At 45.8% G+C, this 72,089-nt stretch overlaps 1 protein-coding gene across 1 annotated transcript; it reads left to right on the plus strand.

Moving 5' to 3' along the window:
• The first annotated feature begins 21,703 nt into the window (after positions 1-21,703).
• Positions 21,704-47,569, plus strand: LOC136601688 (gephyrin-like). Its single transcript, XM_066588840.1, has 6 exons — positions 21,704-21,793; positions 39,325-39,408; positions 40,581-40,666; positions 42,527-42,630; positions 45,261-45,357; positions 47,309-47,569. Exons 4-6 carry the CDS (start codon positions 42,586-42,588, stop codon positions 47,440-47,442), a joined length of 276 nt encoding a protein of 91 aa, XP_066444937.1. The 5' UTR covers positions 21,704-21,793; positions 39,325-39,408; positions 40,581-40,666; positions 42,527-42,585; the 3' UTR covers positions 47,443-47,569.
• The last annotated feature ends 24,520 nt before the right edge of the window (positions 47,570-72,089 follow it).

Below are 72,089 nucleotides of genomic sequence, written 5' to 3' on the forward strand. Positions count from 1 at the left end.
GTGACCTTCAAAGGGCTGAATGGAAGACAGTATAGTAAGGGCCTGTTCACACAAGTGTATTTGCATACATAATATGCAGTGAATAGAAGCCATTGATTTCAATGAGTTCATTCACATGATGTATATTTTCACACAGTATGACATATTTTGTTGCGTACTACGCACCCCAATAGGCCATTGGAGTGAATGGGCCGCGCAAATACGTGGTGAATGCGCAGGAAACCTATGTATTCACTGCATATTTGCTGACCCTTTCAGTGAGCCCATCTGCGTTATTTTTTGTGTAACCAAATATTCAGACATAAGCGATTTTTGATTGCGCAGATACACAGCGTATTTGTGCGACAGAAATATGATTACGCCCATGTGAACGGGCCTTAATAGTGGTCGCAGTAGTAATAGTGACTCTCATAGTGGCTCCAGTAAAAATAGTGACCCCCACAGTGGCCCCAGTAGTAATGGCGCCCCCCACAGTGGCCTCAGTAGTAATAGCACCCCCCACAGTGGCCTCAGTAGTAATAGCGCCCCTCACAGTTGCCCCAGTAGTAAAAGGGACTCCCACAGTGGCCCCATTAGTTATAGCAACCCCCAAAGTAATAATTTTAACCCCCCATAGTAATATTAACCCCCCTTAGTAATAATATTATCACAGTCAGTAATATTAACCTCCACAGTAATATTAACCCCCATAGCACTATTAACCCCCCTCAGTAACAATAAACCCCCTCAGTAATAATATTATCCCCCTCAGTAATATTAACCCCAGTCAGAAATATAACCCCCCTCAGCATTAATAACCCCCCCTCAGTAATATAACCCCCCCCTATAGTAGTAATAGTTCCCCCCCTAACCCATATACTCGCCTCCTCCTTGCTGTCAGCGCTGCTTCCTTTCTGCTCGCCCTGAGCCCGGGCGCACACTGACATCAGTGTGTGCACCCAGAACCCTTCCTCCCTGAGTCCTCTCCTGTGGAACTGAAGAGCAGGGGACTCAGGGGAGGAGTATTCCGGCTGCAAATTGACGTCAGTGTGTGCGCCGGGATCAACACTGCCAGCGTGATTACCAGCGAGGAGCTGCGGCACCCCAGCTGGTAATCAGTACAGTGGCGAGCAGCCGTCGGCAAACTGCGGGCCACATAAAATGAGACAGCGGGCCTTTTGTTTGACACAAGCTCTAGATCTTTGGGTCCGGTGCCTTTCATCTTAGGGCATTGGGGGACTGGTCAAAAGGACTGCAGCAAGTTTTGTGGTCTCCACTGGTCCTAACCTAAGAGTCGCTGGGATAAAATACATTTTAGTAATATAAAAATAACATGTAATATATGGAGCAGGTGAGGTCTGTATGTGGGAGTGTCATATGATGAGCTGAACCCCTCCTCTTTCATCACATGGAACTTGGCGACAATTATCGGGCTACTGCGAACGCTGGAGACACTTTGACGTTTGATGTGATGGACATTAGATAAGCCAATGACAATACGGGCATGTGGGGGAAAAATAACGTCCGTTATCAAGATCACAAAACCAAGACCACAATCGTACATGGATATTGGGGTGCAGGTGCTGGATGATGAGGATAAAGCAATACCAGATGACTGCCCTAAGTGTAAGATGCACCTATAGGCCTTAGTCAGACGGGCGGTTTTTCGCGCGATTTGCGGATCGCATGACGGATGCGCATCCGCAAATCGCGTGACCGGTGCGCGCAAGTCGCCCGAAAATCGCCCGAAAATCTGCTCCTAGCCGCGTTTCATTAGAAACAGGCCGGAGCTGTCCAGCGCATTGCATTCAATGGAGACGGCAATAGAGCCGCCTCCATTTAAAGCAATGCGCTGCGGGCGAGCCCGGGATGAATTGTCGGTAAGGGCTTAAATATATAAGCCCTTCCCTGCAATTCATCCTAAAATGTGTTAAAATAAAAAAAAAATTGTATACTCACCTTCTCCCGGCAGCCGGAGCTCCGTGCGGCCGTCCTGCAGTGGGTGTGAAGGGGGTGTGAGTCAGACCTGCCCCCTGATTGGCTCAGCGCTGAGCCAATCAGAGGCATGCCTCACTCACACCCATTCATGAATTCATGAATGGATGTGAGTCAGACCTGCCCCTGATTGGCTCAGCGCTGAGAGGCAGCAGTCACTCACCCATTCATGAATGGGTGTGTGGTCACAGCCCTGACCAATCAGAGGCCGGTTTCACTCAATCAGAGGCAGATCATTCAGCAGGCGGGGATTTTAAAGCCCCGCCGGCTGAATAGTGCCGAGAAGCAGTTCAGGAGAACTGACAGCGGCCGCGGCTGGACTCCGGCTGCAGCGGAAAGGTGAGTATACAATTTTTTTTTTATTTTAACACATTTTAGGATGAATTGCAGGGAAGGGCTTATATATTTAACCCCTTCCCGACAATTCACCCCGCGCACGCCGGCAGCCCATTGCTTTCAATGGAGCGGCTGTATTGCCGCTCCATTGAATTCAATGGGCAAACATCGTTCTTCTCTGCCACAGCTGTTACAGCTGTAGCAGAGAAGAATGATTTGTCTTCTATATGTTCTCAATGGGGTCGGCGCTGCTGCCGCCGGCCCCATTGAGCGCATATACAGAAGAGAACAGGAATCGCAGATAGGTGCGATCTGCGATTTTTTTATTTTTTTTTGTTCTATAATTTATCGGACGAGCGCATAAAAAGCGCTCATGTGTCCGATACCATTGTAAAGCAATGGTTTTAAAAAATCGCCGGACACATGCGCAAATCGCGGCTAAAAACGCCCGTCTGACTAAGGCCATAGGGTGTTGAATATTGGGGTACATCTCCGCTGTGGGATGGTGCTTTAATAACCATTGATGATATAGTTTGATATTGGGATACAGGCTTGGAAGTAAATAAATATTGAGGTTTTGAGAGGAATGCACAGTAATCCCTGGAGTGGGATGTTAGATGGCGGTGAAGTGGATGAAAAAGTCCAATAAATAGGAGGGTGCTGAATGTTGGGGTGCAGTGTGAAGTGTTGGGGCAATGCTGATAAATGCTGCAGTAATCTGTCCATATACTCTGCATAATGTCACCAGCAGCGGATTGTGGAGCAGCTACTTCTAACACCGGATATGTGAATTGTTCGTCTCAGTGCTCCAGTCTCACTATGATGATGCACATTTCCTTCTGCTGACCACCGTCTTCAAATTTGACCCACGATTGTGGCATCCGGTGAGCTTCTGACACATTATTACACAAAGATCAACCAGCAATACGTAGCCCTATCATGAATCCAGAATGTCTGCAGTATTTCCAAATCCAAAACAGAGTCAAAATCCGCAACATTGGTGCGAATTTTGATTTGAAATAAAACATATACTCATTATCAAAAGAAATTCCTCCCCTAGAAGATGTTCTTGGAATCAAATGAACCTTTCTCTGTGTGATTGCAACGATGATATCAAGAAGTGATTACGATATCAGACCAAAAGGAGAATTTACTGCAGAAAACCGAACACTTGAAGGGAGGCTCTAGTACCCTGCTGTACCGCTTCTAGCTTGGATGTAAGATGTGATACGGGCGGGCATGGAAGCTCTAGTACCCTGCTGTACCGCCTCTAGCGTGGATGTAAGATGTAATATAGGCGGGCATGGAGGCTCTAGTACCCTATTCTACCACCTCTAGCTTGGATGTAAGATGTGATACGGGCAGGCATGGAGGCTCTAGTACCCTGGTGGGTCACCTCTAGTTTGGATGTAAGATGTGATATAGGCGGGCATGGAGGCTCTAGTACCCCGAGGTACCGTCTCTAGCTTGGATACAAGAATACGGACGGGCATGGAAGCATACGGGTTCTGTATGGCAGCATATCGGTCCAGATTTGCTGTAACTGAGCCTCTAGATCATACAAACTCGTAGGCTGTCGAAGTTGGCGTCCCAGATGGTCCCATACATGTTCTATTGGTGATAAATTTTGTGCCCGGCGGGCCACGGAATTGTGGCAATATTGTGGAGGCGTTCCTGTGACACTTGTGTGCGATCGAGTTTTATCCTGTTGGAAAATGCCTCTTGGAAGCCGCCATGAGAAGAACACACGTGGCTGCAGGATGTCCTGAACATATTGCTGAGCTCTCATTGTCCCTCGTGTCATTACTAGAGATGACTGTATATCATATTCGATGGCCCCCAGACCATCACACCATTGGCGACAGTGTGCAGCTCTACAGCAAAGGTAGAATTGAGGCGCTCACCCCTAGGTCTACAGACAGGAACACGGCGGCGTCGGTGCCCAAACTAAACTTGGATTTTTCGCTGAAGACAGCCCAGTTCCACTCCGTAGCAGTCCAGTTTAGCTGTGCACGACGCCACTGCAAACGGTGGGTGAGTGTCAAAGGCATAATGGGTGCCGTGACACCAAATCTCTTTCAGCCAAGTGGCCGGCAAATGTTTCGACAGAAGACACAGTGGCCTGTAACAATGGTGCCACCTGTCTGTGGATGGCAGACAATAATACGGTTGGAGCTGCTCATGCTTGTCGGGCAATCAAATGATCCTCCATACTGGTGGTCTATTAAGTGCCCTCATACATGCTCTGGTCCCAATGTCTCCTAACAGTCTGGTCAGCCCAGGTAATGGGCGATTTATACATAGAACCATCCAGGTTCTCGCATTCCAATAATACCTTCCCATTGAAACTCCGTTAACTGGGCAAAATCTCTTTGATTATAACGTAGAGGCGTCTAGTGGTCAACAAGCTCTACACAAGCGGAAAAAGAGGTCCAATACACACAAGTAGTCCCTGAGAGCCTTTCTATAGGCCAAGGGTGGAACTAATTTAAAGGAGATGTCTCGAGGAAGCAGTTAAATTTTTTTTTTGCCCAGTCCCCCCCATTAAGTACACATTACTAAGCCCCCCTGTAAATGACATTTCTAGCTGGTTCGTACTTACCGTTCCAGCGTTTCAGCAACTTATAAAAGTTTCCTCAAGATGGCCGCCGGCTCTTTCCCCGTCGCTCGCTGCAGCCCGACGTGCGCGCTCCCGAGACGCCGCCAGCTGTGTCTCCATGGCAACCGGACGCATCGCAGCCGCCGACCAGACGCCCACCGCCAGGCAGCAGGTAACCGGCGCTAGCCCCCGGCTCCCCAGCGCTAGACCCTCAGCCCAGGTGAAGGCCCCGGAGCCCAGCGCTAGGTTCCGGAGCCCAGCGCTAGTTCCCCCGGCCTAGCGGCAGCCCCCCCCGGCCTAGCGACAGCCCCCCCCCCCGGCCTAGCGGCAGCCCCCCCGGCCTAGCGCTAGTTCCCCCATCACAGCGGCAGCCCCCCCGGCGCAGCCCGGCGCAGCGGCAGCCCCCCCCGGCGCAGCCCGGCGCAGCGGCAGCCCCCCACCCCCCCGACAAATCACTTACCTGGGAGGCTTCTCGGGGCTGCTGGGCTGGGCTTCTCCGCTGGGCAGCTTCACTTTCTGCACCTTCCTCTAACAGAGGAAGGTACAGAATGGCCGCTGCAGCGCGCTCCCGAGCAGTGACAGCTCGTCTGCGCATGCGCAGAAGAGCTGTAGCGGGGAGCACACTGAAGCGGCTCGTGCTGAATGGAGAAGACCGGACTGCGCAAGCGCGTCTAAAAAAGCAAGCTGCCAGCGAATTTAGACGGAACCATGGAGACGAGGACGCTAGCAACGGAGCAGGTAAGTGGAATAACTTCTGTATGGCTCATATTTAATGCACAATGTACATTACAAAGTGCATTAATATGGCCATACGGAAGTGTATAACCCCACTTGGTTTCGCGAGACCACCCCTTTAAGGCCTCCTTCACATGGGCTACAAAATGCATGTATGTGAAGCCCATGGTGTCCATTGGGTTCTTTCACATGAGATGCTTTGTAGCCTGAAAGAACCCATTGGAAACCATGGACTTCACATACATGCGTTTTGTAGTGGCAATTTTGTAGCCCGTGTGAAAGAGGCCACAGCTGGCAGGACTGTTCATCTAATCATGCCACCACTATAATTATTTGCATATCTGCCGGAGATATAACTGCATGGCGGGTTTTGTAGTAAAACGACAACTAATTCTAGCTGCTTGATTTTTTTTTGACAAAGAGTGTATTATTTTTGCCGCACGGCTAACACCATTAGAAAAAGGATACATCGTACAAAAAGTGCACTTTTATTTCCAAGAAAAAAATGTTATAGAAAGCGATTAAAAATCCGTACATACCCCAAAATGGTGTCAATAGAAACTAGAGTCCCCCTTCACCCCCCCAAAAAAGAAAGCCTTTAAACAACCAACTTGATAGAAAAATGAAAAAGGGATGGTGTCAGAAGATGGTGACAGAAAAAATATATTTTATATATTAATTTTAAAAATAAACTAGATACATGTGATATTGTTGTAATCATTCTAACAAAATAAAGCCAACATTCCATTTTAGCTGCAGGTTGTTTACTGTAACCCCTTCCCTTCCAAAAAATGGCGGGGTTTTTTTTGCATTTCAGCCCACTTAGAAATTTTTAAAAGCTTTTCAGTACTTTATGGGGTACATTAAATGATGCCATTGAAACCTACAACTTGTCCGCAAAAAACAAGCCCTCAGATGGTTATGTTGCCGGACAAATAAATAAGTTATGGGTTTTTTTTAATGGGGAGAAAAACACAAAAGTGTAAAACCAAAAATTGGCCATTAAGAAAACCCTTTGAGGAAGGTCTCTTTACATATGGATGATAATCACTATCGTCCACATGTGCCAAAACGTAAGAACCTAGATGAGGAGGATATTGATGTCTATAGATGGCACAGCTATGTAGTGTATTAACTATGTTGGCTCATTGCCTCCCTCTAGTGTCTGCTTATTAAACTGCATTTGAAGGGATAATCCTACCCAACACATAATGTCATTGATGGCATATTATGTGATATCTGATGCTATGTGATATCCATGGATGTCTGCACCCCCCGGGTAACGGCCCAACTGCCTCTTTAGCTTTTTCCTTGCCATAATGCTGGTGAATACAGCTGCACTTCCTTTACAGCAAGGTGTGGGAATGGTAGGGGTCCCAACAGCGGACCCCTCACTAATCAGACAATGATGAGATATCCATCCGTGTGAACCTGCCTCCAGTTCTCTTACATGGCACTGTTAATGTGGGCACTCTGTGGCTGGCACTGTGCAGTGCCCTGATATTGTGAACGGGCCTGTTGTTGGGCTAGAACTGTTTACTGGCTAATAGTTTTTGCAGGGTCACTGTCAGGCACTGGTTATGGGGCTGCTCTTTGCGGGGACGTTATTTGGCGGACACTGTTCACGGGGAATGCTGACTGCCTACATTATAGAGGAATTCTGACACTGCTTATGGGGGCGCTCTGTCTAGCACTATTTGTGGGGACACTCTCCATCTGATACTATTTATGAGGGCACTCTGTGTAGCACTAGGGTGACATTCGCTATCTCGCACTATTTATTGGGTCGCTCTCTATGGGTCACTATAAGGCATTCCATCTGATACTATATATGGAGGCATTCTCTGTCTGGCACTATTTATGATGGTAGTCTGTCTGGCACAATGGGGGCACTCTCTATCTTATACTATTTATGTCACATTCATTACTGCCCTCTCATCTCCATGTGTGACACATTTATTAGGCTTTTGCTCTTGATCAATATGCGGATTTAGCTCTGTCAATGGGTAAAATCCGCGTACTGAATGTCTGACACGTTTTTGCATGGGTCCGCATGAAGAAGTAACATACGACTTCTATTCTTGAATGCACGTCACAAAAATTTGCTCGCAAATTTAGCCCACTGATGGCTACATCCACGTGTGGATTCACGGCAAAAACTGCAGCAGAATGGAATTCCAGGTGGAATCCACCTTGTGAACATATCCTTGTTGTCCCCCCATCTCCCCATGAGTCACATTCATTACTGTCCCCTCATCTCCCCATGTGTCACATTCATTACTGTCCCCTCATCTCCCCATGTGTCACATTCATTACTGTCCCCTCATCTCCCCATGTGTCACATTCATTACTGTCCCCTCATCTCCCAGTATGCCCCATTCATTACTAGGGTTGCCACCCTGCTGGTAAATGACCGGCCTGGACAGTAATTACATCTAGAGGCCGGTGTGGGGAATAATTTTTTACTGGCAATTTTAATTATGAGAAAAAATGATGTTATGGCGGGGTGGCAACTTGGACAAATGTTGGGAAAAAATAAGTAGCTAATTTTGTGCACAAATATAGCCAGCACTAAGACTTGTAACTTTTGGGATTTTTGAACCACACTCCACACTTTGAGAGAGGTAGGTGGGGGCACCTACTATATTTAGTAGAATTTACACCAGGGAACTTCCTTATAGCTGGTAAAGATTTCTTCTTCTGGCACATGAGCCATCCAAGACACATCTATTAAGTGGCATAAACCTCTTAACCCCTTAATGCCACAGGACACAAAGTTACATTCATGGTTACTGTTACTGGTCTTAATAAATCAGCCCCATAGTGTTTAAACATAGAAGAAAACGGTGTTCTGTCCCAGTCCAGCATGGAGAGGGTCCTGAAGCCGCTTGGGGAAGAGTTGGGAGGATCCCCCACCCTCATTCCATCCCAAGAATTACACCTGCTGCTCTGACTGACCAGGTGAGAAGAGCTGGCTCTTTCTATAGGAGTACTAGTGAGTGATTGCTGTAAGACTGGAGCAGACAAAAGGGGTAAGACCAGGGCATAGACTGCTGATGTGGCTGTGCTGCTAGTATGGCCCTGCTAGCACGGAGGAGTACTACTGAGTGATGCCTGTAAGACTGAAGCAGACAAGAGGGGTAAGAACGGGGCATAGACTGCTGATGGGGCTGTGCTGCTAGTATGACCCTGCTAGCATGGAGGAGTACTACTGAGTTATGGCTGTAAGACTGGAGCAGACAAGAGGGGTAAGACCACTGCAGAGATGTCTGATGGGGTTGTGCTGCTAGTATGGCCCTGCTAGCACAGAGGAGTACTAGTGAGTGATGGCTTTAAGACTGGAGCAGACAAGAGTGGTAAGACCAGTGCATAGACTGCTGATGGGTCTGTCCTGCTTGTATGACCCTGCTATGCAATACATTGTGTATGTGTAGCATTTTCATATGCATCCCTGCATGTCTGTGTGATACTCATAGACTCATAGAGTTGGAAGGGACCTCCCAGGTCATTGGGTCCAACTCCCTGCTCAGTGCAGGATTCACTAAATCATCCCAGACAGATATTTGTCCAGCCTTTGTTTGAACACTTCCATTGAAGGGAAACTCGCCACCTCCCGTGGTAACCTCTTCCACTCATTGATTCCCCTCACTGTCAGAAAGTTTTTTTCTAATATCTAATTTGTGTGTCCTCCCTTTCAGTTTTATCCCATTGCTTCTGGTACTTCCTTGTGCAAATGAGAATAGGGCTGATACCTCTGCACTGTGGCAACCCTTCAGATAGTTGTAGAAGGCTATTAGGTCTCCTCTCAGCCTTCTTTTTTGCAAGTTAAACATTCCCAGATCCTTTAACTGTTCTTTATAGGACATGATTTGCAGACCGCTCACCATCCTGGTAACTCTTCTTTGGACTTGCTCCAGTTTGTCTGTCTTTTTTAAAGTGGGGTGCCCAGAACTGGACACAGTATTCCACCATCCTGGTAACTCTTCTTTGGACTTGCTCCAGTTTGTCTATGTCTTTTTTAAAGTGGGGTGCCCAGAACTGGACACAGTATTCCAGATGAGGTCTGACCAAGGAAGAGTAGAGGGGGATAATTACCTCACATGATCTAGATTCTATGCTTCTCTTAATACATCCCAGAATTGTGTTTGCCTTTTTGACTGCTGCATCATATTGTTGACTCATGTTCAGTCTATGATCTATTCGTATACACAAGTCTCTTTCACATGTGCTGCTTAGCCCAATTCCTCCCATTCTGTATGTGCTTTTTTCATTTTTATTGCCTAGATGTAGGACTTTGCATTTCTCCTTGTTAAATACCATTCCGTTAGTCGCCACCCACTGTTCAAGCTTTTCTAGATCTTTTTGAATACTCCCTCTCTTCCCTAGTGTTAGCTATCCCTCCTAGCTTTGTGTCATCAGAAAATTTGATCAGTTTCGCATCAATTCCCTCCTCCAGATCATTTATAAAAATGTTGAACAACACTGGGCCTAGGACAGAGCCTTGTGGTACCCCACTTGATACATTCTTCTACTTGGATGTGCAGCCATTTATGACCACTCTTTGAGTACAATCACTCAGCCAGTTGTGAATCCACCTAACAGTTGCCTTGTTAATCCCATATTTGGTCATTTTTTTCAATAAGTATAGTATGAGATACTTTGTCAAATGCTTTACTAAAGTCAAGATAAAAAATGATACGCGGGCATGTGCAGTGCCATACGCGGTCTGTGCCAGCTCTCTGGTCACAAGCAGAGGCGTAACTAGAAGCTCTTGGGCCCCGATGCAAAATCTATAACAGTGACCCCCTACTTACATGCGGTGTTTATAATACTTTGGTCTACTTATATGAGGGAGGGGCCTCTGTAGTTAAACTCGTGTTTTACACATAGCCCATGGGCCTGAGCCCTTAATAAATTTGGGGCATTTTGTGCCAAGGTTTGTAACAAATTCCAGTATTAGTAAATTCTTCCCCCATAACTTTACTTTTCTAGTGATATAGTAATTCAATCTGTGGCCAAGAGAGGGGGTAGGGTTAGCGGGATCCTCCCGCTAGCCCTGCCTTCTCTCTTTGCTAGACAAGAATCACTATGAGAATCCCTCTAGCCTCACCCTTCTCTCAGCTAAACCCTGAGAAAGCCCTTTAGCAGCGCCCCATATCTCTTCAAGATATGTCAGAGATCCCGTGTAGCTCCGCCCGCTCTCTCCCCTCGCTATGGGGGATTCCAAGACTGTTGTGCGATCTTCTCCTATTGATTTTAATGGGGCCCCGGCCCCATAAAAAACAATGGGTGATATTGCAAGTTTTTTTGTATCGCACGGAGGCTTGAGTAAATACAGCAAATGAGAAAGAAACCATTGAAAAACATTGGTTTCATAATCGTGCATTTCCACTCACTAGAAAACCTATCGCCAGTGTGTAAGAGACCTTACTTTGGTCGCTCTGCTCCAAAAATGGGATAGACGGTTTGAACGGAGGTAATTACCAAAGCACTTATCTCCTACTACTTACCAGGCCAACTTTGTCACTTTTTTCAGACAACCAGAAGTGTTGCTTTTTATTTTGCATTTTAAATTCTACAGTAACGAGTGGCAATAATGTGTTACCTTTATTCTCAGTACAATTACAGTGATGCCAACTATGTAGAAGATTTTTCTTTATTCTTCTATTGCGCAATAACAGCATAGCTTGTCACTTAGTTTTTTTTGTTTTTTTTTTTTACAGAAAACCTGTCTAGTCCCCACAGCGCCATAAACAAAGTTATGGTGCTGTTGAGACACGTGACAGGGAGCCAGATGTAGTATTTTTTAGAAACTCTCACGATGCCCCCTCTGAAGACAATGCATGGCACGAAATTCCGATTCTTTTCCGAGTCCTGTGCATGCACACTCCCATACACGTCTGTTGGAGAGCACATGTATGAGACTCTTCACTGGATCATGGGGATCGGTGAGTATATATAATACATCGTCTGACTCGGTCACATCCCCTAATGGTGCACTAACTTTGTCTATGGTGCGGTGGGGACGTGACAGGTTCCATTTATATTCCTGCTCACAATGCAAAAAAATATATATTACATAGAAATAATGTATAGCCCCTTCTCCCAGGTTTGTGCAGCTGCAGTGTCACATCCGTCAGTCTTCTCTCTAATGCAGTGTGGACAGGCTGCAGTCGGCCTGTGTATGGAATGTCACAGGCAGATGGAGCCAATCAGATCTCAGCATTCGAGCACTGAGGTCTCTGATTGGCTGCCGTAGTCTGATTTTCTGTAAACGGGTTGAATGCAGACTGTCAACACAAACCCTATGCAGAGGGGAGTATTGGATCGGCATTTTACCAGTCAAAGAGGAGAACTGAGTGCTTAATACAGGGCTGTTTTTGTTAATCTCATTGAAGTAAATGGCGGCTAAGGAAACTGCACAGACCAACACTACACTGTTATCAAAAGTCTGGGAGTTAAGGAAGCAGCACAGTGCACGGTGTTAGGGCTTATTCAGACGTGCGTATATCGGTGGGGTTTTCACGCCCGGCTGATATACGCTGTTCCTCTCTGCAGGGGGAGGAAGTGGGCCAGGCCAGAAGCAGTGCACTGAGCTCTTGCCCCCTCTACGCCCCTCGCCACTATTTGCAATAGAAGGGGCAGGGTGGAATTTAGCTCCACCCCATCCCTCCCATTGCAAAGAGTGGCGAGGGAGCGGGAGCTCAGTGTACTGCTGGGCATGAAAACCTGGCTGATTTACGCACATCTGAATAAGCCCTTATGCTGTATCAGTAGCCTCTTTTTTCTTCAATAAGAGCTACAGAAAGAGTGCTGTGCTAATCTATACAATGGGTAGCCTTGCAGAATCTTGCATTGAGGCCTGCCAGAGGATATGTCCTCAATTCAGAGTCTAGAGGGCCCCTAGTTCAAATTAAGAACCAGGTCACAGACTACTACTGAAAGCGTGTGTAGGTAGATTTAACAACAACACACATTGCAGTAAAATAAAGGTCTTTATTTGACAGCTGAATTAGTGGTACAGTCACAAACTTGGAACAGTTTCAACTACTTTGACTATGCTTGCTTTACTATTAAACAACACTGTCTCTGTATGCAAGCTTTTGCAGGAACAAAGAGTCTTTTAAACCAGTGTTCCCCAACTCCAGTCCTCAGGGACCGCCAACAGGTCATGTTTTCAGGATTTCCTCAGTGTTGCACAGGTGATGTAATTATTGCCGGAGCCTCAGACATTGCCACAGCTGTTCTTGCCATAGGATATCCTGAAAACATGACCTGTTGGTGGTCCCTGAGGACTGGAGTTGGGGACCGCTGTCTTAAACTATGGAGCTGGTGGCGGCTTCTGTCTTGGGTGCAGCTGGTGGCGGCTTCTGTCTTGGGTGCAGCTGGTGGCGGCTTCTGTCTTGGGTGCAGCTGGTGGCGGCTTCTGTCTTGGGTGCAGCTGGTGGCGGCTTCTGTCTTGGGTGCAGCTGGTGGCGGCTTCTGTCTTGGGTGCAGCTGGTGGCGGCTTCTGTCTTGGGTGCAGCTGGTGGCGGCTTCTGTCTTGGGTGCAGCTGGGGGCGGCCTCTGTGTTGGATGGCGCTGGGGGCGGCCTCTGTGTTGGATGGCGCTGGGGGCGGCCTCTGTGTTGGATGGCGCTGGGGGCGGCCTCTGTGTTGGATGGCGCTGGGGGCGGCCTCTGTGTTGGATGGCGCTGGGGGCGGCCTCTAAAAAGAAAAAGAGAAAAGTGAGTATAGTACATAATTTTTTTAATATATGGGGTCCCACGTAGGGCCTCTCGGCCGGTCTGTCCCACGTAGGGCCTCTCGGCCGGTCTGTCCCACGTAGGGCCTCTCGGCCGGTCTGTCCCACGTAGGGCCTCTCGGCCGGTCTGTCCCACGTAGGGCCTCTCGGCCGGTCTGTCCCACGTAGGGCCTCTCGGCCGGTCTGTCCCACGTAGGGCCTCTCGGCCGGTCTGTCCCACGTAGGGCCTCTCGGCCGGTCTGTCCCACGTAGGGCCTCTCGGCCGGTCTGTCCCACGTAGGGCCTCTCGGCCGGTCTGTCCCACGTAGGGCCTCTCGGCCGGTCTGTCCCACGTAGGGCCTCTCGGCCGGTCTGTCCCACGTAGGGCCTCTCGGCCGGTCTGTCCCACGTAGGGCCTCTCGGCCGGTCTGTCCCACGTAGGGCCTCTCGGCCGGTCTGTCCCACGTAGGGCCTCTCGGCCGGTCTGTCCCACGTAGGGCCTCTCGGCCGGTCTGTCCCACGTAGGGCCTCTCGGCCGGTCTGTCCCACGTAGGGCCTCTCGGCCGGTCTGTCCCACGTAGGGCCTCTCGGCCGGTCTGTCCCACGTAGGGCCTCTCGGCCGGTCTGTCCCACGTAGGGCCTCTCGGCCGGTCTGTCCCACGTAGGGCCTCTCGGCCGGTCTGTCCCACGTAGGGCCTCTCGGCCGGTCTGTCCCACGTAGGGCCTCTCGGCCGGTCTGTCCCACGTAGGGCCTCTCGGCCGGTCTGTCCCACGTAGGGCCTCTCGGCCGGTCTGTCCCACGTAGGGCCTCTCGGCCGGTCTGTCCCACGTAGGGCCTCTCGGCCGGTCTGTCCCACGTAGGGCCTCTCGGCCGGTCTGTCCCACGTAGGGCCTCTCGGCCGGTCTGTCCCACGTAGGGCCTCTCGGCCGGTCTGTCCCACGTAGGGCCTCTCGGCCGGTCTGTCCCACGTAGGGCCTCTCGGCCGGTCTGTCCCACGTAGGGCCTCTCGGCCGGTCTGTCCCACGTAGGGCCTCTCGGCCGGTCTGTCCCACGTAGGGCCTCTCGGCCGGTCTGTCCCACGTAGGGCCTCTCGGCCGGTCTGTCCCACGTAGGGCCTCTCGGCCGGTCTGTCCCACGTAGGGCCTCTCGGCCGGTCTGTCCCACGTAGGGCCTCTCGGCCGGTCTGTCCCACGTAGGGCCTCTCGGCCGGTCTGTCCCACGTAGGGCCTCTCGGCCGGTCTGTCCCACGTAGGGCCTCTCGGCCGGTCTGTCCCACGTAGGGCCTCTCGGCCGGTCTGTCCCACGTAGGGCCTCTCGGCCGGTCTGTCCCACGTAGGGCCTCTCGGCCGGTCTGTCCCACGTAGGGCCTCTCGGCCGGTCTGTCCCACGTAGGGCCTCTCGGCCGGTCTGTCCCACGTAGGGCCTCTCGGCCGGTCTGTCCCACGTAGGGCCTCTCGGCCGGTCTGTCCCACGTAGGGCCTCTCGGCCGGTCTGTCCCACGTAGGGCCTCTCGGCCGGTCTGTCCCACGTAGGGCCTCTCGGCCGGTCTGTCCCACGTAGGGCCTCTCGGCCGGTCTGTCCCACGTAGGGCCTCTCGGCCGGTCTGTCCCACGTAGGGCCTCTCGGCCGGTCTGTCCCACGTAGGGCCTCTCGGCCGGTCTGTCCCACGTAGGGCCTCTCGGCCGGTCTGTCCCACGTAGGGCCTCTCGGCCGGTCTGTCCCACGTAGGGCCTCTCGGCCGGTCTGTCCCACGTAGGGCCTCTCGGCCGGTCTGTCCCACGTAGGGCCTCTCGGCCGGTCTGTCCCACGTAGGGCCTCTCGGCCGGTCTGTCCCACGTAGGGCCTCTCGGCCGGTCTGTCCCACGTAGGGCCTCTCGGCCGGTCTGTCCCACGTAGGGCCTCTCGGCCGGTCTGTCCCACGTAGGGCCTCTCGGCCGGTCTGTCCCACGTAGGGCCTCTCGGCCGGTCTGTCCCACGTAGGGCCTCTCGGCCGGTCTGTCCCACGTAGGGCCTCTCGGCCGGTCTGTCCCACGTAGGGCCTCTCGGCCGGTCTGTCCCACGTAGGGCCTCTCGGCCGGTCTGTCCCACGTAGGGCCTCTCGGCCGGTCTGTCCCACGTAGGGCCTCTCGGCCGGTCTGTCCCACGTAGGGCCTCTCGGCCGGTCTGTCCCACGTAGGGCCTCTCGGCCGGTCTGTCCCACGTAGGGCCTCTCGGCCGGTCTGTCCCACGTAGGGCCTCTCGGCCGGTCTGTCCCACGTAGGGCCTCTCGGCCGGTCTGTCCCACGTAGGGCCTCTCGGCCGGTCTGTCCCACGTAGGGCCTCTCGGCCGGTCTGTCCCACGTAGGGCCTCTCGGCCGGTCTGTCCCACGTAGGGCCTCTCGGCCGGTCTGTCCCACGTAGGGCCTCTCGGCCGGTCTGTCCCACGTAGGGCCTCTCGGCCGGTCTGTCCCACGTAGGGCCTCTCGGCCGGTCTGTCCCACGTAGGGCCTCTCGGCCGGTCTGTCCCACGTAGGGCCTCTCGGCCGGTCTGTCCCACGTAGGGCCTCTCGGCCGGTCTGTCCCACGTAGGGCCTCTCGGCCGGTCTGTCCCACGTAGGGCCTCTCGGCCGGTCTGTCCCACGTAGGGCCTCTCGGCCGGTCTGTCCCACGTAGGGCCTCTCGGCCGGTCTGTCCCACGTAGGGCCTCTCGGCCGGTCTGTCCCACGTAGGGCCTCTCGGCCGGTCTGTCCCACGTAGGGCCTCTCGGCCGGTCTGTCCCACGTAGGGCCTCTCGGCCGGTCTGTCCCACGTAGGGCCTCTCGGCCGGTCTGTCCCACGTAGGGCCTCTCGGCCGGTCTGTCCCACGTAGGGCCTCTCGGCCGGTCTGTCCCACGTAGGGCCTCTCGGCCGGTCTGTCCCACGTAGGGCCTCTCGGCCGGTCTGTCCCACGTAGGGCCTCTCGGCCGGTCTGTCCCACGTAGGGCCTCTCGGCCGGTCTGTCCCACGTAGGGCCTCTCGGCCGGTCTGTCCCACGTAGGGCCTCTCGGCCGGTCTGTCCCACGTAGGGCCTCTCGGCCGGTCTGTCCCACGTAGGGCCTCTCGGCCGGTCTGTCCCACGTAGGGCCTCTCGGCCGGTCTGTCCCACGTAGGGCCTCTCGGCCGGTCTGTCCCACGTAGGGCCTCTCGGCCGGTCTGTCCCACGTAGGGCCTCTCGGCCGGTCTGTCCCACGTAGGGCCTCTCGGCCGGTCTGTCCCACGTAGGGCCTCTCGGCCGGTCTGTCCCACGTAGGGCCTCTCGGCCGGTCTGTCCCACGTAGGGCCTCTCGGCCGGTCTGTCCCACGTAGGGCCTCTCGGCCGGTCTGTCCCACGTAGGGCCTCTCGGCCGGTCTGTCCCACGTAGGGCCTCTCGGCCGGTCTGTCCCACGTAGGGCCTCTCGGCCGGTCTGTCCCACGTAGGGCCTCTCGGCCGGTCTGTCCCACGTAGGGCCTCTCGGCCGGTCTGTCCCACGTAGGGCCTCTCGGCCGGTCTGTCCCACGTAGGGCCTCTCGGCCGGTCTGTCCCACGTAGGGCCTCTCGGCCGGTCTGTCCCACGTAGGGCCTCTCGGCCGGTCTGTCCCACGTAGGGCCTCTCGGCCGGTCTGTCCCACGTAGGGCCTCTCGGCCGGTCTGTCCCACGTAGGGCCTCTCGGCCGGTCTGTCCCACGTAGGGCCTCTCGGCCGGTCTGTCCCACGTAGGGCCTCTCGGCCGGTCTGTCCCACGTAGGGCCTCTCGGCCGGTCTGTCCCACGTAGGGCCTCTCGGCCGGTCTGTCCCACGTAGGGCCTCTCGGCCGGTCTGTCCCACGTAGGGCCTCTCTTTATGGAAAGATAAGTGGGTATTTTAGTTGTTTTTTGAAACAAATGAACGGCTTGTTCTGTATAGAGCAGGTGAGTGTACCATTTTCTTCAGATAGTGAGGTAATGGCATGCTTCTCTGATTCCTGTTGGTTAACATCAACATTGTATGAAGTAAGTTTACGTCATGGCAGCATGCTACTTAATGCACCAGGACATAAACTTATATCATGCGTTGCAACACCTGAGAACAATTAACATTAATCTTTGCTTTTAACCCCCTATAAGCCACTATCTATTTAGATCACGGTATGAATAGGGTTTACAGAGGGTGGGTGCTCTATTCGTGACATTATTGGCCCCCCGCAATGTAATTGCAGCCGGGTGATGAGTTGCTATGGCAACAGCATGCCAGATACTGGTGTCCCGTCTTGCCATTTCCTATGATCGCTATTACAATCAATAAGGCATTGCGTTACGGAAGTCCTACAATGCCTTTTAATAGCGATTATTCGCATTATGATTCAAATCCCCTACAGGAAAATGAAGGGGGAAAAAAATGAAACGTTTAACCCCTTGAGTGGCACGCCCGGAAATTTTCCGGGACGAGCTCCACTGCTCATAGTGACAGCCCGGAAATCTTCCGGGCTATGTATCACTATGGAAGCTGCAGAGCACAATGCCACAAGCTGTGACACTGTGCTCTGCCTGCACAGACCCACAAAGAAGAAAGCAAGGGCTTTGAAAAACCAGCAGAAGATATTGCCGGCATATCGGCAATGTCCTGCTTTGTTTACAGGTTGCCATAGAGACCATCGGCTTGTCAGAAGCAAGCCGATGGTCTCTGTGACAGGGAGAGCTTGGTGCTTGGCTATCAGAGGACAGCTAGGTACCAGCTCTTAAAGCAGAGATCAGAGAAAACCTCCGATCTCTGCTGTGTTAACCCTTTACATGCTGCAGTCTATGTGACTGCAGCATGTAAAGGGCTGTCACTACAGCATGTAAAGGGCTGTCACCATCAGACCCCCGGAATGTGATCAGGGGGTCCTGATGGGTCCCTGTGGAAGTCCCCTAAAGGGACAAAAAAAAAAAAGTTAAAAAATTATTCAATGACATCATTGAATGGGTGTGATTGCTAACACACGTGCGCCTTCAGCCAATCACAGCCATTCAATGATGTCATTGAATAGTGTGATTGGCTCAAGCCACGTGTGTTTTAGCCAATCACAGCCATTCAATGCTGTCATTGAATGGCTGTAACTGGCTGACGGCGTGTGTATTAGCTTTCTGGAAGCGGGGATTTCAAGCCCCGCATTCAGAAAGCAATGCTGCGCCGAGGAGCGAGCGACATCCTGCCGGAGCGTGACAGAACGCCGGGGGAGGTGAGTAATGATTTTTTTTTTTACCCTTTTTTTTTTTGTATTACCGGCGCATAAGACGACCCCCGACTTCAGAGCAGATTTTTCGGGGTTCAAAAGTCGTCTTATACGCCGGTATATACGGTATTTTCTTTTTGCCTCCCAAAAACGCAATAGAAGTGATTAAAAAAGCAGTACCCCAAAATGGTAACCAATATTAACTACATCTTGTCACGCTAACAGCAAGCCCTCACAGAGCTCCAAACATGACAGAAAAAACGTTATGGGACTTTGCAGCGATGTAGAAATGAAATATTGCGGAAAAGTGGAAAAGCTAAAAAAATAAGAATTTGTTATCGTCATAATTGAACTGACTCTCATAAAAAATGTATTATGCCGCATGATTAATGCTGTAAAAGAAACAATGGCAGAATTGACGTGTTTTCTCTCTTTGCTCTCCAAAAAGTTAAGATTTACAAAATATGGTATTTTTTCACTAAACATGGTACTAATAAAAACTACATTTCGCCTTGCAAGTAAAAGAAGCCCTCAAGTCATCAGAGAAATTAAAAAAAATATGAGTTTTGACAAGTGGGCATCCATATGCCCAAAATACGTCATGTCCTTAAGGGGTTAAAGAGAGTGGGGATTGGGTGAATGAGATCCCCCCCCCCTCTCTTGTCACATCCTCTTTCCTCTCGTCGGCTGCAGTAGTGGAACCATGTTGGCACATGCGCACTGTGCAAATTCAGAAATGAAAGCTGAAAATTAATGAACGTTGCTTTTTTTTGGGATAGAAAAATAGCACCCAGTTTTTGTCAACTGTTCATGAATTTATGGACGGTTGGCAGCCCTGAATTTGGGTGACTTGACAGGTTTGTTGTAACCGGGCACATTATTCTGCATACCATATGGAATGGACAAGTACATAAAGCGCTTCTTATACATACAGCGCCATAAACTTTAGACAGGAAAGAAATGTTCATTTTGGCAGCTTACCTTATTTGTGGCTGTTTTCTATTTCGGACTTCTTCCATTCAAATACTGTGTAGGTATGTACAATATATGAACAACCTGCAACACTTACATGACGTAATGTCTGTAGTGCTGTGATCCTTTCTACTGTGTCACAGCAATTATATTTATTTATTGTCTAGATATATGTGAGAGGTTTTTAACTTTTCAATATATTTTATTTTAAAAATGTTATTAAACACTTTTTAGTCCCATTAGGGGACTGGAACATGCGATTGCTGACAGAAAACACTGCAATACTTATATATATTACACCTTTTCACTGTTGAGACTTAAAAGGCCTTAATATACACTAGTCCCAGTAGCATTAACTAGGCCTTGGGTTACCATAGTAACCCATAGCCACCCTACAGTTGTGTTGCTGGGGAGGGATGGAGGGATTCCCTCTAACGGCTTAGATGCCACGTTCATCATTGAGTGTGAAATAAGTTAAGCAGCTGGCATCTGATCCCTGAAGGTGGATGTCTGCTATGTAACACATTGGGCACCCTCCGTGCTTGGAGCGGGCTTGGCTCCCAAACATGTACAACCTTTATTATGAAGGGGTTAATGAAATAACCAGCATTTTAGTTGTGTAATTTCCAGAGATGTAATTTCTACCAATATCTATAATAAAGCCCCAATGACCCGTATGTCATCACTACAAGCGCTTCAGTCATTGAGGAATAACGATCACTACTTACACCTACATATTAGTCTATTGTGGACTGACTGCTCCTTATAGAACCGTTTCCTTAGATAAACATGAAATAGATAAGGGTCCTCAATGAATACCATATAGGCCAAATAACTCAGTAGGAAATCGTTACTTGTGTATCGGCCCATTTGAGGAAAATACAGCAATGTCATATTTCTATATTAAAGGGTTTTCTGGTTCGGTGACGTTTTTCATGTTTCCTCTTTCTGTTCTCTGGATAGGTGATACCTGATAGATCGGTGAGGGTCCGACTGCCGGCATCCCCACCAATCACCACAATGGTAGTGCTGAAGTTGGCAGAATTAATTGAGCGTTGGCTGTACATACACACTGCTGCTCCATTTATTGCAGTAGGACTGCTAAAGGTGGCCATTTGAACGTCTTTAAAGCCATTATTCTGATGATCAATGGGAGGGGGTTCCCAGCAGTAGGACCCCCACTGATCGATCGATTTTCAAAAAATGTCACCGAATTGGAAAACCCTTTTAACTTTATTATTTCAAGTCTCAATGGCTATTCAGTGTGTGTGTATACATATATTATTGTTCTGTATATAATAGTCACACCAATATACTACATGTAGAATTAGGCCGCCTGCACACGGCCGTGAAGGGCTTCGCCGCGGAATATTCCACGGCGAAGCCCGTCATGGCGCCCCCCAGAGACCCCATACTTATCAGCGAATCTGGTGTTCTGGGTCCCGCATGACGCTTCGGCGTGACGAGCACGCATCGTCATGTGACACGCCGGCCACGTCACAAGACACGCCCACAGCGTCGCATGACGCGGCCGGCCATGTCATATGACGCGCGGCGGCGATGGGCGGAGAGGCGATTTCACGCTATCTTCCGCTGTGCTACAGCGGAAGATAGTGTGAGCGGAAGGCTTCCATTGACTGCAATGGAAGCCGGCCGCGTGTACACCCGCGGCAAATAGAGCATGCCGCGGGTGAGGACGGGAGATTTCACGGTGCGGAATTCCGCACCATGAGCATTGAGCTATTAGGTTCAATAGAACCTAATAGCTGCGGGCAACGCGGTGGATTTTTGCCGCATATTATGTGGCGGAAATCTGTCCGTGGGAAGGAGGCCTAATCGTCCAAATCCTCCTGGAGCATTAGGGTATATCACATGGGACAAGAATGATTTTCGGTGTGGACTTTGCGCAAGGTGAATCAGCAGCATTTACAATATAAGCCATGGGGATGAGAGTTTAGCAAATCTCCCCCGCAGAGTGCAGACGATCTCCCCGAGGGATACGCTGTGGACTTTATATCCGCAGCAGGTTAACTATGTGCTGCAGATTTCACCTTTTTGAATCCAAAGTGTGAAATCTGCGGCAAGTCCACCCAAAATGCAAGACAAAATCTATAACATTAAACTGTGAATTAAATGACTGCTAATCTTTGTGTGACTTGGTTGCTTACGGCTCCAGGTGACCCCCTCGCTGGCGCTCCTTGAGGCTGACGCTGCGGCCGGCACTGGCTTCCCCGCGGACAGCTGCAGATCACTGGTCCTATCAGGTAATAATCCAGTCCTTAATGTCTGTTCCTTCTGTCCTCCAATCCAACGTATTGGGCCCCTAGTTGGGTCTCCGCTGCGCTCTTTGTCTGCCTGGTCTTTGCTACAGGATAGATCTCCTTGGACTATGACTTTCTGTTGCCTCTTCTTTCTTCTTCATCTGCCACTGTCACCATTTCTCCTCTTCTGGCTTCTCCAGCTGTTCCTGGCAAAATCCAATCCAGTAGGGTTAGCTTCTTGTCAGCAGCAGCAACAGTTCTCATCTGGCTTCAAGATGGCGTCTGACTGACCAACTGCCACTTTTTCTTCTGGAAGCTCCGCCCACTTCAAGCTCCGCCCACTTCACTGCACTACACAGAGGATAACTGTTATGTCTTGTCTCACAAGAGCTAAATTAAAGGGCCCATGTCGCTCCATTACAATATATATATATATATATATGAATGTAAATGATGATAGTGCAAGGACTGATTATCACTGGTTAAGCTTGTACAATGCATGTATGTTATAAAACAGTATGTTTTATTTCTGGGTTTTCAGTGTTTTTTTCCTTGCATCTCATAAGTTAAAAACTCCCCACAGTGAGATCTCAGCTTTAGGGCTCATTCATACGGGCGCATGCTATTTTGGTCTGTGTGTAATTTGTGCTTTTTTTCACTTGTGCAAAAAAAAGGCCCAACTGATGTCCGCTCTTCTTCACACGGTCTTCTGGCATAAATGCAGTGAATATGCATTTGACAGCCGTAGGATAGTTTTTTTTATGCATCTATAGATTTGAATGTGCAATTTTGGTGTGTAAATATGGAATAAAATAAGACATGCTGAAAAACACCGCACACATGAATACACCAATGCAAATCAATGGTGTTGTAGGTTGTCCGTATTATGTCCATTAAATATATGAGGTTTCAAGCTGGGTTTACACATTCTGGTTAAAAAAACGTAACCGCTGCGCAGTTGTTTGGGGTTTTCAATTGATAGTTAATGACTGTGTGATTTAGTAAATAAATTACTGTAATATCGGGAAGAGGTGGGGCGTTAACCACCGACATGGAGAAACATCTCTGAGAGGAGTTCCCAAATTCAATATCCTGGCCTTCTGTTGGCATCCGCTGCCTCTTATCATCCAGTACTTACTGTTGCTGCCCTGGATCAGCCTCGCCCTCGATCTGTGGTGGAGCTTCAAGGACCAGCTGCCCATATCTCGCACTGCGGTCCAATACGGCTTAGCCACATGTCAGCTAAATGACTGTGTATATGTGTATATACATATATATATTATCTATCTATATATAGATGCATATATAGCGATATAGTTAGTTATCTGTGGCAAAAAAAAAAAATGCATACCGTACGTTTAACTTCTTAGGCCAAGTCGATGATTATTATCATCCAAGCAGTTATTTTCCTGTTACTATAGCAATTATACTCTTGTATATAGGAGACAGTATTCTAGTAGTTATATTATTATATATAGGAGACAGTATTCTAGTAGTTATATTATTGTATATAGGAGACAATATTCTTGTAGTTATATTCTTTTACATAGGAGACAGCATTATAGTAGTTATATTCCTGTACATAGATGGCAGTGTTCTAGTAATTATATCTTTGTACATAGTAGACCATATTCTAGTAGCTGCATTCTTCTACATAGGGGACAATATTCTAGTAGTTATATTCTTGTACATAGGAGACAGTATTATAGTAGTTATATTCTTGTACATAGGAGACAGTATCCTAGTAGTTATAGTCTTGTGCATAAGAGACAGTATACTAGTAAATATATTCCTGCTAATAGGTGAAAGTATAGTAGTAGTTATATTCTTGTACATAGCGGGCAGTATTATATTAGTTATATTCTTGTATGTAACAGACAGTATTCTAGTAGTTATATTCTTGTACTTAGGAGACAGTATTCTAGTAGTTATATTCTTGTACATAGGGGACAGTATTCTAGTAGTTATATTCTTGTACACAGGGGGGGAACAGTATTCTAGTAGTAATATTCTTGTACATAGGAGACATTAGTAAAGTAGTTATATTTTTGTACATAAGGGGCAGTTCTATAGTAGTTATATTCTTCTACGTAGTTATATTTTAGTAGTTATATTCTTGTACATAGGGGGCAGTATTATATTAGTTATATTCTTGTATGTAACAGACAGTATTCTAGTAGTTATATTACTTTATATAGGGGGCAGTATTCTAGTAATAAAATCTTTGTACATAGTAGTCCGTATTCTAGTACTTATATTCTTGTACATGAGACAGTATTATAGTAGTTGCATTCTTGTACATACGGGGCAGTACTGTAACAGTTATATTCTTGTACATAGGGGACAGTATTATAGTAGTTATATTCCTGTACTTAGTGGGCAGTACTATAGTAGTTAGATTCTTGGGTACTGGTGTATCTTGTCTCCACCACGAAAATGGGTGTAGACCAGGGATTGTGCTGTGGAAGGTATAGGGAACACCTACAGCTGCTGATTGGCTTGGCTCCTGTCTCTGCTGTGCTATGCCTCCTTTTCAGCTTCAAGCGGCTTCACCACTGGGCTCCTTGCAATGCCCCCAGCTGTGACATCATGGGATGGCTTCGCCTGTGTTCAGTGGGAGCAGCATCAGCACCGTAGAGGGGAAGGGGTATGGAGTGGCGTAATAAATACCTTATTTGACAGCAGCACTCCACAATGCCCCTGAAATAAAGGGGGTGCGAGATAACTGACCACTGTATGCAGGCAGTCAGCTGTGAGGTAACCACTGCTTGGTATCTGTCAGCTGTGAGATAACTGGCCACTGTATGCAGGCAGTCAGCTGTGAGGTAACCACTGTATGCAGACTGTCGGCTGTGGGGTAACTGGAGGATGAGGCTGTGATGACCGGAGGAACAGAGATGGTTATTAATGGTTACCGGGACGCTGGTGTTTCCTCAGTGTAACTAGTTAGGTGGTTGTTAGACATCCTTGGGGCGCCTCACTACCTCGGTGTAACTAGTGAGGTGGTTGTTAGACATCCTTGGGGCGCCTCACTACCTCGGTGTAACTAGTTAGGTGGTGGTTAGACATCCTTGGGGCCCCTCACTACCTCGGTGTAACTAGTGAGGTGGTTGTTAGACATCCTTGGGGCGCCTCACTACCTCGGTGTAACTAGTTAGGTGGTTTATAGACATCCTTGGGGCGCCTCACTACCTCGGTGTAACTAGTTAGGTGGTTGTTAGACATCCTTGGGGCGCCTCACTACCTCGGTGTGACTAGTTAGGTGGCTGTTAGACATCCTTGGGGCGCCTCACTACCTGGATGTGTGTTTACATTTATGGGATCGAGGTAATGGAGAGCTGTGGGTACTGCCATGAGGGCTCATATTGTGCCGCTCTCATCCATTTATGGTTGTTTTAGTCAGAAATCAGTACAAATTCCTTGCATCCAGGAAATACAGTTTCCTGCAATAGGGCAAGACTCCAGTGAGCCTCTCATATTGAAAGTAGGCCCGGCTCAATAAAGAAGGATCCCGGTACGGCTTATATGTGCATGAGTTAAAGGGACCCGGCTGTGAAGGGGTTAATAAGTTAATTTCAGCTGTTTATGATCCTGAGGTAGTTAAATTGCTAATCACATAGATGAGGGCAGAGTTGCCGGTCATTTTGATACCCCCCTTTTTTCAATTTGAGGTTGTCCCCTTTAAGGGTGATACCACAGAAGGAGTCTATCTCCTCTCAGTGATTTATCATCTATCTTACCCCAAGCAGTCTTCTCTGAATGCTGAGGCGCTCCTGAGCTGCTGGCATTAAGATATGCATCATGTGACTACATTGGCTTTGATATGGCACTTCGGTCATGTGATGCAGTATTCGGATAACTTCTTATTGGTTGGGGTTTTAATCCTTTGGTTTCCGGTTTGGCGTTACCGATGGGATCTAAGGCATCCTACTATTATTTAGGACTATCCTTATTTTTAGAGTAGGTGGGAGGAAGGAATCTCCGGATGTTGGTGTAATACACTACTTAGATGATTGTTGTTTATGGGGCATCAGGGTAATGAGGGGTGCACAAGTTTTAGAGGGCATGTGGTCAGGATGGAGGATTTTGGGGGTGCTGCTGGCGAACGGAAAAAATCCCATGGCCATGTACTCGGTTGGAATTTTTAGGTATTCAATTGATAGCATTGTGATGGTTGTTCTAATTGCCAATGTCAGGGGTGTATAGTTTATGGGTTTAATTAGTCAGACATTACGTATGAAGGACGATTACATGGAGGGAGTGCAGTAAATGGTCCCTGGTCAATGGATAATGGCGATCACATAAAAATATTTTAAAAAGTTGAAGTTTCATCTTCCCTCACCAATGCGATCGGTGAGAGAAAATGAAACTTTTTACCGGAGGCCCGCATATTTGAACCCCAACGTAATCCTTCTCCATGGACCTTCCTGGCTTCTGCGCATGCGACCGCCAGCAAAATGCCAGACACATTCGCTAGAGCCAGGGAGCCCGGGAAATTTAAAATCTCCTTGCTCCCGGCAATCAAAGGTCATCGAGAGCCTGGAGCAGTGACCAGGGGCCTCGTTGAGCGGTCCCCGGTCACCTGATAAAAAAGGAAGCGATCTACCTCAGGCCAGTCTTATACGACTGGATAGAAATTTCCGACTCCACATGCGTCTGATTTGCGGTAATACGCGGATGAATCAAATCAATGGATTACGCAATTCTCCACAGACTAGAGGGTCGGAATTACGTAATCCACTCGCAGAAAACAGAACGCTGCATGTTCTATTTTATCACGGATATCCGTGACATAGAGTCCATTGTGCTCCATGGTCACGTATAAACCCACAACTCATACGCAGTTATATTATGTACGGGCTGCGGGTACCCGTGTCATTCCTAAGCGACAGCGCAGGAAATACAAACAAAAAATGGTGTATTACACATGGCTGCCTGTGTAAGTATGCAGTTATGCGCAGTACATTACACGGCCATATGTAGCGCCACAGCCAGGCACACAGCTGGGATCCGCTGCGGGCCTTCACAAGCGGATTCTACATACAGCCGTGTGAGCCTGGCGTTATTCAGACCGCTACCAGTAATACGTAATTTACAAGAAGCCCTGGCAACTCTCACCTTCCTGCAGTTCCAGGAGCAGCTTGTTCAGCGCCTTCTGTGTGAGACCGCCGCACCTCACCAAGATTACAAAGCCTCACAGACCACCACTTTCTACACCCCATCCCTGCCGCTGAGGTCAAGAAATACCCCCCAAAAAAGCATGGGAGGAGGAGGGATACCTCATGTTTAAATGCCCCATGTGCCCATCCCCAGCAGCCTCTGTAATTACCCTTGTCTTCGGACACGCCACACAGTTTACATTATTACTTTTGTCTAAGATTTTACAATGGCGCCATCTGCTGGCTAGAGCCAGTACTGCGATGTGTGACATGCTGGAGAGGCCCCCCGACAACAGAGCGGCCAGTAATATACAGTAAGAATACCCTGCCGGACATCTTCTGACATCGAAGCTGTACAGGCTTCAATCAGAATGTCTTCAGATGTCAGACAGTGGGTTGGAAAGCGTTAAGCATCTTTAATTCTACAGCTTCAAAATGTTCAATAAAAAATTAAATTTGAAAAAAAATCTGATCTTGATATTTTTTCACTGTTTGGGTTAGTGTGCTAAGCAGCCCTGGTGTTTCTCTACTCTACCTTGGATTTCAGGTAGGAGGATATATGGCACCAATTTTAGCCTTTGTGTTGTAGATGTCCAGTCTGTCATCTAGTGGTCCCGACACGATAAGGAAATCTATGCATAGACTCTGCATCTCCTGCTATCAACCTCTCCCGATTATTTGTGAGACTCATACTCCACCACAGGAGGATTTTTTTCAACCTCTGAGGCAAATCATTTATTTGGCCTAGTTTAAATCTAACTTTAAAGTTAAAAGATTCAAGCCTAAGCAATTCAATCTGCGGCCCAGAACTTGAGCCATAAAGTCCAGAGGGAGGTTCCCGACACTGCTGCGGTGCGGGCCAATAATCTTGCTGTATCCGCTTCGCAGATAAATTTTCCTGCCTAGCCTATCTCCTGCACAATGTCTAATTCTTCTGGCAAAGAGACAAAAGACTGCTGCAATGTAGTTGCTTGGCAGATTCGCTGGTGGCCCTATCGAACCAGGTAAAGACAAAAACAGGTTGTAGTGCCGAACCCTCTGCCCCAAAGGAAACTTTGGCTAGGGATTCAAAATTTTTGGCTCCTGCCTCCCTAAAGAACGAGGCATCAGCCATAGGCACTACTGGTAAAGACGAAATGATACAAGATATCTAAATGCTTTTGTTTGGTGAAGTGTTTGCTGGGAAGGTTTCATTCCCTAGCTAAAAGGTCCTCAAATTCTGTATGGGAAGGGAAGACCTTTGGGCGTCTGAAGGTAAAGGTTTTCTCAGATGAAGTATGTGTCAGACCCTTCAGGTGAAGGTTCACTTTCACTGCAAGTATTAGGCTACCAACCAGAGAGGAGAGTTTAGAGACCTGTTCCTCATTCAAGTCCAAATCCAAGTGAGACTCAGATAGTTCGGCTTTAACGCGATGGCGATGTAGGGGTGCTTGAAGATTGCTTTGAACTAGTAGGCCTAACCTACTTCCAGGACCTACCACCGGAAAGGTACGCATGGGGAAATAGTCATTGTTTGTTACACACTGTGGCAGTAGACAGTGCGGTCCAGCCTGTGTATAATAGCATTGGACGTCAGAATTGATGGCAGCGTTTGAAGGGTTAACAAACCCCGATGAGCAGCACTGCTTCTCAAGGCTATTGTGGGCGGGTATCGGCTGTAAAAAATAGCTGACACCTGCATGGTATAGAGCGGGATCGACCCGTGATCACCCTCCATTACACACCTTGAACCTCCAGGATGTAACTATATGCCCTGCAGTGGTATGGGGTTAATGGTTATAGCGCACATTCTGATGCATGGAATGCATTAGTTACATCATCCTGCAATACTAAAGAGGAGCGGTTGTGTATAGAGTGTACTTCATTTGTGAATTTACAATGAAGGCCTATATACTGGACACAAATATGAATCCTTCCACACAAGAGAGAAGAACCCAACAACAAAGCAGGACTGATAGAAGAAATGAATGACAAGTCATGTAATGAGATATCAAATACATTGTCTCAGGTCTTTAGAATGTTATGTACAGAATATACAGACGGGGGGGGGGGGGCACAGTTATTCAGGATGTGTGTATGGGGGCGCTGAAGAGTCAGTTCCACTCATTGCGATACTGTTCTTGTCACTGAGGGCTCTGGTCACGGTGCTGGCAAGGGAATGCAGAACTTTTCTGGACAACCTCATTCTACCGTCGGTCGGATCACGGCCAAATTATTTCACTGGTTAGATAAGGAACAGACCGTTATCATTTCACACTGTTACCTGCAAGGAAACAAAAATCGGGCAGGACATGATTTGTATTCGCTCTACTTATAGTAAATCTCCATGGTCAAACTATTGTATGTAATCACATGAAGAACCCTAAAAGAGAAGGTATATGTTTGCCTAAACTTGTGTGATCCCAGCGGGGTCTACATTCACTTTATGTAGATTTACTTCTCGAAGTTTGAGAATGGTCCAAGGCTGGACAGAAGCTTCACCTGAGGCTGAGATTCCTCACTGACAGATTAATAAACAGGGGTCATATTTGAGGGCGGCATTCATCTTCTTAGTCTACAGTCACATTTGCATTGGGGATTCCATTTTCCTTCTCTGTTTATGCAAGCTGAAAAAGGGAATCCTCTGGACAAATGGTTCAATGACCGAATGAACCCCATTGACTATAATATGGGTTCTGCTTGGCTCTTGCAGACATTTCATGTTGGATCTGCGCTGGAACTGAGCGGGATGATTAAACACAATGATAAGTGAACGAGCTCACAATGACTGTTAGTCCTGCTGAATCTCATTCTGTTATTGGCTTTTGTTTAAACCCAACAATTATCTTCACTTTCGCTCATTTGAACCATTTTTTGATGGATATCGTAATAAGGCAGCATTACTCAGAGCATCGTACTATTCCTGGCAGCCCTACTGAGTACTGCAGCATTGTCGCATTCACGTCAATGGGACGGCTAGAGATAGTCGAGCTCTTGTGTCACGGTTTTCTATTGTAAACAGAAGTGTGAACCAACACTTGGCATTATTGGAGCGTGTCTGCACTTGGGTTGTGTAGGATGATCTTGGATCACGTGTACCGTCATTACATATATTACAAGGAGCAGACTGGCTGTATGTTTATTACTAAATCTATAGCCTATATATGATTCTATCTATCTATCTATCTATCTCGCGCTCTCGTCTACCTATCGTGAGCTGCTGGGATTTCCTGGCAAAGTTTCCATTTGAGTTAATACTACTGATATGAGCAGAGATCCCAATGATAAACTCTTTCCCACACAGTTTACATATTACTAACTAGAGGTATAAATGTGAGGTTCTTGGCGCACATTTTATTCCAATTGTGCGAGCCCATCTGCCCCGTCACGGCGACCTCATTCAGATGGGTCCCTACACTAAGACTAGATTTGTAGAAGAGGAGATACTCAGATGTGGCATGTGTCACTTCTCCATGTGGCTCATGTCATCCTCTGTCAGAGCACAGAATCACATTGTCCTCTATATGCATCAATATGATGCAGAACCTTCTAATAACTGATCTAGTTTGCAGTTGTTACACTGCACACATTGTATCTATACACTTCTAGGTGGCTTTTATTCTACATTATGTGCTTCATTCCAGCAGGAGCCTTGCTGTATGCTACCTTATATAATAACACATGGACAGATAATACTGATGTGAGTGACTATACAGGTAAAGTATCACACTGCTATGGTAAAGCATTCCCCGGGAATATATAACTAGCTGCTAGATAACCCGTCACTAGAGCTCTAACCTGTTATCCTCATCTATGATCAGGAGCATCTTTACACTGTGCGCCCCCTGCAGGGCAGAACCAGAGATCAGCGCTCAGGATTCTGTAGGGTCACAGTGATGATATAAGAAGGTCAGAGCGCATGTAGTGATCAGTTATGTATCTGCTATATAAATGCTACTTACATATAACCAGAGAATCCCTATAAAGCCGACCAATTACACTGGAGATCTCCTGTTCTACATATACAGTGTCAGTATAGGGACCCATCTCCATAAGGGGCCCTGGAGGGCCTGATGGGAAGAGAAATGTCATTTACATCCTGCTCTGCTTATTTAGTGACAATACTGAGTGTAATTGGAAGGCTTTGTCCATTGCAGCTTGTCCTGTATTCTGCTTCTTCTGTACGGTCAGTCACATCAGGGTCAGAACTTATCACATAATACAGTCACATAAACATTAACAGGATACAATAAGAAGCTTATACTGAAGATACTACTATTATCTCAAGCAATTAACAATACATTATACTTTATTATATATACTGTGTACATATATACAATGACATTAACATAACATTAATTACATTGAAGAGCATCACATATACACATATTCATATAATATCCATACAGGCATAAATATACACATTACCAATGCAAACAATATATACATTAAATATATAACATGAATACATTTGTGGGCACCAATCATATATACAGATATTGATGTGCTAATGCAATACACAGAAACATTAACAGGATATAGAAACATATCACATATGTATTACAGAATTATTAGTACATGGATGTGTATGCATATATAGATACTCACAGTCTTCAGATGTGAAGGCAGCCTAACTCATGGGAGAGATGCTTTTGTTACCATTATACTCTATACATATATTATATGACAGAAATAATAGTACACAGATGTATATGCATATATAGGTACATATACACTTTTATATACTCAGTCTTCTGGCTCCCTAAGGATATAACATAAATACATGCGTGGGCATCAATCATATATACAGATATTGATGTGCTAATGCACGGAAACATTACCAGGATATAGAAACATATCACATATATATTACAGAATTAATAGTACACGGATGTATATGCATGTATAGATACAGTTACACTTATATATACTCACAGTCTTCAGATGTGAAGGCAGCCTAACCCATGGGAGAGATACTTTTGTTATATATTATATACATGGACATCAGTATATCCAAACTTTATATAAAAATAAACAGGCATAACACCAAAAAGTAAAGTACAAATATTATACGTATAAACACTGTGTGCACATTATGTGTAGATTGTGTATAAATATATCTAAAACATGTGGACATTTATAATATGTACAGACATTGCAATATTAATAATACATACACAAACACTATATACAAGAATATGTTATGTACATTGCATATGATATTACCAACATGAATATAAATTACATATGTGGACATTGCAGAATATATATACACCATTATATACATGCAGACAGTATATACAAGCAGAACAAATGAGTATTCAAAACAGGTTGTAATGCTAATGATTAACATATGTTTACGCCTTAAGGTGTAGGTTACAGACGTGCTACTATTCAGACGTGTGATTTCAAAGACACAAAAAGAATGAAACTACTAGCAGACATGTATGTGATAATGCCTCATGTCCACGGACACGCACGGTTTCAAAGTGTGGAATCCCGCAGTGGTTTCCACCCGTGCCCAAAGCCATGAGGCCTAAAAAACATTTTCTTACTTGTCCGAAGCCAGTGTGGGTCTTTTCTGTCCACGGCCAGATCTTCTTTCTTCTGCACTGCGGGTGCGCTGTGCTTTTTTTTTAACATTTAAATCTCCTGTTTTCCCGCGGATCTGCTGCACATCCACAGTGTCAGCTTCAATGGAAGCCGTCAGTGCTGGATCCACAGAAAAATGGAGCATGCTGTGATTTTTTTTTTTCCTGCATGTACGATTTGCATGCCAGGAAAAATTGACATCCACATGGTTTTAGTTATTTTGTAGTGCTAATGCATCCCTATGGGTGGCTTGATTTGCGGATCTCTCGCATGGGTGCCTCATGAGAACGAGGTGTGGGGGTACATAGAAAAACATTGCACATACAAGCATATAATATTAAACACGTTAACTATTTAGCTGCTGCTTATGCTAGCAGGGTGCTATATCTTGCCCAGGCTAGGAGACTTAATACATGTGTCCCCTTATTCATTTTAACTATTTAGCTGCTGCTTATACTAGCAGGGTGCTATATCTTGCCCAGTCTAGGAGACTTAATACATATGTCCCCTTATTCATTTTAACTGTTTAGCTGCTGCTTATACTAGCAGGGTTGTATATCTTGCCCAGGCTAGGATACTTAATACATGTGTCCCCTTATTCAGATGAAGTATTTAGCTGCTGCTTATACTAGCAGGGTGCTATATCTTGCCCAGTCTAGGAGACTTAATACATATGTCCCCTAATTCATTTTAACTATTTAGCTGCTGCTTATACTAGCAGGCTGCTATATAATAAATATATGCTTTGTATTATGCTTTCAGGGACTTATATTATGTGGGGATCTTTTTAATGTAATGTGTTTTTATGATTTGTGTATTTCTGTGTTTTTCACATTATTATACTTACCTGGCTTCCCATTGATCCCTATTATGAACTCATCTTGTCCTTTGGCTTCGGTCATGTTCTCTTGGCATCACTTGCTTTCAGCTCTATATCAACAAAATAATTTGATATTTGTGACTGATAGGCTGTGATTGCTGTGATATATCTATACGAGAGGCCACATTGACACGTAACCATAGAAAGCAAGAGAAGACCTCTATATCCTCAGAGATAAAGACCCAAAATAGGACTTACAAGTGAGGAGCCTGCGGGCAGCAAATGCCCTCCATAGGGAATAAGTGCTCGTTCACCTGGGCGTATTCGCACAACATAAAACCCACACAAATTTTGCATGCATAATCCTCAGTAAATAGAACCCATTGATCTCAATTTCATGCAATCTGCGATCGCGTGAAAAATCTGCAACATGACCTTTCCTGGTGTCATTTGTGCACCGCAAGAGCCTATTGAAATCAATCCACTCAACATTTGTGTGCGCAAACATGTGGCAAATACATGCCAAAGCCGGCAAAATAAGCGGGCATCAGTGCATTCCAGTCACACAAAATGCTGCGTATTTCTGTGGCTGAAATGCCCTTACGCCCGTGTGAATGAGCCCCAAACACAGGACAACTATAGATCTTCTACTCGAGCTTCCAGTATAGATCTCCATCACATGTCTACTAGTACTGAATGGAGAGAAGAACATCACCCACCAATAACTGACTGCACACAACTGACAACTTTCAATTTGATGACCAGCAATCCTATTGGTGGTCGTCTCCTGACGTTACTATGGCAACATAAACAATTTATAAGGAAATACCTCTATGTCATGAGACAGCATGTACATTTACTATCTATATAGGATTGCTATTATGACGCCTATTTTCCATAAAGAATAAAACTATCAGGTAATTGGTAGTTTTGAGTTCAAGTAAAATATATTAATAAATCTATATTTTATATATGATACTGCATTTCATGTAACGCTACAGCACAGTGCACCTCCTCCCCCTCCATGCGGACTCTATAACCCAGTTCCCATCTACTTACTGTATTGTTGGATGAAGAAGCGATGTATCATTTCCTCTGGTCTCAGATGTGCCTCCACCTCTTCAGAGTCAGTGCTGTTGTTCAGGTGGCAGAGAGAGTGATGTCATACCACTTATGGCAGATGTCTTGGTTACGATGAGGTCACAACACTGGAGTTCTGTAAGTGCTTAAAGAGGTATTCCAGTAATATAAAGTTACTCATAGGATAGGGCATAACTAAAGTTACAATCAAAATTATCCCCCCCCCTGCAAATTAGGCTTGTCAGATTTAAGAACTTACGGCTGTTTGTAAAACTCAATCAAATAAAAGCAATTTAAATAAATCTACACAACTGATATAAAAGTGGTTTCTCCAAGTTGAAGATAGAATGCCACTTTTAAAACCTCCTGCAGTCTGAGAAGTATTCAGCCCCTTCATGACGAGCGTCTTCAGGGCTTATTCAGACGACCGTATATCGGATAGGTATTCATGAGAGGGGGCAGGGCGGGGCGGGGACAGAGCTAAGTTTCCAGACCTAGCTCTGCCCTGCCTCGCCCCTCCCTTTGCAAATAGTGCCGAGGGGTGGAGAGGGCGTGGGAGCTCAGTGCACTACTCCCATCTCTTCCAGCCTCCTCCCCCTGCAGAGAGGGACACCGTATATTGGCCGGGCGTGAATACCTGGCCAATATACGGTCGTCTGAGTAAGCCCTTAGGCTGTATTTACACCAGCGGTAATAATCCGGGGGTTCTGTGTTGTTGCGCCGCGCACAGAACCTGCGTGTTTAAAGAACCAATTATTTTCAGTGGATTCGCTCTCATCCAGCAATGTTTCGCTCGTACCAATACAGTGAAAGTGAAAAATCACAGTTTGTCTTATTTTTGGGTGATTTTGTCTGCAAGGATCACCCAGTATTCTGTAGAGGAGACAAAAATACTGCATTACACTCATCTGCAAATGCAGTTCTCATGAGTTTGATGTGTTTTTCCATTTTAACTATTGAAGGCATGAGCAATTGTTTTCATGAGTGACAAACACGTTCAGCGATGCAAATCGCACGTTTTTAAAGGGGAAGCGCATTGCAGAAGCCTGTAAATCTGCGGTTTACGAGTGCGATATAGGTCTGAGTTATCACACTTGCCTGTGTACATATAACCTCATGCCCCATTTACATGAAACAACTGTCGGCTAAACGATCTGCGCGAACATGTGACGTCACCGCTGGTTGTTCGCGCTCGTGCAGAACGTTTAGACAGGCAGATCATCACATTCTGTGAGAAGCACGGAGCGGGGGGGTTAGTCGCAGCGAGAAGTAAGCAAACAGCAATGATTATTATGCTGGTTGAAACGAAAAGTAAACTAATAGCGCACGATGGCTGCGCATTTACACGCAAGGATTACGGCGCAATTTCTTTTGTTTGAACTAATTTAGAATGGAGCATTAGTACTTAGTAGGGCAGCGTCTGGCTTCCAGCTGTGTCTCTAGGGGCGTTCAGCGCCTCGTTATCTTTCTGTATCCCTTTCCTTGTCTATAAAAAGTAATAATCTCTTCTCTTAGGCCCAATGCCCATGGACGGACTTTTGCTGCGGAATTCGCAGTCAGACGCCCGCCGCGAAATCCGCAGCAATGTCCGTCCATTGACATGCAATGTTAAAAGATTCTTCCCTGCCCACTGGCGGAAATTAACTGTGATTTTCCGTTTGCGGGGGTGAGTCGCAGCAGGTTCTATTTAGTGCAGAAAAACGCACAGACAGTTTCCATTGCAGTCAATGGAAGCTGACCGGCCGTCAGCACTTTCGCAGTAGTATCGCAGGAATCCGTGTTAGAGCCCAGCGCTGGCGCGTTACGCCCTGCCCCAGCCGAAACACTCGTAGCGGATCCGGATAGGCGAGTATAGAGTCTCTGGGGGTCACCAGGTCTGATTCCGCTGTGAGATTTCGCAGTCGGATTCCGACCCGGCCGCGGGCAGGAGGACTTACAGGGGTTTTCCAGGGAAATACTATTGAAGATCTTTCCTCGGGATATCAATAGTTGATCGGCTGGGGTCTGTTAATGGGTGTCTCTCGTCTACCCATCTCACACCTACCGCCTCCCACCTACCTGTCTCACATCTCGCATCTATAGTCTATGCTTATTTAACCCCTTCAGTTCTGTGTAAATGTCTCTTCTCAGAGTCAGTGCTGACATTTTCACTACAGGATACGGTTTACTAGTAGATACATGACTATAAATGTGCTTTCAGGCCAGCTGTCACCTTTCTGTTCAGCGGCTCACTGTAAATAGATGTTTCTCATATTCTATTATATACACACAATTTTACAATCTCCTGTAATTGATGCTTATGTCTTCCGTTCCGAAGCAAGTGTGTGCATAGAGCTGTATAAAAATGAGAAATCAGTACGGTATGTACCGTATTTTCCGGACTATAAGGCGCACATAAAATGCTGAGAATTTCTCAGAAATAGAAAGTGCGCCTTATAATCCGGTGCGCCTTATATATGAACCCGGTTCATACAGGATCCTTTACCTCTATCGTGGGCGGCATACCACAGCACACACCATGCTCCTCCCCCCCCCCCCCCCCGTTCGCAAGTCAAACAAGTAGTAGTATGGAGCGGGATCGCGGGTGGATCCCGCTCCATACAACGTCGGGTGCCGGCTGTTCTTACAGCGGGCACCCGGCGGCAGCAGTTCCGACGAGCCGCGCCGCTTGTCAGAACTGTTAACACTTTAAATACCGCTCTGACAGCGGTATTTAAAGTGTTAACAGTTCTAACGAGCGGCGCGGCTCATCAGAACTGCTGCCGCCGGGTGCCCGCTGTAAGAAACAGCCGGCACCCGACGTTCAGGGGGCCCGTACAGCGTCCCACGATGAGATCGCGGGACGCTGTGCGGTTGCTAGGCAGCCGGGGACCTCCTGAAAGGCCCCAGGGCTGTCTATGCAGAGTGCCCATCTAGCGCACGACTTGCATATCTGTGCTTTAGCGTTAACTATACCCACTACCCCAAAAAATGCCTCCTGTTAAGAGACATGCTTATGATGCAGGTTTCAAGCTTAAAGCTATAAGTTATGCAGTAGAACATGGAAATAGGGCAGCTGCAAGAGAATTCAACATTAATGAATCCATGGTGCGTAAGTGGAGAAAACAAGAAGATGTCCTCCGCCAAGTAAGGAAGACCAAAATGAGTTTCCGAGGAAACAAAGCAAGGTGGCCACAGTTGGAGGACAAAATAGAACAGTGGGTTATGGAACAGAGAAACGCAGGTAGAAGCGTCTCCACTGTCTCTATTCGACTCAAAGCCACTGCTTTAGCACGTGACATGGAGATCAAGGACTTTCGAGGAGGTCCTTCATGGTGCTTTCGTTTCATGAAAAGGCGTCATCTCTCCATTCGCACCAGAACTACTGTGTGCCAGCAATTACCAAAGGATTATGAAGAGAAGCTGGCCATTTTTCGTACCTACTGCATAACCAAGATAAATGAAAAAAATATCCAGCCAGAACACATTATTAACATGGATGAGGTTCCCCTCACTTTCGATATCCCCGTAAACCGTACTGTTGAGAAAACAGGGACCAGTACGATATCTATACGTACCACAGGAAATGAGAAGTCATCTTTCACTGTAGTTCTCGCTTGTCAGGCTAATGGCCAGAAACTACCACCCATGGTAATTTTCAAGAGGAAGACTTTGCCTAAAGAAAATTTTCCTGCTGGTGTCATCATTAAGGCTAACCCAAAGGGCTGGATGGATGAGGAGAAGATGAGTGAGTGGCTGAGGGAGGTCTACGTCAAGAGACCGGGTGGCTTTTTTCACAAATTCCCATCCCTATTGGTCTGTGACTCGATGCGCGCCCACGTGACCGATACTGTCAAAGCCCAAGTGAAGAAAACTAATTCGGAGCTTGCTGTCATCCCTGGTGGATTAACCAAAGAGCTCCAGCCGCTAGATATCAGCATCAACAGGTCATTTAAAGTTAAATTGCGAGCTGCATGGGAGCATTGGATGACAGAAGGTGACCACACATTCACCAACACAGGGAGGCAACGCCGTGCGAGTTATGCCACTATGTGCCAGTGGATCGTGGATGCCTGGAAGAATGTATCAGTCTCCAGTGTCATCCGAGCTTTCAGGAAGGCTGGAATCACCACTGAAGAGCCTAGCAGCAGCAACGAGACCGACTCGGATAATGAAGAGGAGGACCCCATGCTTGATGCCGAAATCGCCCAACTGTTCAACTCCGACACTGAAGATGACGGATTTGATGGATTTCTGGTGGAGGAATGAACTGAAAAAGTACGGTAAACGTTTTGATTTGCAATTACAGCTGAACCAGTTGCAAGTTATTGTTAAAAAGTGTAATAAATTTTGACTTGCAGTCTGAGCAATGGTTTATTTAACGGTAATGTGCTGCGCCTTATAATCCGGTGCGCCTTATATATGAAACAGGATTGCTTATAAGGCGCTCATAGAAAGTGCGCCTTATAATCCGGTGCGCCTTATAGTCCGGAAAATACGGTAATCTTTAATCCTTAAAAGGAAGCTGTCACTAGGTTCATGCCACCCAAACCCACGGGCAGCATGAACCCAGGACAGAGATGCCCATTTGGCATGTGTCTTGTTTTATTCTGAACCGCTGCTGCGCTACAGAAAGAAATCTACTTAGAAGTTTGACGCAACACTCAAGTGAGGGGGCCGAGCCGCAGCGGGCGCTCCTTGCCGGTAGTATCCAGCCTTGGCAGATCTTCTCCTTGCTTGTGTATATTGAGTATTATTTTTGTATACCATGTGTGTTATCGGTGGGGAAACTCATTTAATATATTCTGTAAGGGAAAGGAGTATAGATTGTATATTCTCTAAATGTTGTTGGGCTAATTATGCATCTGTCAGACCCGTCTTACATATTTAATCTTCCCTCTCAAATGCTCTTGTTTTATTTCTAGTTGCATAAAAAGAAATCCTGCAGATCATGAATAGAACCATCTCAAAGCCAAGAGAAACCCAGAGAGAAAACAGTCCTGTAACCGGTAATACATGTATAATATTAAAGTGCAGTGCTAAATGGAAGCCAATTAAAGTCTAGTGAAGTAGAATACTTCACAAAGATCTGTTACCGGGTCGGAGGGAGAAGGGGGTATATAACCTGCAGTTGTTCTCTGCCGTCCCTCTGATCCATTGGTTCTGGGTACTGTTTTTGGTTGTCTAAGGTGGCTGATATAACCTGCTATACCTGCTCTCTGATTGGCCAGCACTGATCACATGAGCAACACTGGTCAATCAGAGAGCAGTGCACAGTATACATTAGATAGTTAGAAAACTGCAACAGCCATCTTGGGCGCCTGAAAAATGTGACCTGGAATTCGTGAATCGGATAGATGGCAGAGAAGAACAACTGCAAGTAATATACCCTCCTTCAGTCCAGGGTAGAAGTTTGGTCCTGAAACCAGAGGGTTGCTATAAAGCACTAATCTCAGGATTGTCTTGGCACCTATCCACAAAATAGGTGCCGAAAGTCTGATTGGTGAGGGTCTCGCCACCGAAACCAGCACTGATGCCAAGAACAGGGTCGCCGTATCCGCCTCTCCTGGTGCATGAATGAAGGTGCGGATGACTGTTTGCTTCTGCTCAATTCCTTTCAATCGGGCTGCCGGAGAAAGCTCAGGACAAGCACTTAAGCAGGACCACAGAATGTAATGGACTGGCATTGTACATGCTCAGCCGCCACACTAGTCAAGCTGCTCCTCACTGCGGGGTTTGAAGTGAGCAGCAGAGAGGGACACGGGATTGGCGTTTTTGGGATCGGTGGGTGTCCCAGTGGTGAGATTCGCGCTGCTGATCAGACTTTATCAACTGTTCTGTGGATAGGTGGTCGGTCCGTTCTGGAAATACCCATTTACAACTAAAAAAACAAGTCCTCCTAGCCAATGTTATATTCCAGTACCGGCCTGTGGAAGTGGTTTTATCCTTCCACTTAGTAGACATTGCTGAGTAGTTTGTAAACCCGATCACTAAACTGAATCATAAACTAATGCTTAATTTTCTAGAATTTTTTTTCAGCTCTATGCTGAATTAGGGGAAAAAAGCTATTCATACTTTGATCTGTTGCTCTTAAGAAGCTAGTGGTACACTTGATGGATGAACTGTACTTTTCCCGCAATATCATGGTAGAAATTGTTACCATTTCTGCTTCGTTTTCTAGACACTGTCCAAGCGCCATTGTCCAAGAGAACCAGATTTGTTGGACCTGGAGGATATCATTTTAAAAAAACCTTCAAGCTGAAACAGGTGAGTGACACAGCTTCACCCCTTTGTGTATTATGGCTTGGTGGGTCTGAGGTACTTAGAGGAGGGACCGTTGTCTGAGATTGTCCATCCATTAGGCCGCCATATGATTACCATGTATTACGTGTGTTCTGTATGCCCGTATGAAAGGTGGTAACTCGCAGGCAATTAATCGCATTGCCTTACGCAGTTCCTCTCAAATTAGCGTATCGGAATTGTGTAATACATGAGCGCAAAACAGAACGCAGCATGTTGTATTTTTGCCACATATATGCACATGATAGAGCCAATACGTGTATATATATATATATGGGCTTGTATATACACATACCCATATGCAATTACATTGGGGTGAGCGCCCCCTAAGGTAGATTGGTCAGTTTTAAATGTGTTAGTGGTAACCCTTACTAGGCTGTAAAGAAAGGGTGAGTCAGGGTGATGATGGGGAATGTATGTCTGCTTAACAATTGTGTTTTATTAATGGTGTCATGTCTGAGCTGAGGTAGCTGAGCTCTGAGGTGACTGGGCGCTGCTCTGAGGTGACTGAGCTCTGAGGTGACTGAGCGCTGCGCTGAGGTAACTGAGCTCTGAGGTGACTGAGCGCTGCGCTGAGGTAACTGAGCGCTGCAGGAGACTGTTCTGAGGTAACTGTCCACTGTCAGCTCTGAGGTAACTACTGCTTGGTATCTGTCAGCTGCGAGATAACTGACCGCTGTATGCAGACTGTCGGCTGTGGGGTAACCGGAGGATGAGGCTGTGATGACCGGAGGAACAGAGATGGTTAATAATGGTTACTGGGAGGTTGGTGTTTCCTCAGTGTAACTAGTTAGGTGGTTGTTAGACATCCTTGGGGTGCCTCACCACCTGGATGTAACTAGTTAGGTGGTTGTTAGACATCCTTGGGGTGCCTCACTACCTTGGTGTAACTAGTTAGGTGGTTGTTAGACATCCTTGGGGTGCCTCACTACCTGGATGTAACTAGTTAGGTGGTTGTTAGACATCCTTGGGGTGCCTCACCACCTGGATGTAACTAGTTAGGTGGTTGTTAGACATCCTTGGGGCGCCTCACTACCTCGGTGTAACTAGTTAGGTGGTTGTTAGACATCCTTGGGGCACCTCATTACCTCGGTGTAACTAGATAGGTGGTTGTTAGACATCCTTAGGGCGCCTCACTACCTCGCTCTAACTAGTTAGCTGGTTGTTAGACATCCTTGGGGCGCCTCACTACCTCGGTGTAACTAGTTAGGTGGTGGTTAGACATCCTTGGGGCCCCTCACTACCTCGGTGTAACTAGTTAGGTGGTGGTTAGACATCCTTGGGGCACCTCACTACCTTGGTGTAACTGGTCAGGTGGTTGTTAGACATCCTTGGGGCGCCTCACTACCTCGGTGTAACTAGTTAGGTGGTTGTTAGACATCCTTGGGGCACCTCACTAACTCGGTGTAACTAGTTAGGTGGTGGTTAGACATCCTTGGGGCACCTCATTACCTCGCTGTAACTAGTTGATGAGGTCACTGTCATGTGATCAGGGGCGGAGCATGTAACTCACCGACAGACGGGTGGTCGTTAGTATTTTGATTGTTTTTTCAATCAACATATGTAATGCCTAATAAATTAACCCATACAAGGGAAAGCATTGGTTTTACTAGTCGCGCTATGGTCTTGAAGGGGTCCAGCTCGAAAAAGGCCTTATTGATCAGAACTTACCGTGCATTCACAAGGTTAAAGGGAAAAATCTATTTCTACATCTTACAAAATCAAATGTGGATTCTGGAGTAAAAGCCTGAACGTGTTACACATAATTTACGTTGTTTACTACCTGCCTTCTCCTGATTAATGGTATTTGTCTTCCATTCACTCTAGGCAACCCTGTGTCAGCAGTAGTTACCTGTAATCTTTTTGTCGTACCAGCACTAAGAAAGATGCAGGGAATCCTGGATCCAAGACCTACAATCATCAAAGCCAGGGTATTTATACCGCCCATGTTATATGGAGAGCGGAATTCGTATCTGCCGTTCCATCGCTATTTATTGCAGTCACCCCTATTAGGAAATGTTATACACCTCTAAAACAGTGTGTGTTTCATGTCCAAGTGTCTAGTGAGGCGGCTCTATACACGTACAAAGGGTCTTTATTTTGAGAATTTACCATATAAAGCAGTTATATGACTTTACATCAACATGAATGTCTCTGTATATGAAGACACAAAATAGCTGCTCAATTTCCATTACTTTGCCGCTGTTTGAAAACTTATATTGTTTTTGTTTTATAAGTAAATGTTAAAGTGACCCTCCAGTTTTCTGGACAAAATTCTGCAATGGAGCCGGAGGAGGAACGTGGGTGTGTATATTATCTGCAGTTGTTCTTCTCTGCCGTCTTTCCAATTTGCAGTTCCAGGTCCTCTTTTCGGGCATTCAAGATGGCCGATTCAGTCTTCAATCTAGCTAATCTCTACAGTGTATTGGTAGTCTTAGACTAACGATGCATTATACCTGTTCGCTGACTTGCCAATGGACAATCAGAGAGCAGTGCATTAGGTAGTTAGAAAATAGCTGTAGCCATCTTGGACAGGTGGAGCCACGGCCTGAAACTGGCAGATTGGGAGGCGTGGCATAGAAGAACAAGTGCAGGTAATTTACCCTCCACTTCGTTAGGTACAAGGACAGAATTTTGAAGGTTTACTTTAAGAGGGATTTTCAACGATGGGATGTTTCAACGGTGGGGGTATGACTGCTGGGACCCCCAGTGTTCAGTGTTCCTGAGACTGGGGGACCTGCGTCCCGCTTATTTCACAGTTCAGCATACATCGTCTCGCTTCTGCAGGGAAGCAGGGAATAGAGCTGCTGGTCACACAGAACAGGCTGATTCCTCTCAACGGTGCAGGCAGATAGCCGAGTGCTGTGCTGTGTTTGCCTATATGTCTGACCTATTGAAATGAATGGAGTAGTGCCACTCCATTCATTTCAACGGGGCAGACAGAAATAGCCGAGTGCTGTGCTCGACTATTATTGTCTGCTTCATTCATTTCAAAGGGGCAAACAGCCAAGCACAGCAATCGGACGATCCCACTGATCTATCAGTTTTCACTGGATGGGTGAAAACTGGAAAAAATGTCCCATCGCCCGGAATACCGCTTTAAGGAAAAACTCCAGGTAAATGTGTATGTGATTAAGGCCGATTTCACATCGGAGACGGAGGTTCAGTCGCAGATTCGGCTCAAAGTACTGGAAGAAAAAGTGCTGCATGCAGAGCTTTTTCTTTCATCTAAAGTTAGGCAGCCGAGTGGAAAACAGACGGACCTCATTATAATCAATGGGGTCTGTCTGGTGCTTGTGGTGCTGTCCAGAGAATGAGCCATTTGGTTGCGGAGATTCCCCTTTCCTGCTCCCCGAACAGAGCACAAAAGTGGAACCATGGCTGCAGATATAAAACCACCCTAACTTTACACTATACGGTCTTTGTGTTCCCCAATTTCACTACTACAATATGTTGCTAACAATTGGAGGATGTTATGTTAAAGGGGTTGTACTGTTTTAAAAAAAAAAAACATTTTCGTGTACCCTATTAGGGAATTATGAGTTAACCCTTTCCAATCAACTGTCTGACAGCTTCCGACATTCTGATTAAAGCCTGAAGACGTCCGACAGGGTATTTTTACTGTATATTGTCGGCTGCTCCGTCATCAGAGCCTCTTAGGTACACCACATACTGCAGTGCTGGTTTTAGCCAGCAGGTGGCGCTCTTGTATAATGACAGAAAGAAAAAGCCTCATAGGAATCCAAAATTAGATTAGAAGAGGGCATTGAGGGTCCCTGTCTCCTGAGGAGTGGAGAGCAGTTAGAAAGAATGTCTCCTGATCTGGAGGACTTGACCTGCCCTGCATTACACAGACCTCTTACTCATTTTAATGGGCTGTGTGTAATGCTCAATTTCACCATGGCTTATTTTTGTGCTTGAAGAAACTAGTAATTTAATTGGTATGCAAGCAGAACACCAGCTCCACTTGTACGGAGTTACATCCTGTATTATTCTCCAGAGCTGCATTCCCAATTCTTCAGGTTTCATTGCCAAAATACCCTATGATTTATTACTGGATGTATGTCTGGATATATATTGGCATATTTGGGAAATGTGATTTTCACATCAGGCACTGAATAGTTTCACTGCATCATAGGAGTGCAATGGGGACCAGCAGAATTATGGGCACAGCTCTTGATTATAATGCAGACTGTAAGTCATGATCAGTACAAGATAAGTAATGCTATATATTTACAAAGTCCTCTTTAGACCATTCCTTTTTGTTAGAAGGGACCCTCATTAAAAATAAGCTAATCCCAGTTTGTCCAACTGCTGGACCCCAAGCAAACCACTGGAATCTATGAGGGAAAAGACAGCAAGGGGAACTTCTACACTTGTCCATTGCTATCAGTGGCATGTCTGTGTAATACATAGATGTGTCTGTTTTTTCAGATGCTCCTAGCTGCCGCTCTTCACTCTCGTAGATGGTATTTAAAGTTGGACAGATGATTGAAATACAACAAGAAAAATAGGTGAATATGACTGAATATAGGAGAACATTTTCTTTTCTGTCTTGCAGTTATCTTGTGATGTAAAGTTGGATCCTCGCCCAGAGTACCATCGCTGCATACTTACGTGGCATCACCAAGAGCCACTGCCTTGGGCACAAAGTACAGGTCTCTATTGACTACATATAACTGGACACTTCTATCAGTTAGGTTGTACTGGATATTTTAATAACATTGCCATCAACTTGATAATATAACTAGCAGATATCACACAGTCAGAAAGTGCCATGGCGGGGTGCCCACCCCTACAGCTTCTAACAAAAAATAACTGCATAACCGGTAATGGAAGCCACCATTTTCTTTTCTTAGGGTAGCTTTTCACAGGATGACTTTCGGGTATGTAAGCGTTCGAAAGCCATTCCAACAACTAAGACTTCTGTACTTTCACACGGGAGCGATAGTCGTTCAGTTAATGGAGGCGAAGCGCGCTGGAGATCTCTTCCAGCTGTCAACCTCCGTTTACTGTGAACAAACAGTTGTTCAATGAGAACTCACTAGTTGCTTTGTTACACTTAGCCAAAACAAAATGATCAATGAGCAATTTCTCGCTCAATCGAATCCTGCGTTATTGCACAGAAAAACTATCAGTCAAAATTGCTAGTTCGAACGATTTTTCAGCCAATAGTTGGCACAGGTGAAGCCACCCTTAGGCTCCTTTTAGACTTGTAAAGGTTGATTTCTATTAGCCCTGCAAGGAAGAAGAGGGATTTGAATGGAAATATGCTGGTGGATGACTCGCTATAAAGCAAAAAGAATTTATCATATCAGTCATGGAAGAAGTAAAAAAAAAAACTGACCAAATGGTGGCAAGAACCATTTTTAGGAAAGGTTCCTATAGCTTGCTTGTATGGTAAAGCGTTAACAGTCGATGTGGCAAAACATTGCAAAAAGAACAGGCGTGGTGCATAATATGGTGTAAAAATACATTGGGATGAAATGGAAATCCGCTGGCTCTATTCTATATTGTATCATCAGGAGATCTGAAAATCCTTTAGCTGGAAACCTGACCTTGATTGCCAAACAGACATTACTCAACCCGTCACCACAATAGATGACCACTAAGGGTCCCACTACCTACATCAAGAAAGTCAGAGGAGTCAACTTGAATTATACACAGTATATTGTACCTTACATTGTTTTAGTTTTTACTTTATGTTCCTAAGGACCAAAAAAATGGATGCCAGGTTTGGAAAATCTTTTTATAGTTCCCATAAATATCATAGAATCGTGGATTTGGAAGGGACCTCCATGGTCATCCGGTCCAACTCCTTGCTCAATGCAGGATCACTAAATCATACCAGACAGATGTCTGTCCAGCCTCTGTTTGAAGACTTCCATTGAAGTAGAACTCACCACCTCCCGTGGTAACCTGTTCCACCCATTGATCACCCTGACTGTCGAATATCTAATTTGTGTCTCCTCCCTTTCACTTTCATCCCATTGCTTCTAGTCTTTCCTTGTGCAGATGAGAATAGGGCTGATCTCTCTGCACTGTGACAACCCATCAGATATTTGTAGACCGCTATTAAGTCTCCTCTCAGCCTTCACTTTTGCAAGCTAAACATTCCCAGATGCTTTAACCGTACCTAACAGGACATGGTTTGCAGACCGCTCACTATCCTGGTAGCTCTTCTCTGAACTTAATCCAGTTTGTCTATTTTTTTTAAAATTGGGGTGCCCAGAACTGGACACAGTATTCCAGCTGAGGTCTGACTAAGGAAGAGTAGAGGGAGATAATTACCTCATATGATCTAGACTCTATGCTTCTCTTAATACATCACAGAATTGTGTTTTTCATTTTTGCTGCTACGTCACAGTGTTGACTCATGTTCAGTCTGTGATCTATTAGTATAGTCAACTACTTCCTCCAGACCCTAAAGACGAATAACCCATCACACTAGAAGGTTAATCATTAGCCACTAGGTAGAGTAAGCTGATTAATGAACCAGTCTTTACATTACGTCGACTGATCCAGACACCAAGAACTCCCATATAGGAAATGTCCATTGTCATCTTGTCTTACGAGGAGTGTGCTAACGTCTATGTCTTCTCCACGCAGGTAATCAGATGAGCAGTCGCCTGATGAGTATGCGCAGTGCCAATGGACTGTTGATGCTACCTCCAAAGACAGAGCAGTATGTGGAACTTCACAAGGGAGAGGTGGTGGATGTCATGGTCATCGGAAGGCTATGATGACAAAAGCAAGAGAGAAGCATTGATGCATGTCCACATATCATTGACTGTATCCTGTAATATGCAACGGCACAGCTAGTTTTTATGATTTGGATAAAGTTGATCAGTGTAGTCAACATCTTGAACTAAATTTCAAAAACTGACTTTGAGGAGAAAAACTGAAAAAAAAATCCCCCCCCCCCCAAAAAAAAACCTTATAAAAAAAAAACTCTTATAAAACCTTATTCTGATTATATCAAGGCAACTTTTCCTTCATTGCAATTGCTTTGTGTGTTAAAATGCTAGGTCTAATAGCAGTAGCTTTTAGTAGACAGCAGTAGATGCCTGCAAAAGTTGTGTTTCTCTCATCCTTAAAGTACAAATACTTAAGCTCTTAACCAAGGCTGTCTGCTTACTTTATACTAGCTTAGATGACACTGCTGTTTCCCTTATCAGTATGCTTCATAACCGCTTCACAAGAGAGCTCTGCTTGTTCTTTATCTTGTATAACGTGTTGATGTGCCAAGTGGTTGCATCTGGATCCAGACTCCCATCTTCTTAACAAGGAGGAGAGACGTCCTGGCAATCACTCCGCTCAGTACTATTGGGCAGTAACTGAATACCTTTTCTTTGAAAAAAAAATTGCTTCCTTAAGTGCTGACAGCCTTTTTAACCTATACATTTAAGAAATGTACAGAAAAAAAAATCAAAAACTGATCTTGTACAGATTACAGTGTACCAGCATTCATGTGGAGAAAAAGAAGCAAAGAAAATACTGAAGAACTCTGTACCATAACATTTTCTGTAATGATATTGAAACAAGATGAATTAAATCCTTGACCATTATTTAAAAAATAAATAAATAAAATCTGTTCTTCTTTTGTCCTATGTTTCCTGACTTCAAAAAAGTGTAGTAGAGAATGTACAGCGCTGCTCCATCTCCGCAGTGATGAGTTTCTTTTTACTTTTATTGCTTTACTTTTTCTGTTGTTTTCGCCGAGTACTTTTTGACGAACTTTTATAAAGTTTCCTCGTAACGATGGAAGTAAAGTTATTCAGTTTGTTGTTGCCAAATCCTATGACCAACGATATAGTTAGAAAAAACACATGGATGCCATTGTATGCTGGTTTTGAAGATACAAAAATACAGTCAGGATCTAGATGATACATTGTTTTGTTTTCTATGGAGGATGCGCCTTTTATTATTAGGAGGATGTGGGTTGGTCCAATCATATTCTGTGGTAGTGTATATGCATAATTCTTGGATTCTGCTCTTGACTTATAATTTTATTGTTTTTAGTACTGTACCAAAAAAAATGTATCCAGATGTATCCCATAAAGACATATATACTTTTGGTGTATGTTGGTAGGTAAAAGTAAAGTCCCCTGGTGCAAGCACAGAGTCATGACTGACTCCTAGGGCCACGTCACGTCATGACATTTTCTTGGCAGACCGTTTTTGCCGTGTGGTTTGCCATTGCCTTCCCCAATGTTCGTACCCATACACATTAAACTTAAGTTGATGAAAATGGACAATATCAAGCAAAATCCTCATTCATAAGGTTAAATTTAACAATCAACAATTGTTTCATCTGACAAATCGCATACACTCATCTAGTCAGATAGTTGACTGCACTGTGGTGTAAGCTGGGTGCTAGAATAGGAGTTCCATCTGATATATGTAAGTAAGAACTCTGCATTATATGGTGCCATACACGTGACCGATGTCTTCTCCTTCGTGCAATTCAGCTAATCCTTTGTGATGATATTTGATTACCAGTAACAATTGTTTGAAAAGGGTCCAAATATGTGAGTGGAATGAAATGTTACTGACTTAGGATTGCCTGTCTAATGAAACCCTCACATCTACAATTGTATGTTGGAGTACAGAGCTCTTTCTTAGACATACAGACCTTGTCTGGAAATCTTTGTCCAAGGGTGAGGCAAAAGATTCGAAGAATCATGCACAAAAGCTCATTAGTCTGTCGCCAAGTGTCATTGAACTAGTATGGCCAGTTTGAACAACTGTGGCAGCCAACACGGACTTACAAACGTATGGCTACATCTGTGAAACAATCATTCACTAGATGAAAATTTAACGACTGATCAACCACCTTCTATACGTCTTTGTACATGAGCTGACAATCTGGCATGAACGATCACATGAACACCCTTTTGCCTGACTTTTGACCTATGTAAAGCTGTACCTGATCCACCATTTAATAAGCAAACATTTGTTCAGCAGCTGGTCGCAACTTTCATGCAGCTGAACAAAATCATCGCCAGCTGCAAACCTTATGATGTCAACAAGGGATGTGGTGCCGACAGCAATGATTCTCTATGTGGGCAAACGATTAGTCCTGCAGAAGGTTTGAATCAGCTTATGCAAAGGCTTGGTATACAAGTGCCAATGATTTGGCGCTTGGCTACCGGAGCAAATTGCTCCATGCAAAATGCACTTAAAGAGCCTCTGTCTTCAACTGTTGGCCCCATGAACTGTATAATGGGCCTCAAAGATAAAGGGACGGGGGATCAGGTAAGATGCTTTTTATAGCCACAGGGTCCCTGTTCCAGGACTGTGTTTCTGAGAAATTAGTGTTCGCATATATATGGTGACACTCTTCCCAAGGCTGTGTGCGCCCACTCTCCTAAAGAGATAGATGGGAGAGCGTATGCGCACAGCCTTCTGATATGGTCACTGTGTGTGTGTGTGTGTGCTGATTTCTCAGGGGCCCAGCACTGAAACAGGGGACACTGAGTATAATAAGCAGACCACCGGCTCTCACCTTTGAGCCCCATAACTTAGTTTACAGTTAGTGATGACAGAAGCCCTTCAACTAATGTGAATGGCCACCTTTACTTTAGAAATGCTGTATTATATGCTGTATGATTAGATATTTTTAAACATATTTTGCCATCTATAATTGCAATGAAAATTGTTCAATCCCATTGCAAGTTTATTTGCCAAATTTACAAACTTTCAGCTGTTTGCAAAAAAGCAGGGGATGAACAATTTAAATAGCTCAACACAACTAACATAAGTGGTTTCTCCAAATACAACACAAAATATAATTTTTCATGACTACTGCACTTTTAGAATTATTCACCTTCCTCCCTCAATAAAATCCCTCATGGGAGCACACATTTGCAAATTAGGTGTTGTCTTAAGCACACCTGATGCAACTAATCAAGGGCTTTATTATCTATCTGGACTAGATAGAGGTTTGTGGACGACATTTGACTGCATGTTAGAAATATGGTTAAAGGCCCATTTAGACACAACAATTATCGCTCAAAATTCGCCTTTTGAGCAATAATCGTTATGTTTAACTGCACTGACTTCATGCAGTTTTCGTTAAGCTGTCGCTCAACGTTGTCTTTCAGCATGCTGAAAGACAACAATGAGCCTTATCGGGGATTCACAGCGGGATACAGCTGATACTATTGTTTCAGCTGTATCCCGCTCCCTGCTGACAGGCTGGGTATGAAGAACACAGCTGTCTAGCTGCGTTCTCCATACCCTTCTCGGGGCGTTCGGCTGGATAACAGCCGGGCGCTACATGCAGAAAACAGCTGGATGCAGAAGACAAGCAGGGCCACCCCGCTTGTCTTCTGCATCCTCCGCTCCGAGCGCTCGGCTGTATGACAGACGGGGGCTCCCAGCGGGGAACAGCTGGATGCAGAGAACAAGTGGCTCCCCGCTTGTCATCTGCATCCTCTGCTGGGATCGCAAGGTGATCGCTCAACGTTTGAGCAATCACCTTGTGCTTAAATGACACAACGATTATTGCTGAAAAGTCGCTCAAAAGACATCTTTCGAGCGATTATTGTTGTGTCTAAATGGGCCTTAACATAGTATGTTAGGCTGAAAGAAGACAATGTCCATCTAGTACAACCTGTTTCCAACCCCCTCTCCCCGGAAAGTGAAGACATCATTGCATAAACAAGGAAAATTATATAAAAAGTTAGCAAAGGCACTGACTGTTCCTATAGATACAGTTGGAAGCATAGTTTGCAAGTTTAAAGTTAAAGACACACTGGCTACACTACCTAAATGTGACAGAAAGAGGACGCTATCACCGGCTGACACCAGATTCCTAAACAGGTAGGTGGTCAAATACCCTTGTATAACTGCAAAACACCTGCAGCAAGATTTGGTGGCAGCAGATACTGCGGTTTCAATTTGCACAGGAGTACAGCTCTACTGACCCAAAGCACAAGAAAAGTCAGCTCATGCCTAAAGCCATATAAATAAGCAACAGAAGTTTTGGGATTCTGTTCTGTGGAACATGAAACAAAAGTGAAACTTTTCAGGCCTGTGGATCAGCGGTATGTTGGGAAGAATAAAGCATATGCTAAAAAGAACCCCCTGCTACAGTGAAGTATGGCCGTGGCTGGGTGATACTCTGGGGCTGCTTTGTGTTCTGGCTCTGGAAACCTCCAGTATGTAGAGGGCAAGATGGATTCAATCAAGTATCCAGGGCATCTTAGAAGAAATCATGCCTCTGTGAGGAAGCTGAAGCTTGGATGTCATTGGACCTTTATAATAGGACAATGATCCCAAACATACCTCAAACTCCACCAAGCCGTGGTTTCAGAAGAAGTCCTGGAAGCTTCTGGAGGGGTCTTCACAGTTGCCTGACTTGAACCCCGTAGAAAAAAATCTTTTGCGGGATGTGAAGAAGGCAATTGCAGCATTCAAACCCAAGAATATTGGTGAGCTGGAGGCCATTATCCATGAGAAATTGGGTAAGAGTCCTCAGGAACGCTGTCAGAAGCTGCTGTCGGGCTATGCATCACGGTTACAGCAGGTCATAACAGCAAAGAGCTCTAATTAGTACTAAAGACAATTCTCATGAGGGGGTTGAACAATTCTGAGACTGCAGGATTCTTTAAAAGTGTCATTTTGTGTTGAATTTGGAGAAGCCCCCTGTTATATTAGTTGCATTGAGATACTTAAATAGTTTTTGTTAGTTTTAGTTTTTTTTTTGCAAAGAGCCGGGAGTTCGTAAATTTAGCAATGAAATGTAATTTGGGGGTGAATAATTTTGATTGCAACTGTATATGATCAAACATGGTATGAATAGAACCCAAGGCAGGAAATACAATATTTGGGATCACAGTAAGAGTCAATAGAATTATTCTAGGTTAACGTATATTCAAAGCCTAATTTATTTTCCTTTCCATGAATATTTTGTATGTGGGTGTGTTTGTCGGGGGGGGGGGGGGGGACATAATATATAAGGAACTTCTGCTGCAGCATTGAGGCTCATGAAGGAAAAAAAGGAGGTGATTGGTTGGTTAAACTCTTTCCTATTGATGCTATGAAGGTGTTCAAAGCTCTAGTGCATATAACATTTGCAAAAGGGAAGCAGAATAGCCAGAGCAGGCACAAATATATTCAGTATTTTTATGCACTTGCACGAATGGGAAGGGGGGAGTAGTGGCACCTGGTGAGGAGCTCCTTTGTCTTTTGCTCTATGTACACCCATTTGTGTATTCCTATGGTTGAGAAATAAAATCTTGTTCTTTGCCTGGTTAGTGATTCCGATGATGGAATCAAGCATATTGTGTTGGAGTTACTTTTAAAAAATACTATTAATGTCTCAAGAGGACTGCCCTTAAAGGGGTTGTTCAGTTGTCAATTGTTGATGGCCTATTCTTAAGATGAGTGATCAATAGTAGAGAGGCGGGAGGCAGACCCACCGATCAGCTGTTCTCTGGGCTGGTGCACTCAGCTGATTTCCGCAGAAGTGTACAGCTCTGTTCCCACTGCAGTAACCCATCTTGGTATTGCATGCCAAGTGCCCATTCATTTAATTGAGAACTTAGCTAGCAATACCAAGCCAGGCCAGTGCAGTTGGAACAGAAATCAGCTTGGTACTTGAGCTCACTGACCCACAAAACAATCGAACGGTGGGGGTCCCTGGCACTAAACCCATCCCGAGAAAACGCCATCAATAATTTACCTCTTTAAGCTTGAAGATGGCCATACACCTCCCTGTAGAGATGCGTTGTTCAATATCATTCAATAGGTGAGAGCGACAAGCTGCTGTCAAACCAATCTGATCAGCTTCTATGAGGAGGTAAGTTCTAAGCTGGATCATGGTAAGACACTAGATATTGTACTGTATGTCCTGATTTTTCCAAACCATTTGATATTGTGACACATAAATGGTTGGGACATAACATGAGAATGCTTGGTCTGGTGGAAAATGTGTCTTTGGGCTCAGTGATGGAAAACAGTTGTTACTAAAGGCAAGGATTTAAGCCTGAAGAAGAACCCTGCGTTGGTTCTGAAATACTTTGTCCAGTTTTGAGCACCCCACTCTAAAAAAAGACATAGGCAAACTGAAGCAAGTTCAGAGAAGAGTTACCAAGATTGTGAGCCGTCTGCAAATCATGTCCTATGAGGAGCAGTTAGGAGATATGGGAATGTCTAGCTTGCAAAAAAGAGGGCTGAGAGGAGACTTAATAGCTGTCTACAAATATCTGAAGTGCTGTCACAGTGCAGAGGGATCAGCCATATTCTCATCTGCACAAGGAAAGACTAGAAGCAATGGGATGAAAGTGAAAGGGAGGAGACACAAATTAGATATTCGACAGTCAGGGTGATCAATGAGTGGAACAGGTTACCACGGGAGGTGGTGAGTTCTACTTCAATGGAAGTCTTCAAACAGAGGCTGGACAGACATCTGTCTGGTATGATTTAGTGATCCTGCATTGAGCAAGGAGTTGGACCAGATGAGGAACTTCTGGTCTTGGAACGGAATAAAATTGCTGATTCAACTGCCAAGCTGTCTGTCAATGTATCAATTATTAAAGCAGGCTGCAAACTCTTAATGTGATGGTATCTGAAGCCTCAAAGACTGTCCTGTATGTTTCCTAGGGTATCAGGTCTCCGGTTTCAGGCCTATGAGGGTGAGGGTACCTTCTTACATATATGGTGGAATTGCCCCAGACTTCACTACTTATACTAGCATGCTAAATCTTTCTAGTCTATAATCCAATAAAAGAGCTATTAATTGATACATTGATCTACAATTTCCTTAACATATACCTGGGTCCAGAAATGGTGAAGGGGATAAACGAAACCTTTCTATATTCGTGCATGGTACTGGTGGGACAGACAGCAGATAAGACAGTCTCCCAGAACCCTCCCCCCCCCCACCTTCATTCCTTTTCACTGAACTCATAACGGTCTCATTGTATGTTATAGTAACACCTTAAAAGGTGTAACTTATGTTAAACATTTTAGTTTCAGCCTATCATGTATTATTATTAACCTTGGAGGTATATACTTTTCCTGTGATGTCATTTATGGTATATAAACCAAATACACCTTTGAATAAATTAGAAATCATCTGATACCGCACAGGCTGGTGTGATATGTATTTCTCCTGGGTCCAGACTTCTGCACGAGATCTGGGATCATCTTCTCTTTGATAAACACATAAATTCTCCTTACATTTTTGGTCCTTCGAGACGGAAAGACTCACTGCAGAGGGAAGGGACAGCCTGGCTGTGAAAAGGTGGGTCTGAAGTACTCTCCAATCATTAAAAGACCTCCGTCTTGCTTAGACGTCATTAGAGGCCAGTCGGGCATCCTGTCTGAAACAGTGATGTTTTTCCGAACTAGCCTAAGAATTTAGAAGCCTCCCAGATAACGTGTAGTAAGTATAACAATGGTTAAACTTTTCTTCTCTCTTCTTCTGTATGCTTTGGTGTTAGTAAAATTTACAATGGGTATTGTAAAAGAGAAGCAAGTATAGAGGAATGGGTTGTCAAGGGACAATAGCAGTAGTCTATGTGCGATGTGTATTGTAAATTAGAAGCAAGTATAGACAAATTTGTTGTCAAGGGACAATAGCAGTAGTCTATGTGAGACCATAGGCATTGTGAGAAGGCTACAGGAAAGAATTACTCCACGCAGCACGTAAAAGAATCGGTTAGATGACGTCATGGGGCACAGGGGTGTCCAGGAACTTTACTTCTTATCTTACTACTACTACTTTTTCTTTGATATTGTGTTATAGAGTAACTAAGAATATAAAGAGGGCGGCCGCCTACTAACATATTGTAATATTTGTATTGTTGACTTATACTGCATGAAGCGAATGTGTGAGTGATTTGAGATAAGCGGATCTGATACGTGGGCACTGACCTCTAGGACACATTAAGGACCAGCCTTGCTGTGCAGGTTGTTTTCGGACAAGCCCCATATTGTGTTTTATGTTCACAGGCCCTACTCGGAAAGGCAAGAAGGAGTCTTCGTGTATATAGCGAAGCACTGATTCTGGTCAGGAACCCCTGCGTTTTCACTATACATTTTAGTGGCCAGAGGCTTGTTTTATGTTGTTTGTCTTGTAAATCGATGTCAAGAACATAATTACTAACAATGGGAAATACAAATTGTAAGGCATTCTCCTGTGCATGTCTCTGTTGTTGCCAATGACAGGAAGTCCTTGAAGGGGATAAGAAGTACATGGACAAGTTAGATCCTGACTGTCAAATATTGTGACATAAGGGGGGATAGAAATATGGATTTAAAAAATAAATTAAAAGTTCCAAGTTGTAAAGAATTATGTGATAAAATACGGACAAAATCAGCTAAAGATCAGCAGAAATACGAATTATCCGCTGCTGAAGCCTGGTTAAAAGAAGCCCCAAACTGTCACGCCCATATAAATAGAGCCCCGACAGTTTTGATAAACAATTCAAAGGGTTAATGAGGAGTTACAATTAAATGGAAAGAGCAGATAGAAAAATTCTAGGGCCAGATTGGAGTTCTGTAGAAGGAAATTAGAATGGGAAGGGCGGAGATGGTAGAACTCTTCCATAGGATAACTAGGGGGAGAGAGATGATACTAACACTGCATATAATCAGCCATTATAAAGAATGCGTTTGTAAGTGCAGTAAAGAAGGAAATAGGAGGTTATATAATGATGTCGTAGAATTCCTTTGCGGAATCACGGCTTACTCAAGTTGGAATGTTTACACCCCTCCATATTAATTCTGAATTGATAATGCGCATAAGAAGTTTTCACACTGACACGAGGTTCAGCATGCATAGCTTCCTCAATTCTAACTTTAATGATCGGCGTGTAGCCTATTTTAAGAGTTTAACATATCCGCCCATCTGGGCAGGTCAAAGATTACATAGATACAACGTATTGTTTAATTATTGGATAAGCATCTTGCAATTCTTCCATCCTCCGGTCATCTGTGATTGGCCATCAGGTGGTGGATGAAATGAGTGGGTTGTCCTGGAGCCACGTGTGGTTCCTTCGATATGATTGGATGTTACATCATGAACTATAAATTGCACAAACCTCCCATATTATTTGCATACGTTTCCAGTAAAATTGCTTGGGTAATTTCTGCGGTGGCTGTTTCAGACTGTGGTTGTCCGTCTGAGTTATACTGTCCTCCAAAATTGCAAAACAGATGGAAAATGTAACGTGTTTATACTATATATTATCTTGTCAGCGTTTTGAGTACAGAAGTTTCATGTTGGCTTCCCCATGTCAGCAGAGTTATAAAACAGATATTTTCATATGAGCGGAAGTACCTATTGCATAACTGTAAGAACATTATATTTGTAGCAAGACAGAAAGCAAATATGTATACAGAATGTTAAATTGACAACTGTCTACTGCCAAGGCCCACGGATCCATATAGATATATACTGGGCTTCCACCACAGACCCCCCTTGAAACTATCTGTTTCACTAAACTCGCCCTGCTCCGTCCCACCCCAATCCCCCACCGCTGACCCTAGACTCGCATTGTGTTGTAGACGACTGGGCCTATTACTGCCATGGGGGTATAGGATGGTTCGACATCATCACATTCTGGATCCATGATGACGATGGTTGCGCTGACAGTGGGCTTTTTGTTGGACGTCGTAGTGGGACAGGTGGACCAGGCAGTCATCAGGGTCGGAATACACTGTATGCAACGACAAACAGAAATTAGGATGACTATAAAGGTGACAAATATAATTAATAACTTCCTTATCAGAATAACCTCTTGTGCAGAATGTTCTGAAAACTCAGTAGAGTGGCGGTCTTTCACAACTGTCGCTTAGGCTGTAAATGCCCCTCTGATACCTAGGTGTGGGTTCATGGCAATCGGGTCTTTTGGTACATGTGGAGGTCTAGGCTACCACCTGGGATCTCGAGGCATTAGGCATTAGGTGCGACCTTTACTATTTCAGGTAAACACTGCATAACTGGTATAGAACCCGCCTTCTTGACGTTACCTCGATTCATCGACAAGAGTGCAAAATCAGGACTATCTAATAACTGATCAACATGACTGAACCCCTGTCTTATTAGTACGTGCATTATCATATATATTAGTCTGGAAGGAAAGAGCTACAAGGTGATTATTCCCACTTCCCTTTTCCAGAGGCGGCAAGGTAACAGGACCAGGGGCGTTGTAGCACCGGTATGTTGCGTGGACATAAGCAGAGTGCACTGCAGATAAAATAAAGCAAAATCTTAGCGAAAACCTATCACAGTGTTCTAAATACACAATGTCTTAAAACTTATTTTTCTATATTTTTCCCTTCTCCTGTCAGGTACCTAACTGAGGAAAACAGACTAAGGTTAGCTCTTTTTAGTTAGTGCTTCTTAATGGCAACTGCGTCTTTACCTGCGGGTCACGTTTTGTCTGGAATGTAGGTACAAGTCTCCCTTATCATCTTACAGACACTCCCTTTTTTGGCTAAATCGTACCTAGTGCCATTCTATTTTGGAAAGTCATAGTCGAGGTAGGTCCTATTGGTAGACTAGTCCCTATAAGGCGTCTCTAGTATAATTTATAAACCGCTGTTAATTATAATAAACATAATTAATCCAGTCAACATTTATTTACCCTAATAAATCAGGAAAATTCTTTAAAAACTCGTCAGGTACCCCCCTTGGCTGTCTTATGACGTCAACGTACATGTGTGGGTCAAAACTATCACCAGGAGCCTCTCTTCTCACTCTAATGTGCTGTACTAGAAGTACATACTAGTAGTGTGCACAGGTACGCACGGCGTGGGACTACCTAATCTTCACCCACACCAATGTCCCTCCTGGAGATAGTCCTAATGGTGAACACGTCCAGGTCGCCTCACCCTTGCGTCAGGGTTTTCCCACTGCCCGTAAGTCCCTACTCCTAGGAGGGGGGGGGATCCCTACCTCACCTTAGAGGGAGGCCATGGATTCCCTGGGCTCATTTCCGGGCATCCATACCCTCTATCTGTACAAGTTAACACCCCACAGGGTGTGCCCTCGCCGGAACCTAAGGTCTTCTGCACTATCCCTTGGCAAATGGGAATTCCACTGACAATCCATCTTAGGAGATCGGGGCAGGCACAGTACTAGTACATTTCTCCTTTTCTTTGGTAGCGTATGTGGTTGGCATTATCGGAACTGGCTCTTCATCTTTTTTAAATAAGGGAAATATTGGTGAGTTCCCCAAAAATCTCCCTCTACCCTGCCTAATTGCCTGGCAGGTGTAGTTTCCAGGGTAGTCAGTAATACTCTCTCCGGTGCAAGACACTTAAGTAGTTATAGAGTATTCCTTCTTCCATTTCTCACGGACAGTGTAATTAGCGGAAATGTTCGTGAAGAGACTAATAAACCACTCTTCAGCATCTACAGGGAGATTTAGGGGGACCATCCCCGAGTGTAGTCGGGCACTACCGCACACGCAACAGTTAGACTTGTTGCTCCTGTTAGCATTGTACCTCATCAACATTGAACGAGTTATACTGGAAGGTAACCATACCCCCATATTCTTCCGACTAAGGATTCCAGTTGCCACCCTCCTCTCTCACTAGCCCTAACCAGAGTAATGTCCTTGGCACAACTAAGACTGGTCTCCCGGATCTGAAGCTTTCTTACAGTATGAAGCATGGATGGATCCATGTAAGTCTTTCGGCTAGTTTCACAGCTGTGGCAGTAGTCAGAAGCACCTGGTAGGGGCCATCAAATCGGGGCTCAGGAGGGTGCTTCCTGGGGAACTTCTTGATGCGCACCCAATCCCCAGGCTGCAAGATATGTGTCCCAGTGTCTGCCTCTGAGTCTGGAAGAGAACACCTGTGTACCTTCGTTTACCTCATTCACTTCCGGTACCCTGTATCTGCAGATTACCTCATTCATGAGCTTCTGTGTGGTTATCTGCTCATTTACCTTAGTATCAGGGTGGGCCTCCAACCTGAAAAAGACTCAAGCAACAACAAGCACATGTTCATACTCCCCAACAGGTGTGAGCTGAATGTGGTCAAATTGGCAATCCCTGAAATGGGTAGAGTGGTCAAGGCAAGTGTTATATGGCCACCTTACTTCTGTCCGGACTTGCATATGGCAAAGATCATGCTAACTGGACAAATGATGCAGCAGCTACAGAGAACCTAGGTGTCACCCATTCTTGTTCAGTGTCGACGTCATCGCTGCTTTTGATTCTGTGTACCAGTTGGGCCATCATGGGGGACAGGGACCTCTGTAGGCAAGTTCTGTTGATTGTTCGCCATACGCCGTCCTGTTCTGTCGCTCCCGTCTTTTAGCCCATCTGCTTTCTTTCCTCGTTGACTTGTAACTGTAAAGTCCTTGACATATCAAAGTCCAAAGTATTTATCAGAGTCCAAAGTATTTATCAAAGTCCAAAGTTTTTATCAAAGTCCAAAGTTTTTATCACTGACTCATGCTGTCAGTATTTATTCTTCTTTCTTCCACGGCTTGAGGGCCGCTGCCTTTGCTGTGTTGTTGGCGAGGGTGTCATCTCTCGCTTCTCCGTTGTAGAAATCGGTGTGGATTCTCCATTGCCAGGTAGTAGTAGTAGGGTTTCCATGAGACTCTGCACCGCTGCACCATTCTTAATTGGCTGTCCTACTGAGATAACAAGCTGTCTGGCCTTCCATATTGGGCCATAATCATGAGCTATGCCAAATGCATTCCAGGAGTCAGTGTAAAAAGTTGCCGACTTACCTTCCACCACTCCACACGCCTCAGTGAGGGCCTCCGGTTCCGCTTCTTGCCCTGAGACATGCGGAGGCAGAGCTTCTGCGTTTAGGACATCTTGTTGTGTCACCTCTGCATATCTGGTTCGGAATCATCAATCCTCACCCTGATACCATCTACAAAGAAACCTCAAAATATGCATCATTAACAGTGTGTACATCACTACAATAATGTCAGAATCTTGTTGCACAGAATTTTAACCAATTTTAAAAAATAGCTGATCTGCCATACTCAAATCACCTATGCCTCCCCTCCCCCCAGGAATACCTGATTAAAAGAAGAGTAGCCGGGTTCAAGGTATTACAACATTGGGAAGAGATATTGGGGAAGGCATGGAAAGAGCACATTGTAGCCGGATCTAATAGGCCAGAGATAAGTGCTTGGGTTGCACTTGCATGAGTATGTTCTGGGTGTCATTTGGGGTGCGGACCACTAGGGGGTAGTCCAATAACAACTTAGAAGATTTGTCAGCCATTGCCTGTACTGCTGCCACCGCACAAGCAGATGAGGGAGCTCCTCGAGTCACTGGATCTAACCTCATGGCTGTGGTTGTCCTCCGTGCTTTTGTGTCAATACTGTCGTATGGGTGGCAGTATGAAGCAAGGCCCTGAAAGGTGCGGAATTTGGCAACAGTGTATGTACAGGTATGGCCTGCAGAACTTGGTTAGTCTTTGGAGGCCTCCAGGCCTTACAGCCTTCTGCAAGAGAAATTAACAGTGAAATTGTGGCCGGTTGGCAGTTTTTCCGAAGCATCAGCACACAGCACCTGATCTGCGTGGCTGACCCTTCACCCCCTTTTTTTTTTTTTTTTTTAACTAGGGGAATACTGTTTGACCCAGGGGTGTGTATCCGGGTCTCGTATATATTATCATGGTGGGTATATTCAATTTTCCTATGTCTGTCTTGTAGTTGTCCCATAATTTGTCAGGAACCGTGGAAAGCTGAGTTTGGGACAAGAGAAAAAACAAAACTTTTTCTTCTGGCTATCTATGATTCTTACCCCCTCCTTGGATAAGAGACGTGTTCTTGCATCATCTAGCTCCACCCCTCTGAGTGTGGCTAATCACTTACTTCCTTATTCTCTCATTCAATGTTTGGCAGTCCTTGGGCACACATCGCAACTCAATAAAGATAAAGTCTTATGCATCACACAATTTACATTTTACAAATTACGAGTCAATCTGCCCCGTTCCTCCTGTGGATACCTGGCCTTATCGTTACCTGCTTGTTTCCTATTCCTTGGCTTCTCTGCAGTTTCTCCACAGTTTCTCTTACTCCCTGTAGTTTATTTATTTATTTTATATTGTCTGTGAATATACGTTACTTGTGCTGGGACTACAGGGCAAGTAACTTCCTCTTTTCAGAATCTCTCCCTCCCGTGACAGCCCAGCGACAGGATTACAAGGGATTACAATTTTTACTTTTACAACAGTTTTTGTCCCAGACTTCCGGCGACCGGGCAGATGCAGTCTTAGATGCCGGGCATCTCCATCTGATTGGTAATGTACTGCAATTCTCTCTATTCACTAAACTGTTATATTGAACGCTGGTGCCTTTGGCGTGTATTAATACAGACGCCATTTCAACCCACCTTCTCTTCCCCTTTTCAGGTCTCTTAGGGAAATTCTAACGTCTAATGCATAAATCACATATATTATGTTGTAACTTTACGGTCACAGCGGTGACCACCTAACATTGTATGTGGTTACAATTGAATTGGGGACTGCTAACATGTATGCTGTTGGGGACTTGGCAAACATAGACGTATTTTCTTGTGGGCATGGTGGGCTACGCAGTCTGTATTCTTAAGAGCCCCCTCAGGATGTGAGTGGCATATAACTTTTTACATTTATGTGACGGGTGTATAACAAAGTTTAGAGATTACATAATAAAACATACGAGTAGTTTTAACATCCAACATTAGTTAAATAACTAACAAATGTTGGAGCACAAGAATCGCTTTGCTTCTATTAGGAGTTCCACTTCTTCTTTTTAAATGAACTTAGCAGCCTTTTTTTTCTTCTTTTCCTCCAAACACACTTACGGGCACAAGCCTATACTTCTATGCTATTGTTAACGTTTAACAATTCAAAGGCAACACAGTTTAGTAGTCTGTCTTTTACTAGAAGGGATCCAATAATGCAACCTAACCTATAAAGTCCAAACCCACAGCGCGCCACTGTGTACGGTGCATTATCTTGGCTATAACCCAGCCAATGCAATGCTCATTGCTAACAATCCCTTCTTACAGCTGAGCAGGACTGATACTAATTCTATATAATAACTCAGCAGGATTAGCTCTACACAACAGACAAGCACACTAACTTTATATAAAGGACAGGCAGGACGTTTTAAACACACAGAAAGATTGCTTGATTAATCAATGATAACTTGACTCTCCACCCCTTCCACACTTTCCTGGAGGGTGTAAGAATTAACCTCGGTACAATGTTCGCTGCCTTTCAATTTCAATCATGGCTGCCAGATTTATGATTATAGAAGTCTCCTCAGACGCCAGACACAATATGCCCCGCCCTAGAGTCTCTAGCATTTCTGTCGCTACACAGTTTATCAATCTACCCTCAGACGGAGGGATCTACTCGTGGACATTCAAACGATAAACAAATATTTGTGGACACACACAAATAGACAGAGCACCAGTACGGCTGGTTTTAGTCTTACTGCCCCTCGGGATCCGGTCTGTCAGTTCCCTTTCTTCGGAAGCCTTTTACCAGACTTTACCGAAGTAGCGATACCTGCCCAGACGTTTGACGGCTTTCTGACCCTTAGGCTTTGTAACCAAACCAGACCAGAGCAGGAAAGCCTTCCCGTCAAACTACCCTCACAGGTCCCTTACTCTTAGGTTTTGTAACCAAACCTGGACCGAGTAATCGGGACACCTGCGCAGGGTCAACCCCCCCCTTAAGGCAGCTACTGACCTCGCCACTCGACCAGTACTCTCAAAACAACAGGCATGTAAACATTCCTTTATATCTTATGACAGGTTCTTATCATGTGATCGAGACTTAAAGAAGTACCTGTCGTCATGCGTCTCCAAATCTATCGGCCTGGCACGGCACATAGGCAAGCCCGGAGTTAGCCACACAGGTATAGATAATTAATTTATCCTACCGTGTATTTGGTGGGCCCGCTAAGTCCAAGGTTGTCTATGTCCGTGCCTTGTGTCCGATTTCTTCGGAGCCTATCGATCACAGTCCCATCTGGGGTGCCACTGTCGTAGAATTCCTTTGCGGAATCACGGCTTACTCAAGTTGGAATGTTTACACCCCTCCATATTAATTCTGAATTGATAATGCGCATAAGAAGTTTTCACACTGACACGAGGTTCAGCATGCATAGCTTCCTCAATTCTAACTTTAATGATCGGCGTGTAGCCTATTTTAAGAGTTTAACATATCCGCCCATCTGGGCAGGTCAAAGATTACATAGATACAACGTATTGTTTAATTATTGGATAAGCATCTTGCAATTCTTCCATCCTCCGGTCATCTGTGATTGGCCATCAGGTGGTGGATGAAATGAGTGGGTTGTCCTGGAGCCACGTGTGGTTCCTTCGATATGATTGGATGTTACATCATGAACTATAAATTGCACAAACCTCCCATATTATTTGCATACGTTTCCAGTAAAATTGCTTGGGTAATTTCTGCGGTGGCTGTTTCAGACTGTGGTTGTCCGTCTGAGTTATACTGTCCTCCAAAATTGCAAAACAGATGGAAAATGTAACGTGTTTATACTATATATTATCTTGTCAGCGTTTTGAGTACAGAAGTTTCATGTTGGCTTCCCCATGTCAGCAGAGTTATAAAACAGATATTTTCATATGAGCGGAAGTACCTATTGCATAACTGTAAGAACATTATATTTGTAGCAAGACAGAAAGCAAATATGTATACAGAATGTTAAATTGACAACTGTCTACTGCCAAGGCCCACCGATCCATATAGATATATACTGGGCTTCCACCACAATGAGATACATGATTACCCTTAGGATGGGATCATTGCAGGATGTTTTGGAATATGCAAAACATGCAGAAAAGTTTTACAAAGAAAAGGTTGGGAAAGTGAGAGTTTTTATACAGGGAGAAGAATGTGACACGACGGTTCAAGAAAGTCAGAGAGGTCATTGGACAGCGAGAGGATGTGAAAGTAGAGGCAAAGGAAGAAGCAGAGGTGGGATACAGCTCGGGGATTTAAATGTGTGTTTGAATGATTGGAAATCTGGTGATTTTGCCTGAGGATGCCCAGAGAAACAATGCTCACAGGCACCTTGGGGAAAAATGACTAAGAGGGATGGATGTACAACACTTGGAGGATCTCTTGGCAATTTCTACTGCCTGAGATAGATCTCCAGGTGAATGGGCTGATGATTACTTTCCTGGTGGGCTCAGGAGCCACCAGGACATTAATACATCCCAATATATACCCAATGTAAAATGTAGTAATAGTCATATCATGGTAAAAGGGGTTAATGGACGGACCCACAGGGAATCCCTCTCTGAACCAGTTATAACAGACCTAGAGACAAATAAGCCTGTGAAATGTCAGATTATATAGTCTTAAATATGTCCAGTAAAATGGTTGAGATAAGATATTATGATAAAATTAGGTACACCTTCACCAGAGTACCTCAGGGCTGCTGTGAATCTCCAACAATTTTCTCCCAGGCTATGTCAGCAAACTTAGCTGACTACCTCTAGGATGCTGGAACTGGGCTACTACTGTATGTTGGTAGCTAGCAGCAGACAGTGGAGCGAATTGTGGGGGGACACAGTCGAACCCTTGAGGTTTCTTTATAAGCAAGGCCATAAAGTAAACAGGTAGAAACTCCAATACTGTCAGCAAACAGTTAAATATCTGGGGTATAACCTGTCAGATGAAGGTAGGCAAGCAATTCTGGAAGTCCCAAAACCACGAGCAAATTCTGTCCTTTTTGGGAATGACAAACGTCTGCAGAGCCTGGATCCTAAATTATGCATCCCTGACAGCACCTCTTACCAGACTCATCTATGATGAACCTCTTTCTGCAGCTGACAGGATCCAGTGGGATGCACCCTCTGAGGAAGCCTTTGTCAGGTTAAAACAGACTCTGGTGGGCACATCAGTCTTGGGGGCTGCTGAACTACAGCAAGCTCTTTGTGCTGTTGACTCAAGGGAAGGATATATGACCTCTGTGTTAACTCAGGCACACAGTGGGAAACAGATCGCTGGCATACTACTCCTGCAGACTAGATCCAGTGGCCGAGCGCTCCCACCCTGTGTACAAGCGGTAGCAGCGGCAGCTGAAGCAGTCAGACCTGCCACTATAGTGCTGTTCCGCCACTCACACTGTGTACCGCACGCAGTTGGTTATACTCATATCTTTGTCCTTCCAGACATCCCTCCTACATGACACTACTGCTCTCACAGCCACACCTGACAACTGAGGGATGTACTACGCTCCATCCATCTACCTTACTGCCTATTTCTTCAGACGGTCCTCCATACAACTGTCTAGGAGAGATGGCACATAAGGTGTTACCCAGACCAGATCTGCAGGATGTATCTCTTGTAGATGCTGAATACACTCTTTGTAGATGGGTTGGACATCTCCGCAGAAGGAAAAAAAACTATCTTACCTAAATCGTTCTTCAGATATGCAGCAAATTTGAGCCATGGCCTGTGTCATTTCTCAACAGGGGGGATGGTAGCACTCATATCGAAAGTATTCACAGCCTATGCGTTTACAAACTACTCTAAAATTTTTTGTTTATCTTATATTCCCTTGTGCCTTGTGTTTAGCACAAATAATACAAGACCATGGAGGGGATGCTGTCCTACACCTCAGTATCCCCTCCAACACATTTGTATGGACTACATAGAATTAAACAAATGTGAAGGTAAGAAATACTGCCTAGTTATTATAGATGCTTTAGCCAAGTGGATAGAAGTGTTTCTCACAGGTCAGTCGCATGAAGCCTCAGTGGCTAAAGCATTACTAAGGGAAATAATACCAGGTGATTGGGTCCTCATCAAGGGGATAAAGAAAAAGAACTGGAAGACCCCAAAGTGAGAAAGACCTTACCAGGTACTCCTGACCACTCCTGCTGCAATAAAGATTGCTGAATGGCAGACCTGGATTCACCATTCTCACTGTAAAAAGGTAACACAGGCAGAGCAGGGACAGTGTGCTGAGGGGGTCTAGTTTAGCCCATTACAGGGGGGTGGGGGGGGGGCACATTAGGTGGTCTCCATCTCAACTCGGTGAAGAAATCCACACCCTTTCCCCATGGGCCTCCTCGGTAAGGACAAAAATAACAGGAATAACATTTATTTTCGGTGTATTGGTGAGTCTGGGGAACGCTATTGATGACAGCCCTGAAATTGTCAGAGGTCATCATCATATTACCCGATCCTACACGATGGGGGAATGGTGGAAGAGCTCTGACCATTGTCTGTATATAGCATCCCTCACTCTCCACCCCGCTATACTGTGCACATCTCCAGCCCCTTTACCTTCTGTATCACCCCATTACTTGTGTAAGCTCGATGGAGCAGAACCCTCACCCCTATTGTTTCCATCAGCTGATTACTATGTATCCGTGGTTCTGTATTTTTTGTACTTTTGTCTTTCTGTATTCCCCCTGTCTATGTAAACACTGTGGAAATGTTGGCGCTATACACATAAAGATTATTATAGATATGTGTCAGATGAGGGACTTGTTGGCATTGTACACAAAGGAATAAGGCGTGGCTAGATGCTTGCCTGGCTTGATAGTACTCTTAGTCAGGCCACATCCCTGGTGGCCATTTTAGTGCTAGTCATGGCCTGCGGCCATTTTAGTACCTGCTGCAATACCCTCGGCTGTCGCCCAGGCGCCACCTTGGCTTCACACCTCCCATAGATGTACCTTTTACCTAGCATCCCAATGCTTGCACTGATTGTAGTACACAACACTAGTGATTAGTGCCTTCTTTGACTTGTGCAGGAATAGTAAGAACCCTCCATCACTGTCCTCTGTGTGTTGATGATATGTAGTCTACCTTATTAAGTGTGGGTTATAAGATAGGGTCAGTATGATACTGTGGGATATTTAGTCGTAGCAGAGGAATATGTATGGTCTCCTTCAGATAAGTGTCAGGTAGTGAGGGGACAGGTTGCTATGGATGACGGTAGTGCTGACAAGGATCAGAGATAGTAGGCAGCAGGACAGCAGAGATGATTACATGATGCAGATAGTCCTGGGGTAAGACAGTGAAGGAATGAAAGTTTACAGTAGTATTAAATGAAGTTGACAGACAATGGCTTGAGTGCTGGCTCTGTGTGGTGGGGTTAGCTCACAAATGGTTAAATCATCTGTTACATTGGAATGCTTGTTTCACTTTCACCCTCACCTTTCAGCTTTAGAGTTTAGTGAGAAGAAGGGAGGGGGGAGTGTGTGACTGACTCTCTAACGTAGTAGTCTGAGAGCGATGCTCTGCTTGCTTGAAATGAATAGACTTGTAATGAAGATGATCAGGAATTAAGTTTAATATAAACTTGTGTGAATAGGGAACATACATTCTTGCTGTTATTTGTGTACATGTTAGTTCTGTAATTGGTTTGCAGTGCGTTTGATTGTTAAATGGTGTTTTCAATGTGATAATGTCATGTAAGAAAAAATAATAATAATTAAGTTGTTAATAATGTGAGACCTGAGTGTTCCTATTAAGGGAAAAATATTCCAAGGATACTGCAGTTAGCTGTAGGAGTCTAAAACAGTTAAAGCTTTGTTTATCTTACTCCATCACCTCTCCTTGATAAGAGAAATTCCTGAGGGGGGGTTGTTAAGGTTGGAGGATTAAGCGGTTAAGTGTATAGAGAATTATATGTTATTAATAATTATATGAGATAGAAAGACATGACTGTACGATAGATAAAAGTTAATGACAAGTGGCATGGGGGGCGTGGCTTGGCATAGGAGAGGGAGGCCGCACATCTCGGAGCTCCGCTGCCACTGACTCTCAGAAAACCAGAAAACAAAGAAAATAGCCCATACCCGATGATGACTAGAGTGGGGAAGAGGAAGGCAGACCAGCCACAGATCCAGGGATCCCCTATAAGTCGGTTCCTGCACGGAACACACGCCGCCGGAGCGGGAAGACGGCTCTCCAACATGGCACTGGGTCAGCGCGACAAGCCCGCGCTGAAGCAGAGTGGAGATCCAGCAACCCTATCCACAGGCCAGGTGAAGGCAGGAGAGCCCCATGCTGGCACACCGCCAGGGCAGAGAGAGAAGCCCATACAACAGCGGAGCAGAGCCATACCCTGAGGGAAGGAGAAAATCCCCTGCCGACTAGACCCAGGGGCTACAGACAGAAAAGAGCGGGCAGCCAGTACAGGGTGCAGAAGCACCACCTTCAAATGCCGGAGGAGCAGCGCAGCTCCACACCAACACGGAGCAGGGGCAGCAAGAAGGACTAAGGGAGCAGTGGACCAAGAACCCAGGTACCTCACCACCAAACAGAGCCCAACACCCTGAACAGGATGGGAGGGGGAATAGGGCAGAGACCCCGAGGTCACCAGCGAGACATTCCACTGTACCCACACTCTACACAATTGGTAATGAATCCCATGAAACCCCCAGCCAGGGACACAGCCCTAACGCAAAGGGTGGCAGAAAGGGACCTGATGCAGACCATACCCCTCCCCGGAAGGACAACCCAAGCAAGAGCGGGGTAATGCAGGGAGATAATCCTATCCCTATCGCCCGACCTCCTTCTCAACAGAGAGACAACAGCAGAGATATAAATACCTTCCATGACTACAGCTCCCAGTAATTTCCCGAAACAGAAGCTCCTGGCAATCATACAGCGCCACCTGCAGACGATTCCCAAACACTACAAGCACTCTGGGTCATGATACGTGCCCTACCGACCAAAACAGACTTAGAGATGCAGATACGATGTATAGAAGAGAAACACGAGAGGGCCATCGCGGCAGTTAACCACTCAGTACAGGCCTTTACAGAACGGGTGATGGCGCTAGAAGAGAACCCCGAGGTCTCCTATATGGACTTTCAACAGCTAACAAGCTTCATAGAAAAACAGCAGAAACAGCTCAGTGAGTTAACTTTCCACCTCGACGACGTCGAAAACAGAGGCCGCTGCAACAACCTAAAGCTGAGAGGCGCCAGAAGCGCTCTATGAGTGTGTAACAACCGTCTTCAACAAGCTACTACGCCGTCCGGAAGACAGGACAATAGAGCTGGACAGGGTCCACAGAATGATGGGCGGGAGAACAAGGAACCCCAATCTGCCAAGGGATGTCATCTGCCGAGTGCACTTTTACAGACAAAAGGAGGAAATCCAACGCATGGCATGGGAAAGAAGTCCAGTTAACTTTAACGGAGTGGAAATTACTATCTTACCAGATGTCTCCAGACTGACCCTCAATAGTCGGTGACTGATAAGACCACTTGTGGACGCAGCACGCCAGGCGGACGCGACCTACAAATGGGGCCACCCCTTTCATTTAATATTACACAAGCGAGGCCGCCTGTACACCGTCAGATCACCCACAGACCTGGACAGAGCTTTCAGGTTCCTAGAAGTCCTGGCGGTGCCCATTCCAGACTGGACTATGCCCATGGACACGGCACAGAGCAACCCGTGACCCGCGAAGGACCCAGGGAACCTTTCCAACCGGCAAGGCAGCAGGGACCGAGACTAACAACCAATCAAAGAAATCGAGACTTATTGTGCCCCGCCAGCAGATACCCTACAAATGACGGCGGCGCGTTCCCCAGTCTCTTACCCGCCGGACGGGCTGAAAGCTGTCTAATTTTGTCTCTTTGCTTCCTCTTGTTTTTTTCCCACAGTACTACTTCTAATGATAGTGGCATCCCGCAAGTTCCGAGTAAGAAGGTTATAGAGGAACAGATACGGAATCGGTGGTCGTTTTCCTTGTTATCTGATCTCCGAGTTAGACAGCGGCCTTAACAGTAAGTGCACTTCCACGTTACCTCCAGTAGGGCATCAGGGGGCCTGGCTTAACCCCTTTTTTGAGGGGGGGAAACAGGCTCCCTGACTAAAATATAGTTGCTAGCCAACGGGCTAGCCTTAGTTGTGTTTGTCCCGGATTAGTTTTCCTTGTGTGTCGTGTAAGTGTCCATCCCCCCACCTCTTTTTTTTTCTCTTCTTCTTCCACTCTCCCCTCTCCTTCCCCCTCTCTCTCTATATCTTTCCTGATTCTCAACTTGGTGCTTTCACTACCCCTTCTTTTTGCAACCTGATCTTCTCTCTTTCGCAATGTCAGGCTCCGCTAACCTCTCCATAATCTCCATTAATGCGCAGGAACTGAACGTGCCAGAGAAGAGGTCCTCCATCCTCCACCTCCTCTGGAAAAGAAGAGTACATGTGGCCTTTATCCAGGAGACCCACTTCCGCACGAACAAAAGCCCCAGATTTGCAAACGACAGATTTCCAAACACCTACCACAGCACAAATGCGGAATCCAAGTCCAAAGGGGTCTCCATCCTTATCGCCAACTCCGTCCCATGGGAGCAGGAAGAGGTCCGCTGTGATCCGGGAGGTAGATATATTTTCCTCAAGGGGAAACTCACTGGCACACAAATCACACTAGCGGCCATCTATTCACCCAACTCCAACCAGGTGTCCTTCTTAGAGGAGATCCTGGAGGAGCTGGAGGAATTTCAGGAGGGCACCCTGGTCCTGGGAGGAGATTTTAACATGCCGTTGGACCCAAGAATAGACACATCTAAAGGCAGCGGTAACCTTCCCAGGTCAGCGTACCGCAGGATCAAAAATACATTACACAAGTATCAGTTGGAAGACGCCTGGAGAACCTTACACCCCACCACAAAGGACTACACGTTCTTTTCCCAACCACACAACTCATACTCCAGAATCGATTTTTTCCTCCTCCAACTCTCATCCCTAGCGAATCTAGTCTCGGCTACAATAGACACCATCACATTTTCAGACCACGCAATGATCATACTAGCGCTGAAATTACCTACCCTGCACAATAGAATATGGCATTGGATATTCAATACACGGCGAACTCAGACGAAATCCGCACAACATTAAGGAAATACTTTGAACACAAAGTCACTCCAGAGGTTGACCCACTAACGGTATGGAAAGCACACAAGTGCGTGATACGGGGTTTCTGTGTAGGCCTTGGCTCACGCATTAAAAAGGAACGTAGCGCACATCTCAGGGGACTCCTGGATCAGATCCAGGCACTAGAGTCCTCCCACAAATCGACACTAGACAGAGAGAAGGGAACAGAATTACTACGGTTGAAGGAGCAGGTCCGTTCCCACTGTCTGGGAAAGGCAAAAGTGAGCCTGACGAAATGTAGACGTCATTTCTTTGAATTTGGAGACAAACCGAGCTGCATATTGGCCCGGGCCCTCCGCGCAGCAAGAGCTAGGGCCTACGTTCTACACATTAAGAACTCCGAAGGCCACACACTACATCTTCCCGAACAAATCACAGAAGCGTTTTGGCAATATTACTACTCTTTATATAACCAATCTCCACCACAGTCCGAGCAAGCCAGAGAACACAAGAAAGCTAGGATCCACGAATGCCTACAATGATCAAACATTCGCAGATTCCCAAAGGAGGCCATAGAACTGAT

Source organism: Eleutherodactylus coqui, unplaced genomic scaffold (assembly GCF_035609145.1).
Source record: "Eleutherodactylus coqui strain aEleCoq1 unplaced genomic scaffold, aEleCoq1.hap1 HAP1_SCAFFOLD_24, whole genome shotgun sequence".
NCBI classification, from domain to species: Eukaryota; Metazoa; Chordata; class Amphibia; order Anura; family Eleutherodactylidae; genus Eleutherodactylus; species Eleutherodactylus coqui.

Bases quoted from the DNA above. Each gene is read 5' to 3' on its own strand.
- LOC136601688 (XM_066588840.1), top strand. From the start codon at position 42,586: ATGCAGGGAATCCTGGATCCAAGACCTACAATCATCAAAGCCAGG. The intron at 42,631-45,260 runs GTATTTATACCG...TCTGTCTTGCAG, and splicing joins CTACAATCATCAAAGCCAGG to TTATCTTGTGATGTAAAGTT. The intron at 45,358-47,308 runs GTCTCTATTGAC...TTCTCCACGCAG, and splicing joins GCCTTGGGCACAAAGTACAG to GTAATCAGATGAGCAGTCGC.